The sequence below is a fragment of the Haliotis asinina genome, chromosome 14, assembly GCF_037392515.1.
Source record: "Haliotis asinina isolate JCU_RB_2024 chromosome 14, JCU_Hal_asi_v2, whole genome shotgun sequence".
In the NCBI taxonomy this organism is placed as follows: domain Eukaryota; kingdom Metazoa; phylum Mollusca; class Gastropoda; order Lepetellida; family Haliotidae; genus Haliotis; species Haliotis asinina.
In genome coordinates, this window is record NC_090293.1 from 23,114,206 (window position 1) to 23,186,294 (window position 72,089).

The window sequence follows — 72,089 nt, forward strand, 5'->3', positions numbered from 1 at the left end:
CGGTGGTGGAGTAGCTTGTGCCACTGGATCCAGAACAATATCTTCTAGAATTCCAGGTAACAGCTCTATTATTACTGCAGAAGCAAACGCCATATTAACGGCTCTTAAATATATTCAAAGACACCCTAAACGTAAACAATATATAATTTATTCAGACTCTCTTTCTTGCCTTCAGGCGATTGAAAATGCTACTTGTAAACATCCACTTTGGATGGAAATTATTGAATTGTATAATGACCTTGCTACTGGCCAATACGACATCGTCTTTTGTTGGTTACCAAGCCACGTTGGCATTTCTGGTAACACAAATGGCTGACCTTACTGCTAAAGCAGCACTCAACAAATCTGTGACGCCAATTCTGTTTCCATACACTGATTATAAAGGTATCATTAGGTCTTACATGCGTGATCCGATGCAGAAGAGGTGGGACACTCAAGTAGGTATCAACAATGCAAATTACATAAAATAAAACCCTACATTGGTTACACCTACTTGGGTTGTCAGTCCTGATTTGAGGAGGTCATCATGCGACGATGTCGTATTGGCCACACACGATATACACATGAATATTTGCTTAAAGGTGAAGATCCTCCATTTTGTATCCCTTGTGATGAAAGAATCACAGTCAAGCATGTCTTGCTTGACTGTGTTGAACATTCCATCTACTATGAAGGATCTTTATAGTAATGTTAGTTCTCATTTAATCATTTCGTTTTTAAAAGAATTAGACCTGTTGCATGACTTGTAAATAGATAAATGTTTTATGATCAGAAGTTGAATTAGCAACTAAGATTGTTAGTGGCTGTATCCTCGAAGGGGGTTGAAGTAATGTAAAATTATTGTTCTCCCTGAGAGGGTCCAAAAACAGTTGAAGTCAGATTTAATCTTCCATTCGTAGAACATGTGTCATTTTAATTGTGGCTAATCTTGCATACAGTCGCCAGCAGCTGAGGGGAGGTTGTAAATCCAGCTAGGGACCATGCAGGTAGCAGAGGTACTGAAAGTGCCCATGGTCCCTAGTATGGTGATCTACCTTCTGTTGATGGCGATTTATGGCCTGTTTTACATTGTACTGTCCAAATAGTGAGTGAGTGAGTTACAATTTAACGTCACATGGGCAATATTTCAGCCATATCGTGACGAGAACATTTTGATACTGAAATGAAATATGTATACATTTTAAAAACCCGTCATCAAAGGACAGTAAAACAACTAGAACATCACAGTTGCAATTAAAACTAGTGTGTAGCTAGAGTTAAAACAAATACCACTATTTGGACAATACAATATAAAATGCGGGATGTAGATCGCCAACAACTGAAGGTAGATCACCATACTAGGGAGCATGGGGACTTACAGTACCTTTGCTACCTGCATGGATTTACATGGATTTACACCATCCCCTCAGCTGCTGGCGCTTATACTGAAATTTAGCCATTATTAAAAACAACAAATATACTACGATTAAAAGTCATACTAAATTTACATTTTTGGACTTACGTACCCTCTCAGCAGGACAATATTTTACAATACTTCAACCCACCTCGACGGCACAGCCACTTAATTTGATTATTTAATTATTTACAATTCTGATAGCAAATCTAATTCTTTTCAAAAAGCAATAATTAAATGAGAGCTGGAATTAGTAAATAGATCCTGCATAGTGAGTGAATTAAAATACTGATCCCTTGTGATGGAATACTCAACACAGTCAAGCAGGATATACTTCATTATAGTCGCCATTTTCGGAATGAAAGTTGAGTTTCAGCTTATCTTGATGACTTATATATCTCTGAAACTTAGGAAGATAATTTGATGAAGAAGAGTGAGTAGCTAAAGTTTCATCCAACTTGTTGGCAATGTCAATTTTATCTGTGAACATATCATGTCCGTCTTTAAGATGATGAACACTAGAATTTCTACCTTTGCCCTTGATTCTCTGTATCATGTTCTACACCTTCGTCATTGGTGTACGTGAATTAATTTTTGACACAAAGGTCTTTCAAGGCAAACGTTTACTTACTTTAACAGTACGCCGAGCCTTGGCATTATTTATTTTTTACATTATTTAAATTGTGAAGTGTAGGATGTCGTCGAAAGTACTTCTCTGCCTTTTTCCTACTCTTCCTTGTCTGTTTACAGTCATCAGAAAACCATGGTTTACGGCAATGAGGCTTAGCAGAGGACTTGGGAACAGTAACTGTTTCATCAGCGATATCATGCAGTGTATCCGAGAACAACTGAATAGGATCAGGAGCATTTATAAAAATGTCAGATTTCAATTTTTTGGTACATAGTGTTTGAAATAAAGGCCAGTTAGCCTTATTAAAATTCCACCTTGTTGCAGGTAAGTCATCAGTCGGATTTGAGTTGAATTGAGAGAATTGTCGGAAAGTGGTCACTACCACAAAGGTCCTCATGGACCGACCATTAGAACTCGTTATAAATATTTGGATCTGAGAGTGATAAGTCAAGTTCAGAATACGTTCCAGTTCCAAGATGTAAATATGTGGCTGATCCATCATTTAATAGGCATAGATTATTGTTAGAAGTGAAGTCTTCAAGGATTTTGCCTCTATTGTTAATATTCGCACTTCCCCACAAAGGCTTATGACCGTTAAGAACACCCATAATTATAGAGGGTTTGGGAAGTTGGTCAAATAGATTCTGAAGATCGGACTGCTGAAGATCTAAAGAAGGGGAAATATACAAAGGGCAAAGCATAAAGGTTGTCTGAAGAGTAACACGGACGGCAACAGCCTGAAGATTGGTTTTAAGAGGAACTGGACTATGAATAACACCCTGCCTCACGAGTATATAACCACCGCAAGTGGCTTTGCCATCTGGTGGGGAGAATGCATGAAAAGAATTGTACCGACGCAATTCAAATTTTTTTATCTGTACTTTTCAGGTATGTCTCCTGTAGACTAAAAGCTGATGGTATAAAATCTTGTGATAATCACTGTAAGTCGTTAAAATTGTTCCTGACGCCTCTGCAATTCCATTGTATTAATTTCATAAAACTGCTTAAGGTGCTTCAACTGGAGATCGAGAGCGCGTGGCAGCGCTACTCCTACACCCTGTTTGTGACAGAGTTATCTCCATGTCAAGCGGTTCGAACAGATTTTGAACCGCCACAGAAGGGGTTAAATGAGAAGATTCTTCTAAATGCTGAAGGGCTCTGGCCTTTCTTCTCAACTTTTCCTATTCTTTATTTGTGAGTTTATCAACGCTCGGAGTATCTGGAGTTAAAATAACATCAGATATTTATCCTGGCTGGTAGTTCTCAGTTTGAGAGGCTGATGATCGCTGACAGTCTTGTGATGAGTGATTCGTATCATCTAAGGTTAGGTAAGAGTCCTTTATCCAAGATATTTTAGTCCGACAAGATGTTGAAACGGAGGTAGCTTTTTGACAGAAGAGGGACCTGGAGAAGACACTGTAGCAGAATAGGTAGGAACTGTTGCTGGTTTTGACTGAGCCTGAATCAGTTTCTTTGCTTCGAAGTACGAGATATTAATATTGCATTTCAGTTTTAAGATTTTGTTCTCATACTCAAATTGTGGACACGTTTTCGATGATGCCATATGCTCACCACTGCAGTTGGCACACTTTATGGCATTAGTACATTCAGTGCCTTCATGGTTTCCACCACCTCATGCGTGAGCATACTGATTTACCTGTGCAAGATCTAGCACCATGTCCAAACTTTTGACATTTGTAACACCGGAGTGGATTTGGTACATATACCTCCAATCCAATATTACCATACTCAGTCTTTATGAATTTTGGAAGAGTTGTCAGACCAAACGTGAAGAGGTAGGTATTTGTTTTGACTAAAGTTGATTCATGTTTTCTGCTGAAACATTTAACAGAAGTAACTCCCTGATCTTTCAGTTCTGCCACAATGTCATCTTCTGTCACATAGTACAAACAACGTGCCCCGTCTCTAACAATACCTTTACAGGTGTTGAGAGTTTTGTGAACAGAAACAACAACCTGGCTGTTTACAAACTGCTTTAATCCCAACAGATTGACAGATTGTTGCCTACGTAAACATTCAATTAAAAGAGAACCATTTCGTAAACGTGTGACGTTTTTTACCTCTCCACAGATGCCTTGGATGCCCTTGGCAACGGGAAAAAGATTGATCTCTAAAGGATTTCCATCAGAACTTTCTATGACCAAAAAATCCGTTTTGAAAGTAGATATCTCTTCATATGACGATGTTTGCTCGTTTTAGATGAACCAGAATGAGCGTGTTTAGCCATGGTGTATTAGTGTAATTCAACAACCCTGCCCCCCACCCGCCATGGAGTGTCAACAAGGACGGTACAGCAGTGGAAACCAGACTACAACACCAGGGTTACAGAAAATAGAGACGTGAAAAGCCATGGTATCTTAAAGAATAAGTGTCAGACTGGTTCGGTCCATGACACTGTTCTTAACAACACGGACTTCAGAGGTCTATATAACCAGATTGACCCATGAGCCACCACGATCTGGCATAGGACTCTACGTAAGTAAATGTATCAACAATTTGTATACTAGATTTTAAAATGACCAATACCCAAAAATGTGAGTGCAAAGTGTAAGCAATTTCTATGCACAGGGCGTAGCGTGACCAGCCGATTGATTGAATCGGACGATATGGCTGAAATATTGCCGATGCGACGTTAAATATCAACTTAATCACTCACTCACTCATTGATTGAATCGGGCCCATTCAACCTCCCGTCTAGGTGAAGTCAGGGCCAAAGTGGTGTGCTGAGCAAGAGGAACACGGTCACTGGCCCCTGTTACCCTCAACCACCAGGATCGCTCCCTCCACCGACACAGGGCCGCAACCCAGGGCTAACGGGTTGGGGGACCAAATATTCACCCGGGTCCACAACGGGGGTCGGTGAACACTTAGCGTTACACAGCACCCAGAACGAGGAGACCCGTGAAGGTCCCGGGGTAGAATAGGCCTTCAGCAACCCATGTTTGCCATAAAAGGTGACTATGCTTGTCGTAAGAGGCGACTAATGGGATCGGGTGGTCAGACTCGCTGACTTGGTTGACACGTGTCATCGGTTCCCCATTGCGCAGATCGATGCTCATGTTGTTGATCACTGGATTGTCTGGTCCAGACTCGATTATTTACAGACCGTCGCCATATAGCTGGAATATTGCTAAGTGCGACGTAAAACTAAACTCACTCACTCACTCACTCAGAACGAGGAGGTGGCTCGCCACGGGTGCCTACTGTCCAAATAGTGATAATATTAGTTTTTAAGCTTCCACGCTAGTTTTAAATACTAACTGCGAACGTCTAGTTGTTTTACTATCCTTCGTCGACAGTTTCTTCATAATATGCATATATATTCCTTTTTATGGCTCGTATGTTCTCGTCACGATATGGCTGCAATATTGCCGACGTGACGTTAAATATTAACTCACTCACTCACTCACTACTTCACGCTAAGATGATCATTTGATTTGTATCCAATGAAACATATATATCTGATCATTGGATTGTCTGAACCAAACTATTTACAAACAACATCGTAGAGCTACTGCTGACTGAAATCGTTTATTATAATGCTGTAACAACAGTAGAATCGACTCTGCTTTTGCAAAAGACTTCTACTGTTTGTGGAAAGGGTTTTGTGTCCACCGGACGTTCTTAGGGGAAATGAGAATACAATGAAATATTATATGGCTAGCATTCATAATAAGTGGGTAAGATACAGATGGAATCTACCCATTCCACGTTCGCTGATCAGGAACGTCTGGTTTGCTCACATGGAGTGGTATCTTACCTGATTTATACGTTATACACAGACTAGACAGACATGGGACACACTATGATCAGTAGATTCGGTGTAACTCTGCTCACTGGTATTTGTGTACTTAGCATCTCCGGAATCGATTCTTGACAGTGATGCTTTGGTGACTGAGAGTGCACCATTATTGTAGCAGCAACGTGACTGTACGTGACGTGACACAGAGCATCACAGAGCGAGTTCAACAGTTATTTTCTCGTTTCGCTCTCCACATCCATAAACGGCCATCACCTTTAGGAACTGGTCAATGCATAGAACCATCGACAGACTCACACTCGTGGCAAAATGACCACCGAAAGTTTTATAAAATTCGAGGTTTGTGATGATGATGAATTCAAGATTAGCACCCTTTCATGTGGAATCAGAGCACTCATTAAACACATGTTACTGTATGAGTGGGCTTTATTTAGTGACATTAGAGCAAAATGCATCAGTCCTTAGAAACTCAAAACCCTCTTTTATCTGTGAAGCTGTGATCATGTCAGTGTCTATTCCAGAGACTGTTTGAATATGTAAATATATTTAACATTATATCCTGGGCTCCGTATGTGTACTCTACGTCTTAATGGGGGAAAATACATTACATACATACATTGTAGGGCAAATGGGTATCATGTTGGTATTTATTTCTAGGAAGAATTTATTCAGGAAAGTGTCACTTCAGAAACATAATCTCTGTGCAACTTCTGTCACGGAACGTAGAAACGCATACTGTACGTGAAGCACAGTGCATATGGTGTATGTCGAATGAGATGAACTGATGTGAAATCTGTGGATGCGACTCTAAGAATCAGGACACTAAGCTCAACAGAGGGTATCGTCAAAGGTGGCGTTCTGCTAATGAGTAGAAACCGCGGGATATTGAAAAGCTGGTAAATGAATCCCTTAGTCGGAATATCAAGTATTCGAATCTTGACTAAACAAGAACGATATTTCTTCTTCTGAATACATATAAAATGTACATGTCCATATGTTGGAGGAGATTTCTTTTGAATTACAGTGGGACCTGCCTTACAAATAGAGAGATTTTACGACGCAGTGACAACCAAGTGGACTTGTGAAACGTTCTGATATGCAGTGCATAGTAAGGATAGGCTAAACTGAATACGTTGTGACACGATGGCAGTGTTCCCTGACTGTACTGATTTAGTCACGATATGGCTGAAATACTGCCGATGTGACTTCAAGGTTTAACTCACTCACTCCCTGATTGTATACATTTTGTCCTTGTATATCTGGAACGTTACTTAATGAAGCCTTGAGCAATCATCACCCGTTCAGTGAAACACTCGACTGCTGTCTTCGTATTCGGAGGGATATACAAAGTATTTGGTTTCAGACTTCATTTTTGTTCAAGCCATAACTGTGTGCTGGTGATGCGGTGACAGATTCCGAGCGTGTGGCTTCGAATTCTGGATTGGACCCATCGCTCACAAGATATTAGAATTGGAGAAATTGAAAAAGTGTGCTGGACCATTTGGGTAAAGGATCTGCATATAGTGACGGTGACAGAAATACTCGGGGATGAACCAGCATAGGAAGTAACGTTCAGAAGTATCTTTAGCAACAAAGAGAAAGTCTCTCCAAAACAGTAGATGGTGGTCAGGAATTTCGTAGACATTCAATATTTCTGCACACCAATGACATTTTTCGATGTGGTTCCAGGTGAGATCCAGTAAATGGCAGTGACTTTAAAAGAAATAGGCAGTTACGGGTTGTATTTATTGAACCTGGGATAGAACAAGTCCCAGATAGAAAAGGTCCACAGCAAAACTGACGTGAATAACACCTCTCATACCTATACTCTCATCCCATGTGTACAATTTTAGTTTTCAGTAACATAGCTGAATACACTAGAAACAGCTTCTGTTCATGCAAGAATATGATCAGTTACAAAGTATCTTAATTAGTGACAAGTCTATATCTACTGATATACCAAGGATGGAAACTAAAATGCTAGCGCTAGCCGTATTGGATCCAGAACCTGTGTTTATCCAATGACTAGTGGTTTTAGGGGGGTAGATTTAGACTCTTTATTGAACTATCGTTTAAGTTCAACTTGGTAGTGAAAACGTGACAGCACTAAAATTACTAATTATTCCAAACCTTCCAACTTAAATATTCTATCACTCGATATTAAGTGACTGGACAGACTGGCCTTTCGTCTTTTCGGTTTTGAGTGTAGATTAATCGCTTCAATCTGTCTGTGGCTGTAGAGTGGAAGAGGAAATGGACACTCATAGTGAATTGTAGAAAAAGGAGTATAGCTTTCTGTCTTTCTTCACTACAGTTTAATACAATATATACTACCGACAGAAAATAAGGGAACCACGACATTGAATGTAGATGACTTTGACTGTGACAGGGTCCGTTATCGTGGCGTATCTCCCAAACGCAACATCAAGTGACAATGGAATTTCGCATAATGCATGTCCAGCACGTGCTACACGTGCATACAGAAGTTAACTCCTGTAAATGTACTGGAGAAGTCGCAATCACTAATGCAATAGAGTTTGACTCTTACTGACCGAAATGCCTCCGAGGCAGTATCTCGGTGAAACAACAAAATGGAGAATTGTGGGGATGATAGAGAGGGGACATCATTATGTGAAGTTGCCCGGCAGATGGGTAAATCAAAAAGTGTAATTTCACGCCTGTGGGATAAGTACCGTCAAACGGGTGGGGTTGCAACGAGACCTGGGCGTGGTAGACCAAAATCAACGACACCACGACAGGATCGTCTCATTCCGTTAATTGCTCTACGCGATAGGTTTAAATCGGCCCCTGCCATCAATAGAGATTTCCGCACACTCACTGGAAGACGCATTTCAACCTCAACCGTTAAAAACCGACTCTATCAAGCTCGTCTGAAAGCAAGACGGCCTTTTAAGGGTGTCACCCTTTCAGCTCACCATAAGCGCCAAAGATTGGCATAGGCTAGGTAGCATCAGGGACGGGCTATGCGCCACTGGCGTTACACCATGTTCTCTGATGAGTCAAGGTTTTGCCTACGATTCACAGATGGCAGAAAACGTTGTTGGCGTCGGAGCGGGGAGCGATATGCCAGTGCAGCAATTCTTGACCATGATCGATATGGACACACGGATCAGATTTGGTCATCATTAACGGAGCCATGACTGGTCATCGATACGAAATTTTGTATTCCAAGATGATAATGCCAGACCACATCGGGCCCGAATTGTCTCTGCTTATCTCCGACAAGCAGGTATCCATACATTGGACTGGTCCTCTAAGTCCCCACACCTGTCCCCAATTGAACATCTCTGGGATGTTCTTTGTCGAAGGGTGTACGCCAGGGACCCAGGACCCGCCAACCTGGCCCAGCTTGGTGCAGCTCTCCAAGAGAAATGGCGGGCAATACCACGGGCAACCATCCGGAAATTGATTAACAGCATGCCATCAAGGTGCCGTGAATGTGTTGCCCAACATGGTGGACACACCAGATATTGAACTTGACGCCTAAACTTGATTTAGTGGATATTTAAAGCAGTTTCAAATTCGCTATTATTTCATTAGTTCCCTTATTTCTTGTCGGTAGTATACTTCCTCCAACGTCTTGCGTTTGTAAATTACCTCTTACATATTGGTACCCATGCAGAAACGGGTTTGAGTTGGTCCTCAGGGACCCATCCTTATAGTTTGAGGCGACTAATGGGATTGGGTACTTAGACTTGGTTGAAACATGCCATCGTATCCCAACTTGATGGTTGCGCTGTTGATCACTGGACTGTCTGGTCCAGACTCGTTTATGTACTGACTACCGCCAAATAGCAGGAATATGGCCAACTACGGCGTTAAACATCAAAACGACTACTACAATACTTACTACTGACTTGATGTTATGTACGCCTACCTCTACCTTACTCCGACTCCTGTTCAATCTCCCACATATCGAATTTTATGACACTCATCTCTGGTCATCTAACTTTTCAGCGTTCGAAGCTCTCGTAATATGTTTGTTTTGTTTCTTCCGTCCTGTGTTCACAGTTTCTGTCACAAGATTAAAAGAGTGGACAATGTGTGTGAAGACAGATTATTCGAAGCCTTTTGGTGGTGAGTGAGTTAGAATTTATCGTCACATCGACAATATTGCAGCCATGTCGTGACATGAACTATATAATTTATCGATATTACTGTACAACATTATTTAGAAACGCAAATATAATATGAGAAGGAAAAACAAACACCCAGGACCTTTCCGTGAACTGTGTTATATGTATTTCAGTGGAACAACCATGAAGGGTTTTCTAAACACATCTCTAGAGGGGTAGAATACAAGGGTTGAGTCATATGTGGATCAATCAGATTTATGAGGACCCAACAACAGCAAACAAGATGCTTTGTTCACAAACTTGACCAAAAGATGCTTCTTCTGATATCACAGTAATTGTATGACGCCATAATGTTTGTCAGTGGTTAAATATAGGATATATAGTCCACGTCATACATAGCAGTCATACAAACTTTTCTGATTATTTTGGAAAGTCTCTTTGAAAACAATCACAGATCGATACTCAAATCAGTTAAACCGTTCTGCTATGAAAATTGAATACGAACGTTGGAAACATATTGGTAATAATAGAAATTGGAACGAGATATCAAAAGTGTAAATTTTAAATAGCATATGCATTATGCCACACGAGATACACTTACAAGAATGCCGAATGCACAGGAGCGCGAAATTGATAAATCACAGCAGCGATGGGTTATCTTCGAACAAACAAGAATGTCAATAAGCTAAATCAGAGAGGGTAAATCATGAGAATTTTGAACAAATAGGAGTGACAAAGGGGCAAGTTGATAAATCATAACATACAGATTGAGAACAGTGAACAAACTGGTGCGTGAAAGGGTCAGATTGACAGGCGTGACTGGAACATGTGCATCAGAACCGAAACGATCAGTGAAGTCAGCGCAAACGTCACGTGGTGAGCAGCATTCCCACCTGAAACGACATATAACACATTCTGGAACAACTTGCTTTATGTGCTTTACGCCGATCAAAGGACTCTTTTATGTCTAAGTATGTAATTATGACTCTAAACATCATCTATGGATGTTAATACTAAGGATGTAAGAGTAAAGAGCTGAGAAGTTTATGTTTTCTACAATATTTCATACTTTGCCGAACATATGCCCAACGGACTGAGGTGATGTGCCAATTGTGGGAAATGCACTCTCTCAGGAACAGTGGTATTAACAGTGAGTTGTAATTGAAAGTCACAGCTGATAGCAAGTCAGTGATGTGGTGACGAGAGAGTTATGCATTAATACAAACGTAAGCAACATAAACACCTGACAAGGACAGTAAAATTACCTGGCATTTACAAATTTATACTTAAAACTGGCGTGTTACCTTAAAACGTTATACAATAAAATATCGACTATAGTCCACTTAGTCGAAAAGTGGACCAATGAACTTCAATCTAACTCAAAAACTAATAAACATAAAATACTCAATGAAACAACCTGTTTATTGTTAGAATAAAAATTCTGCATAAAACTCACAGATTTGGTATGATGTTCCTGCCATCGAGTGTTTTATGTAAACTTTACTAACTTTCGAGTTAGACTGCAATTCATCCTTCCGCTTTTGTGTCAAACGAGCTATACAGATCGGTAAGAAATTTGTGCTACTTGCCTGAACTCCAGCTGGATTTACATCATCAGTAGGTATGTAATATGTAGCCATGAATTTAAAGAACACATATTCTGCAATAACAAACAACAACATTGTATCTGTGATTATGTTCTGAAACACGTGCTCAATAAAAATGATACTTACATTTGGCAGTGGCTTTTTATCGCGTCAGTATCAGTCACAAGAGCGGCCTTTTGGATCCGGTGGTACACCCTTCCTCGGTACCGGTGGTGATAGCAGAGAGGCACGCCTTCAGTGTAGGCAGAACACAGAATCGTAGATTCTACACAGTCACATCTACCTACTAGCCCTATCCTAACGTAGGATCATACATGTGTGGCCAAATCAGTCCACAAATCAAGTGTTGTGTATTTTGACTCTTCCAGTAAACCATATTGTGTGAGTGAACGAGTAAAGTTTCACAAAGCTTTTAACTATATCCAAGCAATATAAAGACAGGGGAGACCAGAAATGGACTTCTCAAGCTGTGCTGATGACGGGAATAGAACACTCGTCTTCAGCATGGCGAGCGAACCCTTTAAGCATTAAGTCCCCAAACATTCGACTAATCACAGTTTCCTTAATATTTTAATTTTGGCTAGCATTACTAACACTCGGCAGCGGCTGAAGGGATGGTGTAAATCCAACCACGGTCCATGCAGGTAGCAAAGGTACAGTAAGTCCCTATGGTCCCTGTAGGGTGGTCTACCTTGAGGTGCTGGCGATCTATAGTCTGTTTTCATATTGTATTATCCATATACATGTAATGATATTAGTTGTAGCTTTCCACGCTTCATTTAATGCTAATTGTGATATGCTAGTTGTTTTACTGTCCTTTGTCCACAGCTGTTTTATGACACACATAATGCATTTCAGTGTTACATGTTCTCGTCACGATATGACTGAAATATTGCCAATGTGACGTTAAATATTAACTCACTCACTTTGTGCAAAACGTTCAAAAACTCCTCGGTCCACATACTGCTGACTAACGTTCCTGAAGACACAAAACTGACTCGTCGGAAAAAAACATGACCCGTTCCCAGTCAAGCCGTTGCCAACGTCGAAGTCGCTTGGCTCACACCAGTCATTTGGCTCTGTGTTGTCGAGTCAGGAACTCTCCGTCGTCTCTTGTTAGAAATTCAAAATATAATTGGAGAGAATGCATTTAGCAAGGGGGGACTGATACTGAGACTGGATCCAACCCGATCAGAGATAATGTGTTTATCGTGTTCATTAAGACTTTGGTTACAGGCTTAGGGGCGCATTAGAATGACTGTTAGTGCATAAACTGTCCTAGATCCATCAGATCACGGATATCGTCTTTTGTTGGTTGGTTACCCAGCCATGTTGGAATATCTAAGAACACAATGGCTTATTTTGCTGCTAAGGCAGCACTCAACACATCTGTGACACCACTTCGTACCCCATACTCTGATTATGAAGCTGTAATTAGAACATATATCCGAGGCCTGATTCAAAAGAAGTGGGACACACAGCTAGGTATTAACAAATTACGTGAATATCGGTTATACCTGCTTGGGTTATCAGTCCATACTAGAATGACTCACAAATACCTAAGCCCATGGTCTCTGGTAACACTGCCGCTGTCATAGGTCTGCGTTTTGCGGCACCTCGTGGTGGGTGCTGGGTAATGCCAAGAGCTCACCGACACCCCCGTTGTGGACCCGGGGGAATATTTGGTCCACCAACCCGTTTGCCGTGGGTTGCGGCCCTGTGTCGGTGGAGGAAGGGATCCTGGTGGTTGAGGGCATGGGAGCAGGACCATTGTTCCTTTTGCTCAATACACCACTTTGGCCCTGACTTCACCTAGACGGGTGGTTGAATGGGCCCGGTTCAACCAATCGGCTGTTCATGCCAAGCCCTGTGCATGGACTGTGTATGTGTCATTGCAAAAATGTTGATATTTGGAATTGTTTTGAAATTCGGTCTTGGCACTACTGTTGATTTGTAATTTTTTTTATTCTGAATTATGATCGTATGAACTTTACCTAGAGTCTTATGCCAGAAGGAGATGGCTCATGGGCCAATCTGGTGGATTAGTTATTCATAATTCTTCCGCTAGAGTATATCATCTGAGTATCTTTGGTGCTGCAAGTCGGAGACCCACTTGCATTCAGCATTGTCCTTGTGATACTCCGTGGTTGGTGGGAGCTCAGATGATGAAATCTAACTAACTAAACATGGCTTACGAAACCCCTAAAAAAAAAAGCAAACGTCAACTTGATACTGATCCCATTGAAACTGACCACAGACTGCCCAACTCAATTGATTATTGGCCACGTTTTCTTATTGTTGAGACTATTGACATGACCCCTTTAAAGTTGAATCCTTTTGCCGTAGCTAAAGGTATACAAGGCATCGCTGGTGATGTTAAAAACATTAGGCGATCACGTTCCGGTGCCCTTCTGGTTGAGTGTGCAAAAAGACAGCAAGCCACCAATCTTATGAGTACTAAATCTTTTGTCGGTATTCCAGTTACGATCTCGGCTCACAAAACACTTAACACGAGCAAAGGAATTGTCAGGAACCGTGAACGTTTGTTTGCTGACATGTCAGAACTTGACATCGCCTCAGTGATGAAGGATCAAGGTGTCCCCTATGTCAAACGTTTTGCAACCCGTAGAAATGATGCTACTGTAAACACAAATACATATATGTTCTCTTTCTCTTCTCCAAATGTTCCAAAATCACTGAAAGCAGGATACTCTAACATCAACGTTGAAATGTACATACCAAACCCTCTTCGATGCTTCAAATGCCAAAAGTTCGGCCATGGGGTTAATAACTGCACATTGTATGTTGTTTGTGCTCACTGTGGTGAAAAGACACATACAACAGAAGACTGTGACAGTAACGTTAAGAAATGTACGAACTGCACTGGTGCCCATTCATCGTTTTCCAAAGAATGTCCTGTCTGGACGTATCACATGGAGATCAACAAACTAAAAATTCACCCGAAACATTAGTTTTGCAGATGCCAAAAAACTGGTCCAAAGTTCTGAACCTAAAGAAAGCTATGCTTCCATTACTAAAACATCGTCGGAAGCAAGTACAAAATCAACCGCAAGCTGTCAAACTGACTTGACTTGGATAATATCGGAAGCTCCTCTGATTTTTCCACCTGCAATATCTTCTCAAACGCCAGTCACTTTCGTCTCAAATCCAATCAGTAGCATCCTCTGATCATGAGTCTTCTCAATCAACTCCAAAATCTTCAGAAACTGTTAAAACTAAACCTAAAAGGCCAGATCCTATGAAAAACCTAAGTGGCAGAGCCCCGAAAGGGTCACAAAACAAAATACAATTGTTTAACAAATATGGGTCTCTCGAGGACATGGACGTTTATGAAAACGTCCATTCTAGGGCACATAGCTTGTCGCTCTCCAAAAGAGTGCGGGGTAGATCCCCAATAAATCCCCACAAAAGATAGTTTTTTCTAATAATATTGTACAGTGGAACTGCAGAGGATTGAGGACTAATTTACATGAATTACAGCTATTAGTCCAAGATTTTACACCTTCAGCGTTATGTCTCCAAGGGACATATTTAAAACATTTTAATGCATATCATTGTTTTTCCCCTCCGGGTGATAAGGCCACTGGCGGATCATCCATTCTAGCCAGACAAAACGTTATTCAAAGCCCTGTTTCACTTAATACTAATATGCAAGCTGTTGCAGTGAGAATTACTTTACATGTAGCGTATACGCTATACTCTCTTCATATTTCGCCATCTTCGACGTTTGCCCAAACTGATCTTCAAGCTCTATATGACCAACTCCCGAAGCCCTGTGTTATAATGGGAGATTTAAATGGACACAACCCACTCTGGGGTAGTGTAACTACAAACACTAAAGGTAAATTGTTGGAGGACTTTTGTTCTGACAATGATTTATGTATTTATAATGATGGTTCCAACACATATTTACACCCTGGTACGGGGACCTATTCTGCTCTCGACTTGTCACTCACAAATTCAGAAGTACTCAATGAATTCGAAGGGTCAGTCCACGATGACCTCTGTGGAAGTGACCATTTTCCTACTATATATCTCCATCTGATGTTGCTCCATCATCAAGGCGGAATTTTAAAAAGGCTAACTGGGCTTTATATGAAAGACTGTGTGCTGAAAAACTTAAATCTGAACGTTTTATTGACGTTCCTGATGCTATTAAATGCTTTTCTGATGTATTGAACTCCATAGCTGATGAGTGTATACCAAAGTCCTCTGCAGTTCCACACATACGAAAACCATGGTTCAACGATGAGTGCAAACAAACTAGGCAGGCAAGGAAAAAAGCAGAACATTATTTCCGTCGCCATCCTCTAGTGCATAATTTAAATAAATTTAAAATTTTAAATGTTAACGCACGGCGTACATTTAAAGAGAACAAACGCCAATCTTGGCAAAATTATGTATATAAAATAAATTCTCGGACACCTATCTCCAAGGTATGGAACATGGTCCAGAAAATTAAAGGTAAAGGTACTAAGTCTACTGTCCATCATCTTAAACATGGAGATCAATTACTTACTGGTAAATTAGATATTGCGAATAAACTGGGCGAAATTCTTGCTAAACATTCTTCCTCTTCTAACTATTTACCTAAATTTCAGCAATATCAAAAGCAACAAGAAAAGAAAACTATTAATTTCAATTCTGATAATGGGGAAGATTATAATGAAACGTTTTCTATTCATGAACTCCATACTGCTCTTGATCATGACACTGCTACTGGAGCTGATAACATCCATTATCAGCTCCTGAAGCACTTACCAGAATCCTGTTTAGAGACGCTCTTATCTATTTTGGATGATATTTGGACTTCCGGGAAATTTCCTTCTTCATGGCGTGATGCTATAATAGTACCAATACCTAAACCTGGACGTGATCATACGGATCCATCCAATTATCGTCCAATTTCATTAACTAGCTGTGTTTGCAAGACCATGGAACGCATGATAAATAATCGACTTGTTTGGTACTTGGAAACAAATAACCTTTTCACAGATATACAATGTGGTTTCCGTAAAACAGAAGTACTGTCGATCATTGTGTGAATCATTTGTGAAAAACGCGCTGATTAATAAACAACATGCTGTGTCTATCTTTTTTGATCTGGAGAAGGCAGATGACACAACCTGGAAGTATGGCATTCTGAGAGACATGATTTCAGTTTGCCAGGTCGTTTGCCGGAATTCATAGGCAAATTTTTAAATAACAGACAATTTCAAGTCTGCGTGGGTTCTACCCTGTCTGATCATTACAATCAGGATCAGGGTGCTCCACAAGGCAGTATTTTGTCAGTCGCACTTTTTAGTATAAAGATTAACAGTTTATCAAAAGTTTTAAACGATTCAATTGATGGATCGTTATTTGTGGATGATTTTAATATTTCTTGTCGTGGTAAAAATATGCATACCATTGAACGGCAACTACAGTTGTGTGTAAACAAGATTAATAAATGGTGTCTTGAAAACGGCTTTAAAATTTCTAAATCGAAAACTAACTGCATACATTTTTGTCGTAAATATAAACCACATAAAGACCCTGAACTATCTCTAGATGACACAACAATTAAAGTTGTGAAGGAAGCTAAGTTCCTAGGTCTCATTTTTGACTCACACTTAACGTTTTTACCGCATATTAAGTCACCTAAAACTAAATGCCTGAAAGCACTTGACTTGTTGAAAGTGGTTTCAAATTCTAAATGGGGAGGGGATCAAGCTACCCTTCTCCATCTATATCGATCTCTCATGCGTTCTAAACTTGATTATGGCTCCTTCGTCTATGGTGGAGCATGCAAAAGCAACTTAAAACTATTAGATTCAGGCTCCTTTAGAACTGTTGACCTGTTGACAGCCTGTACGTGGAGGCTGATGAACCATCTCTTGTGCAGCGACGTATAAAAGTAGCTTTACAGTATGTAACAAAACTATACTCAAATGAGTCAAACCCTGCATATAACTGTGTTTTCAATCCTGTGTATGAGGATTTATACAATAAGAAATCTTCTCTTGTTCCGCCTCTTGGTTTAAGAATAAAACCACTTATTTCTGCTGCCGACATTGAGCTGGAAAATATAGCTCCTTCCCGTCTTCTTTCTTCTCCTCCTTGGCAGATGGTTAGGCCACAAGTTGACCTAACATTAACGACATTTAAAAAATCAGAAACGAATGAATTACAGTATAAACAAGAATATAATCAACTGAAACATAAATGTAGCAATTATAAACCCTTATTTACAGACGGGTCCAAGGACGGTGGCTCTGTGGCTTGTGCCACTGTCATTGGATCCAGAACAATATCTTCTAGATTACCAGATAAGAGTTCTATTTTTACAACAGAAGCTAACGTGATACTAACAGCTCTTAAATATATTCAAAGACACCCGAAACGTAAACAGTATATAATATATTCCGACTCTCTTTCTTGCCTTCAGGCTATTAAAAATATCTCTTGTAAACATCCACTTTTAATTGAAATTACTGAATTGTATAATACTCTTGCCACTGGCCAATACGACATCGTCTTTTGTTGGGTACCCAGCCACGTAGGCATTTCCGGTAACGCAATGGCCGATCTTGCTGTCAAGGCAGCACTCAACAAATCTGTGACACCACTTCCTATTCCATACTCTGATTATAAAGCTAGCATTAGAACTTACATCGGTGATGTGATGCAGAAGAAGTGGGACACCCAAGTAGGTATAAATAAATTACATGAAATATAACCGTATATTGGTTACAACTACTTGGGTTGTCAGTCCAGATTTGATGAGGTTATTTTAAGACGATGTCGTATTGGCCATACTAGATATACTCATTCATACCTTTTAAAGGTGTCCTTCGTTTTGTATCCCTTGTGATGAGAGAGTCACGGTCAAGCATATTCTGCTTGACTGTGTTGAATTCTCCATTACAAGGGGTAAGTATTTTACAGTTAAAACAATGAAGGATCTTTTTACCAGCGTTAATTCTTATTTAATTATTGTTTTTTTTATCAAGAAATTGATTTTTTGATTGTATTTTGAATGTTATGTTCTGTACATAGATGTATTTTAATGACTGGTAGTTTGGATTAGTAACTTGAATTGTTGGTGGCTGTACCCTGAAAGGGGGTTGAAGTATTATAAAATTATTGTCCTCCTGAGAGGGTACGCAAGTCCACAATCATTCATAGTAAATTTAAGTCTACCAGGATTATAACCGTAGTATTCATGTGATTTTAATTTCGGCTAACTTTTCGTACAATCGCCAGCAGCTGAAGGGATGGTGTAAATCCAACTAGGGTCCATGTAGGTAGCAAAGGTACTGTAAGTCCCCATGGTTCCTAGTGTGGTGATCTACCTTCTGTTGTTGGCGATCTATAGTCTGTTTTTATATTGTATTGACTCAATAGTGGTATTAGTTTTAACTTTCCATGCTAGTTTTAATTGAAATTGTGATATTCTAGGTGTTTTACTGTCCTTCGTCGACAGTTTTTTATGATGTATATATGCTCTTTTTCATTGTTGAATGTTCTCGTCACGATATGGCTGAGATATTGCTGTGACGTTCAATATTAACTCACTCACTGCGTTCTGTTTATTTTGTTGACAGTTACATAGACAGATTCTTTCATACAAATGCATAAAATCGGTGATACGCAATGTGATTACCACAGCAAAAATAACTTGGTTTCCGTTCTTGCGGAAACCCGATGGATACTGGGTAATGTAGGTTTCCGCTAGGTTTCAGTTTCAGGAAACGCGCAATGAGAGTTTCCGCATAGTTTCCACAACTGAAACTAACAAGTCTTAGTTTCCGTCATGTTTCCGTCAACTGAAACTGTAGTTGGAAGTTTCCATTTAGTTTCAGTTTACTGAAACCTTTATAGCTGGAGTGAGTAAGTTTCTGGTCTTGCGGAAACCTTGTGGATCTTGGGTAATGTAGGTTTCTGCTAGGTTTCTGTACAAGGAAGATGACAATGAGAGTTCGCTTAGTTTAGAAAGCTGAAATATGTTGTATTATCTTGTTATATTTATTACATATTTATTTGAACAAAAAACAAACGCTGGAAATATTATGATCCAACTGTTTCATTTCTTAGAAAAGCTCACATTTTAATGCAACAGGGCAGTTGCAGTAGTACACAATTCGCTGTATTAAGAAACTGGGGCGCTCAGAGAAGAGTAACAGAATTCTCTGCACACAAGCATTGCTCAGGAAGTTGGCACACTGAATGAAGACGAGCTAGTCACTACACAAAGTGCTTTGTTCTTCTGTAGATGTTTGTTGCTGTATGCGAGTCCTGGTTAATATCTGGCGAAACATCTGAATCCGAATCAATCAGGCTCTCACATTGTGGTGGTAATAGCTCGCAAACCTTGAATGTGCTGTTAATATCTTGGTCACTGTCAGTGTCTGGAAAGGAAAAGGACATTCAGTTTGAATCATCAATTCAACTGAGAGACAATTCAATGAATGAAACACAGCAATATATATGATAATGCAGATAACATGTATTACAAATATTAAATACGTATTACCATTTGCTCACTTTCAGTTATTACAGTTACATGTATGATACATACATTAAATATATTAAACATGGATAGCAAAGTGACAGTGCAAACTCGATTTTTAGTGAAATCTAAAAATTCTTTGATGACTAACCTGATGAAACATTTGTCATTCACCCGAAAAATCTTTACAAACTAACAAACATCTTGTTACGGAGATGGAGATAACGTGTTTTTCTTGAAACAGACGTCTGGCAGTGAGGACAGAAAAGCCGTATTTCTCCTGGAATTTTAAATATATATGTATATATTATGCTTGAATCCATGTACAGTTACACTTTGAGTGAGGTCAAAAAGGTTTGTTGTATGTATTAACATAGTGTCAGCTTCATTATAAAGCTATATGAATAATATTGTTATAAAAGAGATTCCCTTACCGGGCATCATTCTCCGAGTTTGTTGGTCCACAATCCATATCTGTAAATCAAATAACTGACACAACGATTCTTTCAGAAATATGAAACTTGAGGTGTGATGATAATGTCAATGCATTGTAGGGCTAACACATGCAACATGTACTGATGGACAAGGTTTTAATGGTTATAAAACAAATATCAAACCATGAAACTGATTAACTGGTACAACTGCATACACAGAACTGACACAGAACATAAGATACTAGATAATTTGATGAACTAATAAATGTATGATGTGACTTGGTTGAAATATTTCTGGAGTACAGATTATATGAATAGATATAACGAAGACATATATGCGGAATATCTCTGGGTACCCATGTTAAAACAAATATTGTAGAAACCAACCATATTTCAGAAACGTATTTCTCGTGATTTTAGGCTGTTTTTCTTGACAATTACTTGTCGCAATGTCCACAAAGAACTGTGTCCCTGCAGCAGAAAGTGCCACGAATAGTCTACAGAAATTATGCATAGCCAAAGGGTCAGTGGGATTGTGCTTCATTCTTCATTCACATTGACAAATGAATTAAGGTTTCAAAGAAATCGTGACACATCACCAAATTATATTAGTAATAGTAGTAAAGTTAACTTAAAGGGTAGATAGGGATAGTACATCTGGGTGTATAACTGAAAAGAACAAATAATTTTGTGAGCACAGTGCGTAAATTACTTACATGGTACGTGGGGGGGGGGGGGGGGGGGTCCATCCAGCAGAAATATATCCGGATACTACCTTCTCCTGACAGGATTTTAGAAAATAACTTATTTGCCACAATAAAGTTTCCCATGAGTGCTAAATCAGTAGGACTCATGACGCTCGGGCATGTTAAAGTAAGGTGAACATGTTTTCACAATTAATCACTGTTAATAATCACAAGGTCTACATATTGATGTTTGACACTGAGAAAAAGCAATCAGTGACGCTAATGCGATGAAAAGACTGCTAAAACCATAACTGCTCACTGTTGTCACTTTGAGTACTTACATTCAATCCGCTGAATTCCACTTTTCACACTCCCCTTTGATGTCGGCAATGTAAACAAATAAACGAATGGCGACAGGATCACGTCCACGCGAGACTATCTAATTGTTAACAAAACAACTCACAACAGGGTATACCTTCCTCTTTTGTTGTAGAACGAGGAAATCTACTGTCAAATGGTCACATTAGATTTATTTAAAAAAACACAATGACAAAACTGTCTATTTCCCGTGAGTGCTAGCGAGACGCCATCTTGTTTGGCGGGTAGGAACAAATTTGTTTTCCTAGCAATTATTTTTCAAAACTTTAAGCATAAGATGGCTGCGTCGTGTAAACTTTGCCATGGCCACCTCATTTTCCCCAAAAGCACTCGACGAAAGAATTCGCGACTTGGAGAAGAAAGCAGAGAACGGATGCGAGCAACTCGGAGTACCTCGGATGTGTCAGGTAAGACCGAGGGTATTTTATTGTAAATAACGTTTAAAGAAATATTGCGTTAATGACAGAAATCCGGATAGATTATAAAGTTTATCCCGCGAATGTATATTTTCGCTCGTATTATTTTTAAATGTTATCGTTAAATCTAAGTAAAATAGGCCTGAAAAATAAGTTTGTTTATATTCCATTTCAATAGATCGACATGGTATAGAATACACCAAGCTTGTATTTGTAAGTAACTATCTTAGTACTAACCACAAGTATTTATTTAAGTTTAAAGGGGCAGACTTTTGATTTTAGTGCTCCTGTTAATAGTTTGCAAATTTTAGCGTTGCAACTCGGTTAACACTTGTACAAAAGGTGTGTGTGGGGGTGGGGGTGGGGGGGGGATGAATTACGATCTGCATCAAAAAGATCCGCCATATGTAGTGGTTCACTCATGGGTTTACTGGGTATTGCAAGATGTATTTCACCAACTCAGATATATTTTAAAGAATGATAAAAATTATGGGCTTTTACAATGGCAACATTTCGGTGTAATTTATTAAATGCAATCCTGGATCATTAGTGAAATGAAATTGTTTACCCCCAAATTCGCTCAGAGGGGTCAGATGTGTTTCTGAACTATTTGAGGCAAACACTAAATTCATATAAGAAACTGTTAGCTCTGCGTAGGATACATTTAAAATTTCATGTAATTTTTCAATAATTTAATACATACGTGTTGAGCATAATCATATATATATACCTGTTATATTTAACGTATTTGATTTAATCTTTTAGGCTGTTGTGAGAAAAATCTGGACACGACTGCTCCTGGAGGATCACCCTTGTCTATCGAAGGTATGTGCTCATGTTACTAGGTAATTTCACTTTGAATATTTCATTAATTCACTTCCCTACGTACGTTTTCTCAAAATGAAAAATACATGAAAGTATCATTTGCAAATGGATTTGAATAGCCGGTAAACTAAATCAGTTTAACATTACACCTGTGTGAAATTGCCATCAAACTGACCCCTTGATTTTACAATGCTTAATTGCTGCAAGGTTATGTCATGTGATATAACTAAACTTCTTTTATCATGATCTTTATGTCAGTTGTTCACTTACCGGTTGCATAACTTTGGCAAACAGGATGTACATAGAATTTGCACGAAATAACACAAAGGATGGTTAGCCTTTTTGGAAGTTATTTTAAATCATTTAACTACAAAATGGTAAACTAAAATATATGTATTCAAAGTTATAAATCTGCAGTTTACTTGGTTGTATAATTTTCACTGACGATCGTTAATTTTAATAGACATTGTATTGAATGCATGATTGAATGAAGTGCAAGAAAAATGACATTTGTTTTTATTTCAGTAAAGCCGATGACGAGGACTCTATGAATATAGTAGTCAAAGAAACAAGTGACTATATCACGACCAAGGATGGTCAATAGGATCTTGTGAAGGTAATTTTCACTCACCTGCCTGTCATTATAAATAGTTAATGATTTAAATAATAGTGTAAAGACAGATTTATGGATGTTAACTTCAGTAACCAAGCCAGCATGGCATATATAAATACCTTTGCCTAACAGATGAACTAAAATGTGTGAAACATGCTGTATAGTACTTTAAACATTTATTTTCAGAAGCGCTTTGTAGAGTGTGTAGAGTGGCGGAACAGGCGTGATGATCTCAGTAGACAAGAAACCGGAAAGAAAGTGTCACACAGAACAGCAGCAAACAAAAACAAAAAAACCAAAAAGAATGAAATCCGTAAGTATATCTATTCGAATAATAACATGTAACAATTCTTCTCATTACAATGTGTGACAGATTCTAAGTTCCGGAAATATACATTTAAACTGTTTACGGATTATTTGCTTTTTACATTCTTAAGATGTAACACATGATTCAGATCATAATTTCATAAATCATAACATAAGAATCAAGTCAGTTAATGGTGATATATAAACATGTTATTACACTTCAGTGACTTCATGTCACTTCAGAGCAACAGATTGTGTGTCCATAAGAAAATAGGATATGTCATTAAATGTGATGAACTGCTTAACTTGTGTTGGGGTGATTAATGAAGTAAATAATTTTTCACGACACTTCCTTTTTAATAATTTGCAATCCATCTTGGCATTATGGTTTATCTGTTGATTGATTTTTGTTTAATTTTCAGAAAATTGCACTGCGCATGAAAAGCCTGAAAACTATTGACTGGCCAGATCGACGAAAGGAAAGGGTTTCAACTATACTTACCTTGGAAATGACTTCACCAGTTGTGAGTGATGAAGAAGATGCCAATTCATTGCTCTCTTACCCCTTTACCTGGGAATCTAAACTCAAGATGTCTGCACTGGACTCAGCCACAATTTTCAACGCCACCACCAAAGCTAAGGCCAACATGAAGACCAGGATGCGGCATCCAACCACAATGACAGAGATATCCGCTCAAGGATGCCCAAGTGGGCTAGTAAATAGCTAATCGATCACATGAACGTAATTTTATCTGTGATCAACTAAATTTGAATTATTCTCAATGTAAAACTTTAATAGTTTTGATATTCTGATTGTATTTCAATTAATACAATTTTATTCAATCTTAATTTTTATCTATTTTCCAAGAGACCTTTATTTACTTTAAATACATTTTTTGTACTTTCAATGTAACCTAAGTTCTTTATTGCATTTTATTTCATTGTTGTATTGTATTGCATGGTGTGTGTTATTATATGTTTAGCATTGACTGACTGGGGTGTGTTTTTCTGTGTCAGCGTGAGGAGGTGCAGGAGGAGTCAAGGGATGCAACTGTTATAGCATGTTTTTAGAAATATTTTTGTCATAAGTGACAAATATTGATCTGTTATCTAGTGCTATATCTTTTTATTATTTATTAGATAAATGTTTGATCCATATTTGTCTGAAAATAAAACAGTGAATCTTATTGTATCTTTTGTTTTTCTTTATGTATACGTGATGATTGTACACAAACTCCTTATATTGTCTTTGCCAACCAGGAGTAACAAGAATGTTATATGCAATGACACACATTGAATGACTCCTGTGAACCCGAGTAAATGAAATGCTGTGGAAAGTTTTCTGGCAACAGAAACTCTGCGGAAACCTGATGGAGTCTTGGTAACTGAAACTCTGCGGAAACCTGATGGAGTCTTGGTGACTGAAACCCTGCGGAAACCTGATGGATCTCTAACTTAACTGAAACTCAACGGAAACTTGTTGGAGCATGGGTAACGGATACCGTGCGGAAACCCTTAGAAAGTGGGTAATTGACAGTTTCCGTCATTGCGGAAACTCAGTGTAAAAGAACGGAAACTCACTGGATTCTTGGTGGAAACTTAAGTTTCAGTCCACTTTCCATCAGGTTTCCGCACTGCGGAAACCAGGTTATTTTTGCTGTGTACGTGATCAGACTAAACATCCACTTGCAAAGTTTGAGATCGATTGCATCAATGTGTGAAGACTTATTTACAAAGAGAAAAAAAAACCCGGGTCCACGTGCATTCCATGACAAACTATATTACTTTATGTAATGACATCGTCTCAGAAGCACAGACTGTGACAGACACCCCAAACGAAAATAAACTGTGGTCTCTTTTTTCAGCCAGACTTCATAGTTACTAACGCCTATATTAATATTGGCAGAGTAACGTTGTATTACAACGCCTGATCATATCTGAAGTGAACGCCACTGAACATATCTGTAACTCTACAAAGCACAAAGTAGGGTCGAACTGATATTCAGCAGCACATGCTTGTCGTAAGATGCGGATCTGATAGTCTTGCTTGCTCTTTTTTTATAATGTCTTTCACGAGATTGTCTGGCCCGGATGCCAGCAATTACGTGTAGCTTTAATATGGATTGACTAACTATTATAGTTTTACACATGTTATACGAAAGTGATAACATCTGCGGTATTCATTTCGTGTGTTCCAAGTAAATGATTGATTGCAAAAAGGAATGCATTGCGTGTGTATCTGTTTAAGTGTTTTATATGAACGCTTCACGGATGAAGTATATCGGCTACAGAATGATTCGTGGAATTACAACTACAGACCGAAATAAATTGGAAGAATAAAAGAGAAAAGAGTGGAATGCTGGATAGTAGTGGATATTTCATTTTTACATACGATACAGCCGCATTAATTACAAAAACACAATCGGTATTTTTATTGTAAATTCAAGAACCCGTTGCAGTTGCAGCAGAACCGGTCACATAAAATCATGCAACTGCCACATATCGTTACATGTTGCGTCATTTAATAGTGTGTGCAGGCGTATACATAAACACCTTTTAATGTATGCAAACGTGTGCAAAAACGCTTTTGGAAAGAGAATGCTTAATTAAAGATTTTTCTTCATGTGTAGGTACTGAAGGGTAAAATTGGTCTTAATTAAAACCATACAAAGGCCCATTGGGACTCACGGTATGATAGATAAAAGAATCTGAACCTATGATTATGCCTTTGGCAATGCAGATATTTGGCATGTATATTTTTCTTTTTGTTTTTCCATGGAATGTTTAGTTTTAGGTTAATGGTCTGCTGGGCTTCGTTTCCGGAGCAGAAATCAAAAGCCGTTCAATATTTTTCTGCAAAGCGTGGTAGATATATCAATCAGAACCTAAAGTGGTGCCTTTTGCTATTTACTGATTTTGAGGATTTATCATTTCCCCATATTCCATGGAAGCGATTCGAACCTAGTCTCATTAGGGAGGGATGAGCTTCGTTTCCGGAGCACAACTCCAAAACAATTCAATATCTTTCAGCAAAACTTGGCAGATATGTGAGGCAGACCACAAAGTGGTGCCTGTTGCTATTTACAAAGTTTTGTCATTTTTGCTTTTTCCAGTATCGATGGAAACAAGTCTCAGAAGAGATAGATGCCACTGGACGTCGTTTCCGGAGCACCATTTCATATCTTTGCAATAGATCTTGAAGTGGTGCCTTTTGCTGTTTACCGAAATATTGCATTTATATATTTCATGATTTCCATGGAAACGATTCAAACTTAATCTAAAAAGCATCAAGTAACTGTCAGATGATTTATCCTTTCAAATTTGTGTGTGTGTGTGGGGGGGGGGGGACATGCTATCTTCTGATGACTCTTGACTGACACAGACTTTCTTACGACCTCCTACTAGGTTTTGTTAGACAGACAATACGAGTGAAATGGATGATACTGAGACTAAGTTTAATTAGGCTGACAGGAAAATGGTGTCGAGTTGGCAATGTAAAGTTGATATGTTATCATGTGTGATCCATTCCAAAATACACATTTTCATTTAATGCCAGAAGCAGTCATAAAATCATATTCTACAAAAGCCGTTTTTACAAACAGATAATGCCAACTAAAGTGTTATTTTTGTAGAGAGTAATGCCTACGTAACTCTCCATACCTTAGAAATAATGGAAACAAGGCACATTATCCTTAAGGAGTGGAGACATATGGGGATATTAACCTACATAAGTTTCCATCCTTGAAAAATAATAAGCAGACACGGGAACGACGTCATAAATGTACGTTAACACGAGTTAATGTTAAGTCCATGTATGGAATAAACTGCTGCATTCATGTCCATTGGAGTCTGGACCTTTAGCATTGGTATCCACACATTACCGCATCCCAATTTTCAGAACGATGGTCATGTTGTGGGCCACTGGATCATCTGGTTCAGTCTCGAGTATTTACAGACCGCCGTCAAGAAGCTCGAATGCTGCCGTGTGCGGCGTTGAACAACATCTGAATTTATACATTTGATCCCTGAGCTATTTTGCCGTGGATGTTTAACATTAGTGAGGACGATGCAATAAAAACAAACTCACAAATTGTTGAACTGTGCTATTTATTTCAGCAGAACCTTCGGAAGAGGTCAACGCATCATTTCGCACAGAATATTATTCTGAGCAATAGAAATCTGGTACGTGTATAAGAAAGCAATAGGTGACAGTTTTCTGAAATACATGTTATTGCGTGAGATGATATAACACACTGCAAATAGGTGTAAAAATCAGATTTTTTCAAAAGGAGTCGTTCAAACTCTGCCTCATTTAACTAAATTACCAAAGATGTTTGTCTGTGAAACCTTATTTTCACATCTTTAATGGCTTATTCAGAAAATCAACTTTTTATTATAATAGAAATGAACGTATTTTAAACACAAACAAAATAATTAGTCAAATTATTGCTTTGCAGTGTGTTTACCATAGCAAGCTTATCCTTCGAATATCTAGGTTGCTATTTATATAGAATGACAACAGAATAATTTAGACAAAAAGGAAAACAAAGATGACAGAACACACATGTCGTAGGGAAAGGGCGGAAGTCGTACTACTTGAGGAGAACACTGAGAAACGTTGTCACCAACAATGATATGATGACGAACGTCACCTGCACGGATCCAGATTCTGAAAGAACAAGTGCAATTGTAAGATCAAAGAATATGCGTTGCATTGAGCCTGTACGATGGCGTTGTGATGAAGAGCCCTAACGTTTAGGCACTCGTAAAGGGCAGGCTCCTCGTTGTGAGTGCTGGGTAACGCTGTTTCGGCGTCCTTGTATAACGCTGTTTTTGACAATGTTTCATTTCACTCAGACTCAACGAATATTGAATCAGTTGCTTCCGTGCACGCTCTAACATGTCGGTTAAAGTTTCCATTAAGCACACAAAATAAAAGTGTCATTAATCTTACAGTATAGATAAAGTTGATATATGACTAGTACATTTGAGGGTGTTCCCATACTTTTTTATTGTTGCTTGTCACTCAATGTGGGAGGATCAGATGATTCCCCTGTTCAATAGCTCGTATCTTCATGATATTACATGTAATATTGATCTTTCGCATTGAATAAAGTCTTTTATAGTTTGAAATGGATATTTGTAGGATATTTCAAATAATACCCTGGATATATATACTGTCCTTCGTAACAGATATTTCTTAAAGAAGTTGATTTAACTGACAGAATTAGCATATATATTGTATTCTGAAAATGCATTTTCCTTGCTAGAATGATGAGCTAACTGTTGACTGTTAGTAGATGTACCTTCAATTAGTGAGTCTAGTTTTACGCCACATTCGGCAGTATTCAAGCTATATGGTGGAGGTCTGTCAATAGTCCTGTCTGGACCAAACGTTCCAGTGATCAGCACACGCATCAACCTGGCATACGATGACACGTTTCAACGAAGTCAAAGAGCCTGATCTCCGATCCCCTTTGTCGCCTCTTACGACAAGCATGAGTTGTTGATAACCTGGATCTGCACGGGTGCCAATATTCAAAAGGTACTTATACAAATGCAAGACGTTGGATCCTGTCATATAGATGAACGCTCGGTCTACAGGAGGGGATATATCTGCATGAGCATCGATCTAGCACTTGAGAACCGATGACGTGTCAACCAAGTCAGCGAGCCTGGCCACCTGATCCTGTTAGTCGCATCTTACGACAAGCACTGAACTCTGTATTATCATGTATTTTGAACCTGTTTTAGTCACGCTATGACTCTGTAACTTACAATATGAGCATACTCAGCTCGTGTTTTCCACGAACATTGTACATGCGCGGACGAGGTTCTTTTCCATTTGCACGTCCATAACAGCATAAGCAGATGTTGGCAAACACCAAAATGAAATTTGAATACAAGTCGAGCTATTCCACTCACACTCTCTTGATATTTGGTTGTCTTTAGTTACCGTGTCACATTTATGTATAACCCAGTTTAGATTCAAAGTTCATCATCTCAAACTTACAATATCAAAGCTTGTGGAGGTGCTTCCGTGGACGAATAGAGGAAATTTACTGACGTTCAGAAATGTGTCAGCATGATCAATACTTACCACATGTTTCTCCCATGAACCCCGTAGCACAGATACAGGTGTAAGGGCTTGCTGTCGTGTTGCATGAACCGCCATTTTTGCAACCATCGTTATTTGTGCAAGCCGGAGCTAAAACATGAAAAAGGTTCACTTTGGAAATATATGTCAACGTAGCTAGATCTAGTGACACATGAATATTATTTTGTCGTACTCTTTTTGGCTATGCTGACAAGAGTGACTACACATAGGGGCTGTATTGCACCAGTGACATACCCTGTCATATGTTAAAAGCAATATAACCCTGTCCCTCTTCTGCACTAAGTACTTGTACATACTGGCAATAAGCGTATTTATATCAAGAGCTCTGCTTGTGATTGCACAAATCACAGAGTGAAAATCCAGTGGCTGGCGGTCTATAGCCCGTTTATATATTGTATCGTCCTCTGTTTAACTGTTTTAGATTTAATAACTAGTTTTAAGTATCTGTCTGTGATTATCTAGTTGTTATACTGTCCTTCGTTGACAGGTATTTACCATTCGCTATTATCTCTAGTATTACTGGTTCCCGTCACGATATGGCTGAAATATTGCCGATGTGACGATACATATTTAACTCACTCACTCACAGTGTGAAAATATAGTGACAGTGAGACCCCATTGTAGCTACACCCTTAATAGGTTCACTATTCAAGTTTTTTGTGAGGTAGAAGGCTGTGCTATTATTGTTATCACTTTATCCACTGCAGTAGTGTATCAGCGCCTAGAAAAGCTTTAAATTTAAATGTGGAAATGTGACTGCAGATATTGCAGACAGTTATTGCTACCTCGTCTCATCACAGAAGATATAGGCCTATACCCGATTGGAGGAAGCAGTTGGACTACCTATACCCAAACTGAAGTCATTCGGAGGCATGAGTATCACTACATATACTGAAATATACAATTCTATGGTTTAGTTAACCATGGAATATGGACCTGCTATAGTATAGCCTGAAGTAAGACTGACTGTAATAAAGCATATGACCATGTAAGTTACAGAACACTGCATCGGACGCTGCCGTTGGGGGTGACATGGGCTGGACACGTGCATGCATGATCTTGGGGAGTGCGATGCGTATACACTGAAAACCAACAGAATACACGGTGATCGGCTCACCTACAAACCTTGCAGTGGGCGACACCACTAGCACCAAAGATTAAATGAATTAACTAAGTCAGTTACGTTCGCCTTAAAAATACCTCTCTATACTTGACTGAATTACTTGATGTCCCCAACGGATTTACACCGAGCAAGTGGTACACAGGGTTCATAATACGATTCAACACATACACGAATGGAAGTTGATGATAAACTGTACTCACAGCAAGACAGGCAGGGGAGGTAACAAAAAGAGGGGATCTGCTACTTTAAGACGGAATATAGGAGTGATCAATATACATCAACGGGAGGATGACCAGAAAACAAAGAATAGATATAAATCTCCATGTTCAGATGTGGGGATTTACACGTAGACACAGGCACGTAGAGACACGTAGTAGCAACGTTGTAGAGGAAGGGGCATGTGTTCGTATTAATTAGTGAGTTAATATTTAACGTTACATCATCAATATTTCAGCGATATCGTGACGGGAACATAACACTGAAATGGAACATATGTGTACTATAAAAACCTGTCGACAAAGGACAGTAAAAACACTAGAATACCACAGATATGAATATAAAACCAGCGTGAAAAATTAAAACATTGAAATTAAAGAAGACAATATATTATAAAAAACGGGCTGCAGATCGCCAGCAACTGAAGGTAGATCACCATACTAGGGACCATGGGGACTTACAGTACCTTTGCTATCTGCATGGACCCTAGTTGGATTTACACCATCCCTTCAGCTGCTGGCGATTGTACAGAATGCTAGCCAATACAAGAATACTACGATTAAAAAACTGGTAGACTTAAATTTACATCGAATGTTTTGGGACTTACGTACCCTCTCAGGAGGTGTTCTTTTTAACTGTGTCTTAAATACAAAAATCACTAATCTTTTGTTAACTTTAGGTTCATATTTGAAAGACGATTTTTATTGAATGACATGTGTTGACCATTTTGCCTTTATAATGGGAAAGCCAGATATTTTAGAATCTATTGCCAAAACCTGCATGGATGTCTTGGAGGAGGTTGTGATTGTTTGCTACAGCTTAGTTTACATGCTTTAACTTTGTATGTATTTTTATTCTTACACAAGAAGACAAAGTCATCAGTGTCCCCCGCACTAGCAAAATATTCTTCATGAGTTATGATTATAGGAAATGTTTTGGTGTGTATATATATAGCAAAGTGGAATGTACGGGAAGGTTTCAACGTCCTGCTCCAATCTCGAACAGTTTAAAATTTATGCTCCGAAAAAGACAAATGTGCACGGACGGAGTTCATTTTACTACTCTAAGGCCCCCTCCCCTCCCACAAAAAGCGTTTCAGGGATAACTAATCTCTTGTAATCCCATATGCGATAGCTCACCAAATGCATGCTCTTTTACCATCAGCACAGGCAACTCCACAATCGTCGAAAGCGCAGGGACAGACATAGGGAGAGCCAGTTCCAAATTCCTGACAGTCAGAGTCTTAGGGTCAAAGCGGCACTGACATACACATAATGTAACTGAAAGACTGGTCTCCTGTCCATAATATATACGTAAAATCAAATGGTATCTCGCACCGCCTTTAATGATGCTTTAAAAATCTGTTAAGCTGTGCGTCAAAAAACCTGCAAAATTCAACCAGAGTAGTATAGGGAATGATAGTTTTAAAACACTTTCACAAAAAGTCTCTACAACGCCTTATTTACTAAATAAGGCGTTGGTGGGGCCCTTAGCTCTTGCTACTATTACCCCTACTACAAAAAAGTTGGCGGTAATTACTGTGCCTTGGTAGGAGGTAACACTGTGCCGTACGGTACGATCAATACACGTTTATATCAATGAAGCAGTTTAACGTGAACCGCCTATGATATCTTTGGTGTTCATAATAAAGGCTTGCTGGGCTTTTTGTATCCCCTGTGCTATGTACTTTTTTTTCTCGTCCTCGCTGATAGCAGACTTACGAGACTTGGATCGAATATCTTGTTTCATTCCGTTATATTTTTTGAGTTCAGAGAGGATTGAACGAAACTCCTCTTCTGAGATCTTACTATCAGAGAGTGCCGTGGAAATACGTTCACTCACTGTGTTCAGCTTTGCTTCGGCCAGAACCCTGATCTCGTCGTGTTTCAATGCCTTACGATGCAGTCTGCGTGATACCAACTTAAGCGCCAACCCTAACACCCCCGCTATCCCAGCTGTTATTTCAAAACCTAGCACTATAGGTGCAGCCACGATGGTGGTTAACAACCCAACACCTGCAGCCCCTAGTCCCATGCTGGTTGCCATAAGGGCAGTGTCAGCCCCGTCAACGATATTGAAAGCTCTATTGTACTTCTTACATAGTGCTTTCCGCGTGTCACGGTCTTGTTCTAGTTGGCGTTTCACATCACATAACTGCCTCAAGCGGAACCCATCTACGGTTTCCAACGTCTTCGCTACTTCCTCTACAACTGGGTACAGACCCATCCTATAATATATATTATGAAAGATATTTTAATTGGGTTTCAGTTAATACTCCTTCAATGTATTTGAAGTCTACAAGATTTAGACTATTAGTCAGGGTAATAGGTGAGAGGCTAATAGACTTTCCTGTTGTAACAAAAACCCCACTGAGGCTTATTAAGCGGTTTATAGGACCCGTGGTATCCTGTTGTATAACAATATGGCAATATTCGTATATGTGTTGTTGGTCATACCAGTGTATTGACACCCCGGGTAAAATTTGGTGTACTCTTGAGATGTTTTCATTTTCTACAGGCAAAAAGAAGACTTCTATGATGAGTGTGAAAGGGGGGGATATTCTATAAGTATTATAGCTAAATGTTAATTTATTTTTTGATTCAGACTTTAACCCTATTTTTGTCCTGTCCACAATAATTATCATGTGTAATTCCCTCTCCGGAATGAAATCCCCGAGCCAGATACCGTTGTTCCTAATCTTAGAGACCAACGTATTGTTTAATGTGATATAAGGTGAGGTGAGTGTTAAGTTGATCAACCATTTGGGCTCTTTAAAATCTGATAACGACACCCGTCTGTACACGTTGTCTTTGAAGTGTAGGATATATAAGGCGTCTTCCTCACCAGGCTGATCGAATCCCTCCGTATCTCCCAGGTCGTTAAGCGTAGTGTTGGGTCGATGACTGGTCATTATTATACTATTACGATATAATTTCCAACTGGTTTTTTGATAATAGTTCAGGGGTGAACTTCATACCCATGAAGTGTATGTTGTCAGGCAGGAAGATATTGGTTAGTGATATCTTGTTTTCCACGATCACGTTGACTCCCTGCAGACTGGTGTTGGAGTCGGTACCCACCCGCACGTAAACGTTGCAAACTTGATACTGGTGTCGTTTCACCCACCCGAGTTTGATCCCCTTCACGATCTCGATATTATTCCCCGATGGTTCCCCTAGGTAGACTTTGATGATCAGTGTTGAGTTTGCCGGCAGACTCTCTAGTATACTGACCACGCCTTCGAATTCAGACACCAACTGCAATTTCACGTTTTGTATGGATGGTTTACTCGATAGCATATGAGCTGCCATAGTGTCGAGTGGGCTGACGACTATGCTACGTCTCTGAGTTGGGACGTAAGCCACGAGTATGGTTCCATTGTTCACGACTTTGTTTAGGTGGTTGTCTTTGTTATCCGTGAACACGTAGGGAGAGACGAGTCTAATATTGAGAAACCAGTCGTCGTTATCGGGTAACAACACCCACTTGTCATCTTCGGTGAAGACGAGCATATATGGTTTGTTTTGGACGACGGTAGTGCTCTCAACATCATCTAAGTCAAATAGTTTACCCCCGAACGATGGGTATATTATCCAGTTATTATCACCGGTGTTGACAAGGGAGTACTTAGTGTTTACTGTTGCTCTTGTGGTATCTATCATATCACTTAGGGCTCCACCGGAGGGGATTTCAACGCGTTTGTAAATGTTGTTTTTCAGTTGCAAGGCGTACGATGTACCATCTACTCCGGGAGCGTCGAAACCGCGCGTGTCTCCGAGGTCGGAGATCCCGATATTGACGCATTTTTTCACTCCGGGTCCTTGTGCGCTAGTCATTTTACATGAAGCGTTAAGCTGAGGTATCCTATATTTACAGGATTATGATTTATATCTAACACCGATATTGTCAGCTCAGGTATGTTGCCCTGGGTTAATCTCTTATACTGCCGTGGTGAAAACGACTCGGTTCTACCGTCGTTGTATTTCTCAGTTTTCACCGGCACTGCTCTCAGTATAGTGGAAGGGTGACCTCCTTGAATGTTGTACGTTGTGCTCACCTGACCGAGATGAATGTACAGTTCTCGGTACGGTACTAGGTCGGGTAACTTCGTGCCTGTGACGGTTGTTGTTGGTTTTATCTCGTCAGGAGACATACCGAGTATCCTCGCTAATGGTCGGCCGAGCCTCAAGGGGTTTCTTCCGTTGTTGATTAACACCACTGTACCGTTTGAGTCGTTCATCTTGAGTTCGGCTCCCAGGGGTTTGAAGACCTCGTCGTTTAGAGAGCACACGCTGTAGTAGCCGTCAGTTATCTGACTGCGAGTTCCACTGACGAACAGTTTGTTGTTGCTGATATTGATGTTAGTCCATTGCGGTAGGTAGGTGATATCGCAGAGTGCGACTTCGAGTTGACCTGACGTGTTATCGATCGCGTGCGTCAGGTGAACGGCCTCACCGCTCGTTATTCCTGGAAGTGTTATGTACATATTATAATATATAAATTATATATTATAATATGGACTTAGCACACTTGAAAATCGTGGTGAATGCAGATGGCACGGGGTTTAAAACAACTTTTATTAATATCTTTGAAAACTATGTCGTATCCGTTAATAACGCGCAGGCGGTGGTAAACTGGAATCAAAACCCAATGCAGTTTTGGCAGAACCAACTCAACTTTGCTGTGTGGTGTGCGACGACAGGGTCGGGTGTGACACCAGACTACGGTACAGACGAACTGAGTAAGGCGGTTATTTTGTTTCATATTTATTATCAAACGAGACGAATATTGAAGGAAATAAGTGCTCCTCTTCCCCAAGATAAAGCGTGGAGTATGACGAATAACCCCTATGATAAACGCGCTTGTGAACGTGTTTGTGGGGAGTTTGAGATTCCAACGAATAAAGACTTTCGCCTTCCTGGTGTGAACCATGGTCTCGGTATAGTTCTCGTGTACTTCTACAGGTCCGGAACATATCAGGCCGGTTCTAAAGATGGTTCATACAACCCACACCGTCATACATTTACAGGTCCCACAACGAATGAACAGATCCATGTCAGCTGTATAAAGCAAACCAATCCTGATGCAGCCACAGCCTGGACTAAAATGATCTCAAAAACATCGAAAGAATTCACTCGTGCTGGTACAATACGCTTGAACGACTCGATTCGAACGTACGTGTGGGCGCTGTTGGGTGCGCAGTCTATGACGCGTTCCAACATCCTCGGTAAGGGAACTGCTTACGACGCTCAGAAACAGTTCGTTTCCAACGTTGAGGATGCTATCAATTCTCCAGTTGATCTCCCGCGGGCCATCGAACGCTACCAAAACGTGTTAGAATACGCCAGATCGAAAGTCAATTACGTGTTCGGCGTGGGGTTGTACATGGCTCCGAGTGATATGCAACTGAGAATAAAAAAAGTGGTGGGTTATAACAACAAAATAGTCATAGCCACGAAGGATCAAAAGTTGGGTATCAACCCCGATATTAACACCACCTATATCCCACACATCCCACCACGTGAAACGGGTATAGTGGCGCCACCCCCGGAGTCTAAAGTTCAACCACAGGAGGTGGCCCCCCATATTCAGGCCTCCTATTGATAGTAAAACTGCCCTGGTGGTTGGTGGGGTAGCTTTGGGACTTATTTGGTTAAAGATCTTTTAGCCGCTACGTACACCAGACCCGCCACGGCGACGATGGCTGCCCACAGGTTTTGACTGAGCCACATGGCAGTTTTAGACAGAGCGCTCAACAACCACGAGACGATGCTACCCAGGATGCCGGGAAGGGCTTCGGCGGCTTTACCAGCCAGTTTAGCTAAGCCTTCCCCGAGTTTTGTTATCCAGTCTTTAACACCACCACTTGGAGTTCCGCCGCCGGGTGTGGGGGGTGTGGGGGTTCCCCCCACCAGTGACACCACCAGGGTTGATATGATGAAACCCAATGCAGTCAGAATGCTGGCAATGGTGATCCCTTGCTCCCGGAACAATATCCGAATCCTGTTGGCTAAAGTTGTATCCTCGTTCAGTATTCTATCGATTGTTTCCCGAATGCGACTGATCTGGGATCGAAGCTGTTCACGATTCGAGGAAGCGGATTCCAATCGTGTACGTCTCTCGTCTTCTAAATCACGTAGTCGTTCATTGATACGACGCTTCATATCATCGTTTTCAGTTTCGTTGAGTTTGGTTTTTTCCCTAGCGATGTGCTCGTCGATTTCGTTCAGTTTCCCCATGTTGTTCACGAGCTCTCCACGCACGCGTTTCACGGCTTCGTCTAAGCCGTGCAGTTCCCTTACCGGAAAGTCAAACCCCGGTAACGGTTTGTCCCAGTAGGTGCTCAACAGTTTTTCTATGCTGTCCGAGGCTTCTGTAGCACGCTGTGGTGTCATTTCATCTCTAGTGGTGAGGTGGGATCTTGTAGCTTGCAGATCTTCAACAACGGCCTTAGGTATTGCACCACCGTAATCATGCATGTTTAGATTTTCACGGATAAATTTGACACCACCATGGTATCTGGCTAGAGTTGACAAGGCCAGTGGTTTTTTAGTGCGATTGTCAAAGAGGTCAACCTCTGGTTTAGATGTAAGGCGTAGAACACCTTTTTTATCAATAAAATTTTTTTTATAGTATCGACCCTGTGGTTCAACGTAGTTTTTAGAGCTTTTTAATCCTTCGTAATAATCATTTACCGTTGTTTCCAAAAGTTCTTGGTTCAATGGCGAACTAGTAAATGAGGTCTCCTGCTCATCGGATGCCTGGGCACTAGCGCCCCGCATATCATCCATAGGTATGTCTTCATCCATTATTTAGTATTAAAATATATTTTATTTATATATAACAATGTACGGCAGAAAATTAGATCCTTTCAGAAGATTGAGAGAGCCATTAGGAGCCAGAGCCGTGCGCCAGTCGGTGACCATCACCAACAATCCCAGCAAGATAGACCAGAATCAAACTCTGCTGGTTAGATTTCCAAACCTTGGTGAGAATGACCTCATTGTACCAGGCACTGTTCGACTGGCGTTCAATATCACGTTGACCTCCGACAACGACAAACGCGAGTTAGTGCGGAACGTGGGGCGAGCCATCATCAAGAAAACGACCGTCAAGATCAGCGGTAACGAGGTGCTGAGCATCGACGACAGCGACGTGTTTCACTGCTACAGGGATCTCTGGAAAAGCGAGAGAGAACGAGTCAATGATGTGTACCAGGGCATCAGCAAATCAACCCGGGCGCGCATAGGATACGTCTTCACGCAAGACCAGCAAGACAAGCTATCGGACGGTGAAAAGGCCATCGCTCTAGCATACGGGAATCGATTCTGCGTGCCGCTCGACTTCGAGTTGCTCACGGGACACGCGCCGTTTTACCAGGCCGCGCTGGGTGATAGGCTCGAATACGAGCTCACGTTTAACGACTATAGCAAAGTAGTGCGTACGCCGAACGGTGATGAGGCCAGTTATGCCATAGACAACATCTCTCTGGAGTTCGACATGGTCACTAGCCCGGAGCTGGCAAGGCAGGTTCGAAGTCAGTACTCTGGGAAGATGGCTATCCTGTACGATCGCGTACTGAGGCATAGATCAGTCGTGCGAGATAAGAGCGACACTGTGTGGAATATCAACCTGAACGTGCCGGCGCGATCGATGAAAGGTATCCTGGTCGTCCCCGTGGAGGATTACGATCCATTCCGGAGGGACAGCGAGAAGTTTTTCAACCCCGAGATTGAAAAGGTGGAAGTGACCATCGAGGGCGTGCCCAACCAGCTGTTCAGTCATGGCATGAGACCACACCAGCAGTGGGATGAGATAAAAAAGCTACCAGTGGGGGATTACATAACAAAGGACCTGGACCTCGGCTCCGTGCAGATCGGTGAATACCTGACCACCAAGTACGCCCTATGGTTGGACATGCGATCCACGGATGATGATAAACTGCACGGTAGCGGACGCCGTATAGATAACGGCAGCGAAGGGATAACCATCCAGATTACTAAGAAGGCTCAAACCGCTGGTAAGTTGAAATTATATCTGTACGTTATTATGGACGCGCAACTTAATATAGACAATGGGAGATTCGTGCAAGCCATCTACTGATGGGGGAGACCCCCGGGGGTACCCACAACTGCCCACTGACCCACACTGCGCCATAGTGTGCGGGCAGACTGGCTGTGGGAAGACTGTTTTCGTGTTGGATATGTTGGAGGGTTACTACAAGGATGTGTTCGATAACATCGTTATCATATGCCCTACTCTGAGCATGAATAAAACGTACGCGCGACCTTGGGTGATGACGGACCCGGACGTACACAAAATCGACCCTGGAACACGCCTGCAGGACTGGTTGAAAGCTCTTCACGAGAAATTTAAAGGGGAACCGACGCTGTTCATACTGGACGACTGCAGCGCTAATCGCGAGATAACAAAAAAGAGAGACATGCTATCGTACCTGGCCTTCTCCGGCCGGCATGCAAATCACAGCGTCTGGGTGCTAACGCAGAAGTTCAACTCGGTGTTGAAAGACCTCAGGGAGCAGACGCGATGGGTGGCCTTATTTCACTGCAAGGACAGGGATTCGTTCGAGGAGTGTTTGAGAGAGAACGATGTGATGAGCAAATTAGAACGGGAACGGGTGAAGAAACAGCTCGCTGAAACTAAACACGCTAAGCTCGTGCTCAAGACCGACCAACCAGTAGCATATAGGGTGTGCTAAAGCTAAGCAAAGCTAAGCAAAAGCTAAGCAAAGCTAAGCAAAGCTAAGCAAAGCTAAGCAAAAGCTAAGCAAAAGCTAAGTATATAGCTATGATATTTGAAGTATTTGTCGTGTGCAACTTAACCTTCATTTCTCTGTGTTTTGTCTGCATCGGGTATTATAGAGTTAAAACTAAATCTTACTTGTTATATTATAAGATGGAGTGTGAGGAATTGCTCGAACAGTTGGGGGAATCCCCCACACCCACTGATGATAAGCGAGAGAAACTGGTGGCGTTGGCTGTTGGCGGCAAAGCCAAACATTACTTTGGAGACTACACTCCGGATAAAATTCACAAAATGTCAGCCGAAGAAATCGATAAGCTGTACGCTAGATACGAGTCCCGGCTCGGAGCAGAAATGACAAAGACAATAGGATCGGCTATGACCCAGATATACACCGGTATTGTGTCATACTTCTTTCCCATTCCACCAGAGCGCCGACTTTACCTGTGGGAAGACCTCGAGAAAGACCCTTTTATCGAACACGCCGTGAGCTCTATCAGCTGCGGGCTGTACCACAAATATGGCATGTTGTTGGCTCCAGTGACGGCGGCGATTATCACGGCAAAACATTGTCAATTTGAGAGAAAGAATAATAATAATAGTATAAATGGATGCTGCACAGGAAACCCCAGTGGAAACAGTGAGTCCCGAGGTGACGGTGGAGACCCCACCCCCAACAGTGACGGTGGAAACCCCTTCAACAGTAACCAGGCAGAAGAATCCTAAGAGAGTAGCTGCCGGTAAAAAACGGTGGTGTAACCAACATAAAGTGACCAACCCAACCCGACTGTTGTTGGCTGTAGGCGTAACTGCTGCCTTGGCTATCTCGTGGTTATATACACGTGGGGGAACTGAGGGAAACTCTGGGGGTGTGGGGGGTACCCCCACGCCGCCGGCAGGCCCCACTGTCGACCCGCATATCATGTTATAAGTTAAATATTTTTATATCATATACATAATGTCTGGGGGGAAAACGTTCGTCAACGACGCATACCACGCCACAGTGGTCGCCAGTCTAGCCGTAGGGTACGCTCGGTTGACTAAAATGGTGCTTAAACAACCAACTATCAAGCTAGATTTCAACCTACAGGATATGGGTATGCTCATAATGAACCTTGGTATGGCGATGGCCACAAAAGACATCCTAGTAAAACAAGGAATAATACCTGATAATATAATGAAATAAATATAGGGATGGCCACGATAGCTATGATGGTCGGTGGGGCGGTAGTGAATGCCCTGGCATTTTCCGGGAGTAATTTCCTCTTCTCGAAACTACGAGATGATCACGCGGCTGAAATACAGGAAGAAAGGAAGCGGCACGATCTCGCTACTGAGAAATTACAAAGAGCACAGGCCGAGTACGCTAAAAAACGCCTCCAGAGGATCGATTTTATTAACGAACAACTCACGCGTGAAAACCATGCCGTTCAAACATTCATCGATGTCGATGAGGCAATGAAAGAATACTACCTACTAACTGGTAAACAATTGGAACCGCTCAATAAACCCACACTCGCTCAGTACTACACACCATCCAAGGGACAAATGAATCGTGAACTGGTCTTCATAGTGTTGGGTATAGCAGCTACTGCGTTGGTTGCGAAGCAATTAAATTAAAATACCTATATAAGTAAACATGAGACCCGCTCCATACCGATGCGAATACATACTTATGGGGAAGACCGAGGCCTGTGGTAGGAAATGCAGGAATCAGGGGTTCTGTTGTTTCCATATGGGAAGTCCTAACTACACGTGTTCTGTGTGTGGTATCGGGGTTAAAGGGCACTACTGTCTATGTAAAGCTCACGGAGCGAACGTAGTCAGACATCAACTCATCTACGAGAATAAAAAAGGCTACATAAAAGAACGTAGGCGACTGCTCAAGATAGACTCCAATGCGTGAAAGGGTTACCTCCCCTTACTGTGAACCAATTAGACATTGGTTCTCTTAGGTGTAAACACTATGTCTGTACGCGAGCTGAAGCGGGTCGCAAAACAGAGAGGTGTGATCGGGTATTCTCGAATGCGGAAGTCAGCATTGTTGAGATTACTAGGTTTAGAAGCCCCTCCTACGGTAACACAATTAAGAGCTCAAGCAAAACAGCTTGGATACACGGGTTATTCAAACCTGGGGAGAGCCGGGTTAACCGCATTGTTATCACATGCCCCCGTACCCACTGTAAAACAACTGAAAGCCGAGGCACACGATTTGGGTTTAGGCGGGTATTCTCGTATGAGAAAACCACAGCTTGTAGAATTATTACGACAGAATAGAGCTATTGACCTACAGTTCGTGCGCACTGAGCGCGCTGTAGGCAACTATTTGAGAGGTTGGCGCATGCACGTTGATAGAAACATAGACATTACAGATATCAAGCCTCTGATAGCTGATAAGGTCAACCAGGAACTAAATAACCTAGGAAGTATCAAGTTTCAGATCACAGTGAAAATGTCGCTCGATAAGCAGGTTGGGAGTACCACTGAGTATGTTCAGCCTTACTTCCGAGGTCAACAAGAGGTCGTCACACATGCAGAGACCATTGACGCATCAATCGATACCAGTTTTCAGCAGATACGAGAATACCTAGAACGCTACACACACTTGGGGTCCGGGTGGGCTGTAGATAAAATCGATAATGTCTATCTAGACATAGCTAACTACGTGCCGTTCAGAGGCGGGTCATACCTAGCCTTGCCTCCCTACTATAGGAACAAACATGCCATAGTAAACGTTAAGAATAGAGGAAACGATTGCCTGAGGTTAGCTATCAGGTCAGCCTTATTTCAAGCTGACACTAATCCAAACAGGCCTTCTAATTATCCTCAGGATGATGGGCTCAACTGGGATGGTATAGATGAACCCACCCCAATATCCCAGATCACTAAAGTAGAAAAACAGAATAATCTGGCTATAAATGTCTTTGGGCACGAAGGTAACACAACAATAGTACACAGGGTCAGCCCGGTGAAGGATCACCAAGTTATATTCATGATCCAGCGAGGTGAAAAGTATCACTACACGTGGATAAAACATCTCAGCCGGTTGTTGCACGACCAGTCGAAACACGTTGGGGAAAAACACTTTTGTGTACGATGCCTACACGGTTTCAGTCGAGCTGATTTATTAGAATCCCACCGGGAGGATTGCCAAGGTGTGGGGCAGACGGCCATACGAGTCGACATGCCTAAGGAAGGTGATAATATCCTACAATTCAGTAATCACAAGAACCAAATGTCTGTACCTTATATCATATACGCCGACTTCGAAGCCGTAGTTGTGGGTGGGGATTCCCCCAGTGGTGCCTTTACCCACAAAACACAAGAGCATAAAGCCTGTTCGTTTGGATACATTGTCGTCCGTTGTGATGGGGAAACGAAAGCTCCGGTAGTGTATAGGGGCCCTGACGCGGCTGAAAGGTTTCTAAAGTGTTTGCAGGAGGAAGAAAAAATTATTAGGAATACATTGTATAGAATCGCTCCCATGCGCATGACCCGAGCCGACAGGCTAGCTCACGCTAGTAGCACTAACTGTCACGTGTGCGACTCACCACTTAACGGTGATTCGGTGAGAGATCACTGCCACATAACTGGTAAGTATAGAGGCGCCGCTCACAGCGCGTGCAACCTCAAGCTTAAAATCAACCCTAGGACAATAAACATCCCCGTTGTCTTTCACAACTTGAGAGGGTACGACTCACACTTGATCATGCAGGCCATCGCGAAAATCGATGGTAATATAACGTGCATCCCCAACAACATGGAGAGATACATCTCCTTCAGCTTAAACGGACTTAGGTTCATTGACTCGTTTCAGTTCCTCCTGTCGTCACTCGACAGTCTGGTCAAGGCCAACAATACCTTCCCTATCACCGATCGATACACAGACGCCGAGACTAGACCCCTGCTTATGAGGAAGGGTGTGTACCCCTATGAGTACATGGATAGTTGGGCCAAGTTCACCGAGACCAGACTACCCCCTATTGACTGCTTTTATAGCAAGCTGAATGAGGCGTCCGTCTCACGAGATGATTACTCACACGCGACTAACGTATGGAATAAACTGGGTTGTAAGAACCTGGGTGATTATCACGACCTGTACTTGAGGACAGATGTACTGCTGTTAGCCGACGTGTTTGAAACATTTAGGCGGACGTGTTTCAAGCAGTATAAACTCGACCCCGCATGGTATTACACCAGCCCAGGTCTGTCGTGGGACGCCTTGCTTAAAAAGACCGGAGTTAATTTGGAATTGCTCACAGATTACGACATGCACCTATTCATTGAGAAAGGCTTGCGAGGTGGGATTTCCATGGCATCCAAACGATACGCGAAAGCAAATAATCAATACATGAAAGGTTACGATCCTAACAAACCAACCAATCACATTCTATACCTCGACGCAAACAACCTGTACGGCTGGGCCATGAGCCAGTATCTACCTACAGGGGGATTCGAATGGGTACCCCACGTTGATGTTATGGGGGTCGCACCAGATTCGAACAAAGGGTATATCCTCGAAGTTGACTTAGAGTATCCCAAGGAATTACACACATCGCACAACAGCTATCCCCTTGCACCCGAACGTATGAGGGTTAACACAGACTGGATGTCTGAGTACCAACATAACTTGTCAGGTGGGCGTGTGACAGACGTTGAAAAACTCGTTCCTAACTTAATGAATAAGACCAAGTACATCGTTCACTATCGCAACCTACAGCTGTACCTGTCGTTGGGTATGAGGCTGACCAAAATACACAGGGTGCTCATGTTCGACCAGAGCCCATGGATGGAGCCCTACATCAGAATGAACACAGACCTACGAAAAAAAGCCACCAGTGATTTTGAGAAAAATCTCTACAAGCTCATGAACAACTCGGTGTTTGGTAAGACTATGGAGAACCTGAGGAAACGCGTGACCGTGAAGCTGGTTCGGTCGAGTGAGGAAGACAAGCTCAGGAGATTGATAGCCAGTCCGGCATTCAACCGTAGTAAGATATTCACAGACAACCTGGTTGCCCTACACATGAAGAAAAGCCACATAAAATTCAACCGGCCTGTTTACGTGGGGATGAGCATCCTCGATTTATCCAAACACCTGATGTACGACTTTTACTACAACGAGCTCAAGAAACAGTACAGTGACAGGTGTGAAGTGCTGTACACTGACACGGATTCCCTGCTGATGGAGATTCGAACCGAGGACGTGTACGAGGACATGAAAAAACACCTCGATTTATACGATACCAGCGACTACCCTAAGACCCATGCCCTACACAGTACGGTAAATAAAAAGGTCCTAGGTAAGATGAAGGACGAGTGTGCTGGCACGCCCATAGCCGAGTACATAGGTTTGAGACCTAAGATGTACTCCATACTGAAAGCCGACAATAGTGAGATCCGGAAGGCTAAGGGGGTTAAGAAGTATGTGGTGAAACAACACATCAAACACGCCAGATTCAAGGAAGCCCTGTTCAAGACCCGTACCTTTAGACATAAAATGAACACACTTAGAAGTGATGGACATAAGATATACGGACTGACTATAAACAAGACGTCCCTGTCGCCTATGGACACGAAACGTTGGATAGCTATTGATGGGATAAACACATACGCGTATGGACATGAAAAAATTTGAGGCTATTTACTACAGCCCGCGTGGGTACTGGAAAGGAGCCAGCGCAGTAGATAAGCTAGCTAAAATAGCGCGAGTACCCCCGGAGGAAGCCAAAGCGTGGCTTGAAAAACAAGCCCTGTGGCAGATCTATTTGCCGGCACCACGCTACGTGCCTAGAAGGAGGTTCGGTATTAACATACCTAATAACGTTCACCAGGCAGACCTACTGTTCCTACCCCACGATAAGAGGTACAAGTATGCCTTAACCGTAGTGGACGTAGCCAGTCGTTACAAGGAAGCCGAACCCTTGACCACGAAAGATTCGGCCCAGGTAGCCAGAGGATTTGAACGCATATACAAACGCAGCCCACTGACGTGGCCAACAGAGCTGCAAGTTGACCCCGGACGGGAGTTCATGGGTGCCGTGTCACAACTGCTAGCCAAACACGATACAAAGGTCAGGCGTGGCACGGCCGGAGCCCATCGCAGCCAAGCCATAGTTGAGAGATTTAATAGGACTTTGGCTGAGCGCTTGTTCGGCTATCAGTATGCTAGGGAGATGACCACCCCTGGAAAACGATCGACTGAATGGGTCACGAGGTTACCCAAGGTGGTGTCGGCAATCAACCATGAAGTCACCCGTCTCACCGGTAAAAAACCGACAGACTCTATCAAACTAAAATCAATAGTTGCAGAGTCGGCCGCTCCATTGCGTGGGAAGGAGAAACAGATACCAGATAGGGCCCTAGTGAGGTATCTATACCAGCCGGGGGAACACGAGGGTGATAGCCGCAAGCGGGCCACCGATCCTATATGGTCAGTCAAAACTTACAACATAGATAAAGTGGATATGAAAGCCGACGAACCTAACTTATACTACTTGAGGGATGGGCCGGGTAGGGGGTTTGTAAGAGAAGAATTATTGATCGTACCGTACGGCACAGTGTTACCTCCTACCAAGGCACAGTAATTACCGCCAACTTTTTTGTAGTAGGGGTAATAGTAGCAAGAGCTAAGGGCCCCACCAACGCCTTATTTAGTGAATAAGGCGTTGTAGAGACTTTTTGTGAAAGTGTTTTAAAACTATCATTCCCTATACTACTACCAGATTCCTGGATACATGGTCCGATATAAGCAGAACCCATTGATGCAGGCGTGGGTTTTCCTTGAGGAATGCTAGGTATGGTGTTGTCGCAGGTGAGATAGATATTTACTGGGTGCGTGTTTTACTTGTGTGTGGTGTACACTAAGTTGGAAGAGTACTTTGGATGCAGACTCCACACACTCTACTTAAACAAGATGAATTCCAGTACTCTTCTCTCTACACACCTTTTGTATTATAACATTTCCCTCTGTTATCCTTCAGTCTTCCTCTGTTTCTAATGATTTCTTGTGATGTAATAAGTGATTGAAAACATCTTTGGAGAGGGTCTTATAAGTTGAAAGAACTTGTCCCCAATCCTTTTCACATTGTGAATAAAATATGTTTAAACTAAACAAGGATGAATCAGAGTACTTCGTGAATCGTGTTTTCAGTAAATTCATTCATTAATTTCTTGACTTGAAAAATGCTGCATAAGTAATTCGGTGCAGTCATCAGAATAGAGATTTGAGAATTGCACATCAGTTGTGATTGTTTGATGGAATTTCATAGATATTACAATGTGCTCATTGACATGTCGACTTATCTATATCGTGGAAATATGTGTAGAGACACTATAAACGTAAAGTGTGTTCTAATTTATAGTTTTACTGTACCCGTTTCACAAGTAGTTCCGCCGTAACCGTTGGTGCAGGTGCATGTACTACTGGCGCATGTCCCTTGATCGTTGCAGGTGGAGCTATTACCATCCGTACACGCTGCGGTTGAATGCTCGATGAGGAGTAAACCCGCAGTCGCTAAAATTAAAAGGGAAAAGACATGTAAAATAACATCTGTTAGTGGAAAAGTCAGCCGGTAATACGTTGACGACATGGAATTTTCTTTTAGAACCGAGAAACATTTAACACAAATGTCACGTGGGCTCATTCAATAACAGATGACACAACGCGAAACACCTGAAAAACCATAGTTGATCAGTTGAGAGACTATAAACACCCCAAAACGCTATAAATAATTTTCAAACACAAGACTGGTACACATGAGACAAGACGTCGTACTGCTTAAGATATATAGGCCATTTTTTTCGTTTTCCTTTGTGTGAGTATTGAAAGATACACTTTTCATCCTAGCCAACTGACGGATGTTACGTTGTTGTTTGTTGTATTTACTAGTTACACCTTTTCACACTTAATTGTTGCAAGAAAACGAAGTATCATAACGATGACTTAAATAACTTACATGATACCATGAATAAGAATGTCAATATAAGGACGCTGAGAGGCGTTTAGAAAGTTATACACATAACGAGGAGCGTTTGGTATGAGGAACACACCGTGTGAACATACTCTCAAACATTGTGTTGGCATTAAAAAAACACACTCTTCATGAATGTCAATTTAAGGAAATATGCAACCTACCTAGAAGAAGGACCCGCATGCCAATGTTCAACATGGTTCAGTGTGGTTTCACAAGCACTGTTTCTACGTCTGGACGGAGAGGCACTGCGGTGGTGATCATTTTGTCTCTCTATTTGAAACGCCCGTCTCCATAGCACCGCAATGTTGTGTCACATGGCTTGTTGTGTCACCATAACAGTTACAGGACCCTGATATTTTAAAAAAAATATATTTAGCACAAATACATATGTTGGGATTTCACTTGAATACAACCGTCAATATATCTGTCAGTTCAGTGAATGTGTTTGTTCTGAGGCACTTTAAAAATCTTAAAACTAATTTCAACAAACGAAACTTTATGTAACATTTGCTAACAATTCATGAATGTATAAGTACCTTGGTGTTTTCAACACGAGTTCAGTGAGTGGACCAATGTAGATGATATGCCATACAACCATGGCAACTGTGTCAGCTAAGAGGCAGTCAGATCCTTGGGAGATACACCACTGAGACACGCAAGATTATCATCGATATCATTAATAGCAAAGATTCCAAGTGTCTCCATTGGTCCTTTGAATCTCAACATCAAGTCACAGACGAGTACACATGTGTCAGTCTACTGGCAAATACCCAACTAATCACTACAGGCAAGACGCTACACGACGCTATTTGCTGGCACATGCATGCTGGCACATACATGGTTGGTAACACTCTAGCTGAAACCTTGAAACAAGGTGTATTTCATAATAAGAAATATATTATTGCACACAAGTGTAATATCTCAACCTTGAATAGATTCGTCGGCAAATAACCATTTGTTCTGAGTTTCCCAGATGAATTCTATCTGAAATGCGACTTAAGTACGGACTATGCCGAGACAGAAAGACAAAATGTTTTCTGGAGTCAATGTCATATCGCACTATCTGCTGAAAATATATGGTTGGTTTTATATATGGCTTCTGTGAAAAAAAATAAAAACAAAACCCCTTCCACATCCGTTAGAAATCGACTGTACAGTTGTGATTATTTCATAAGTAGATATTTGTTTCCGCAGTAATACAGATGTATGGTGTGCTTTCAAAACAAGACCCGTGAAGCTTGTCGTAAGAGACGACAAACGGGATCGGGTGGTCAGGCTCGCTGACTTGGTTGACACGTGTCATTGGTTCTTAATTAGGCAGATCGATGCTCATGTTGTTGATCACTGGATTGTCTGGTCCAGACTGGATTATTTACAGACCGCCGCCATATAGCTGGAATATTGCGGAGTCCGGAGTAAACCTAAACTCACTCACTCACTCTGTGAAAACAATTCGGGTCTGAACTAGACAATCGAAATATCACAATGCGCTACGATGACAGAGCATGTGAAATGGCTATGAAAGCAGCTGTTGCGAAAAAGTGAGGGTATCAGTCCCTACCCTGTTGCAATCGTCATAAACATATGTCTAGTCATATGTTCATCTGAAACGCTGAATTCGCTAACGTATGGTATAAGTCAAAATAGGGACATGCATCGGGCATTATTTCTGCCACTGGAGCATCCGATTTGGAAATTTCTACCATAAAACCTCCTGGAAGCGTTCCTGTGGTCTCGTGTGTTACAACATTGCTCAAACAATGTCTGAGTAAGAATGAAAAGAGCACGCTCGATTGTACCTCAAAAATTGTGAAACGTAAACGCCGAAGGATGGAGCTGTTAAACTATTGCTTGATATGAAAGGGAAGTTGACGATTGGAAAGATGAAATAATAACTTGTGTCATGCAGCCTAGTGAAGATTTTTTTTTAAATATTCAAGACAAAGTGGCCCCAGTATGGTGATCTACGGCCTGTTGTTGACGATCTATAGCCGGTTTGTATAGTGTATTGTCCAAATAGTGATATCAGTTTTAACGTTCCAGGCTAATTTTATTTCTATTTGTTTTAATTTACTGTGTTTTGTAATGTACATATATGTTAAATGTTCTCGTCTCGATATGGCTGAAATATTGCCTACGTTAAATACGAACTCACTCACTCAGTCACCCAAGACAAAGAATGAAGAGTTGATGGCGGTCAGAATCAAGTTTTAAGGTTTCATTTACAGGCTCCACCATACACGATGGTAATCAAGTTTAGAACGGATTGCTTTGGAAAGATTGTGCCAGTGTTTTCTGATCCCCTCTTCGAGTTCGAAACAATTTTCAATTCATCTGTTTTTTTCTCAGGCACTATAACACATATTTCATATCTGCCCGAAATGTTGATCGAAAATTAGATTCAGGACCCCATAAAGACATCCCTTATAATTTTTACACAAGTGCCATCTAAAATGGATTCTGGGCACCTCTGGTGTTTATAGTTATGACAACACTCAATGTAAATAGTTTTTTTATTTTGGAAAAATTGAACAACATTTAATAATTTCATTTCAACATAGGTAAGTTGCCTATCTATAATAGTATGCATGTTTTGACCCTGTTGGTAAGCATTAGAGTCACCACACACAGCCATATTTATCCAATTATTTACACCTTCTGACGTGCTATTGATCCGTATGCTACAAATGAAACAACTGTCTGTAATGATCGTGCAGGGTAGAAGCAACGCATAGGTACAATAGACTGTCATTTAAGAGATGGGATATAAACTGAGGCGAACGCTGTTTTGATCCAAAGTCATGTATCTCTTTTAAAATCATGTATTTTATAGCATGAGGAACTTCCACCGACCACCGTCCGATTGCCCGAAAAAATCACAGCCAAATCTCCTCGGAATCTCAAGACTTTATCCGTTCACATTGTAAGGTGAATCTGACGAAAACTAAATTACCACTATCTGGAACAAGACCAGTCAGGCACACATAGCACGCACGTAAGTCAACTCACATTGTCTGAAAATGGAACTATTTTCACTGAACAGAAATACGGTGGATGACATATATGTCATCAATAGTGCTCGTATGATCTGTTGTTTTTAGATACGTAGACGCCATATAACAAATTATTTAAACATACAGTCAAGAAATGTAAATGTCTTATTTCATAAATGCTTCAGCAATGCATTTACACATCACGGTCCTTAATAAAGTCGTGCACAAAATCATTCAAGCCCGTGATCCCTATTCCGCATGAGGACATCCGTGAAGAGCCACCTCCTCGTGGTGGGTGCTGGGTAACGCTAAGGGCTCTTCTACCGTGTGGACCCGGGACAGAATGTGTCCACAGCACTCCATTGCTGGTCGTAAGAGACGACCAAATCGGGCAACCTGTTTGCCGTGGGTTGCGACGCCGTGTAGGTGGAGGACGGTAGTCTGGTGGTTGAGGGCATTGTTCCTTTTGCTCCACACACCACTTTGGCCCTTACTTCACCTAGATGGGTGGTAGAATTGGCCCGATTCTATCAATCGGCTGGTCACGCCATGCCCTGCGCATGGAAATTACTTTTGACAATTGCAAAATTTATAGAACAGTTTCCCCCTTTTGTTTTGTGTGTGTGTGTGTTCTAACATGTCATAAAATTCTATGCCCAGAAGGCGGTGGCTCATGGGCCAATCTGGTGGAATTATTAATCTTTTAATTCTTCTGCTGGAGTATATAATCCGGGTATCCATGGCGCCCCAAGCTGGGGGCCCGCTTGCTTTAGCATTGTTCTTGTGATACTCCGTTGTGGGTGGGGGAACCACATTACACTAACTATGGCTTATGAAATTCCACCCAAAAAGAACGAAACGTCCACTTGAAAAATGACCGTGTTGAGACTGACCACTGACCGTATACATCGATTGAGTTTTGGCCGCGTTTCCTTGTGATTGAGACTCCTGACAAGACACCGTTAAAGTTGAACTCCTTTGCTGTATCCAAGGGTATTCAAAGTATTGCTGGGGATGTTAAAACATTGGACGCTTTCAGTCGGTTTCGCTGTTAGTTGAGTGCAGGAAAAACAACAATCAACTAACTTGATGAACATTAAATCTTTCGTGGGCATTCCGGTCACGGTCTCTGCTCACAAAACCTTGAACACAAGTAAAGGTATCGTTAGAGGTCGTGATCGATTGTTTGATATGTCGGACCTTGATATAGTATCAGAAATGAAGGATCAAGGTGTGCTTTATATCAAGCGCTTTTCAACTCGGAAAAACAATGTAATCATGAAAGCCAATACGTATCTGTTTACTTTTTCATCACCAAATGCCCCAAATCAGTGAAGGCAGGCTACTGTAACATTCAAGTTGATACTTACATCAGCAACCCCCTCAGATGTCTTGAATGCCACAAATATGGACACTATGTAACTACTTGCACATTGTCTGTTGTGTGTGCTCACTGTGGTGAGAAAACACACAACAGCTAGTCAGCAACACCATCACCAAGACCCTGAAAGAAACTCCCAAGCCAACTAAACCAGAACCTTCCCCATCAGAATTAACATACCATACCATGGCCAGATAAGTCATCGCATCAGCCGTCTCATCAAGAAAACAACAGGAATAGACGTCACCTTCCGTAGCGACACCCAACCTGAAAACGCTACTATCAGCTAATGGACGCGGGCCAACAACACCTAAATGCAACAATCCAGCAGGATGCATCTACCAGATCCAGTGCAGTTGTAAAGAGACATATATTGGTGAAACTGGTCGACCACTGGCTATCAGGTTAAAAGAACACAAAACATCAGTTCAAAATGTGGATCACAAGTCTGCTGTATGTGAACACATCATGCAAAACCCCAATCACAAGATTATTTGGGACAACACCAGGACATTAGTTAGGAACACCAATGACTTAAAAAAACGGAAGCTCCTAGAAGCCATTGCAATCAAGCGGAACAATCCCTCAATCAACAGAGACGGAGGTGTTTACTTACCCAATGCATGGAACCACCTTATCCTCAGTGACTAATCTTTATCCAAACATCTTTACCTGTAACCCGTTAACCTAATCAACACAAGCCTGCACACCAATCAGTTGAAGCCTGTACATAAATTGAAGCCTGTACATCAATCAATGAAGCCTGTACATTAACTGTTACAAACCTGTATATCTTGTTACCCATTGTTATCGGTTTTGTGTATATAAACTACAACCCTTTAGTTTTACCCTCACTTCACCTGAAGAAGAGACTAGAATCAGTCTCGAAACGTTGTGACCTTGTATAACAAAGAAGTTGAACCATAAAGCACTTTTATTACTAGATGGCACACCAATTAAAGTTTTGAAGGAAGCTAAGTTCTTGGGTCTAATTTATGGCTCGCACTTAACGTTTTTACCGCATATTAAATCCCTTAAAACTAAGTGCCTGAAAGCACTTGACTTGTTGAAAGTGGTTTCAAATTCTAAATGGGGAGGGGATCAAGCTACCCTTCTCCATCTACACCGATCACTCGTACGTTCTAAACTTGACTATGGCTCCATCGTCTATGGTGGAGCCTGCAAAAGCAACTGAAAAATATTAGATTCTGTCTATCATCAAGGTCTAAGACTTTGTCTTGCATCCTTTCGAATTTCACCTGTTGACAGCCTGTACGTGGAGGCTGATGAGCCATCTCTTGAGCAGCGACGTATAAAATTAGCTTTACAGTATGTAACAAAACTATATTCCAGTGAGTCAAACCCTGCATATAACACTGATTTCAATCCTCTGTATGAAGATTTATACAATAAGAAATCGTCTCTTGTTCCCCTCTTGGTTTAAGAATAAAACCACTTATTTCTGCTGCCAGCATTGAGCCGGATAATATAGCCCCTTCCCGGCTTCTTTGTTCTCCTCCTTGGCATTTGGTTAGGCCACAAGTTGACCTTACATTAACTAAATAAAAAAGATCAGAAACTAATGAACTACAATATAAACAAGAATATCCTCAATTAAAACATAAATGTAGCAATTATATATTATTTGCAGATGGGTGTCCAAGGACGGTTGAACAGTGGTTTGTGCCACTGTCATTGGATCCAGTACAATATCTTCTGGATTACCAGACAACAGCTCTATTTTTACAGCTGAAGCTAACGCCATACTAACTGCTCTTAAATATATTGAAAGACACCCTAAACATAAACAGTATGTAATCTCTTCCGACTCTCTTTCTTGCCTTCAGGCTATTAAAAATATTTCTTGCAAACATCCACTTTTATCTGAAATTATTGAATTGTATAATAATCTTGCTACTTGCCAATACGACATCGTCTTTTGTTGGTTCCCCAGCCACGTGGGTATTTCCGGTAACGCAATGGCTGATCTTGCTGCTGAGGCAGCACTCAAAAAATCTGTGACACCACTTCTTATTCCATACACTGATTACAAAGCTAGCATTAGAACTTACATCTGTGATCTGATGCAGAAGACGTGAGACACCCAAGTAGGTACAAATAAATTACATGAAATACACCCGTATATTGATTACACCTACTTGGGCTGTTAGTCCAGATTTGAAGAGTTTATTTTACGACGATGTCGTATTGGCCATACTAGATTTACTCATTTATACCTGTTAAAAGGTGAAGATCCTCCGTTTTGTGTCCCTTGTGATGAGAGAGTCACGGTCAAGCATATTTTGCTTGACTGTGTTGAATTCTGCATCACAAGGGATAAGTATTTTACAGCCAAAACAATTAAGGATCTTTTTACCAGCGTTAGGTCTCATTTAATTAATCATTGTTTTTTTTTTAAAGAAATTGATTTTTTGGTGGAATTTTGAATAATATGTAGTGTAAATAGATGTATTTTGATTATTGGAAGTTTATATTATAATTAGTAACTTGAATTGTTGGTGGCTGTACCCTCAAAGGGGGTTGAAGTATTGTAAAATTATTGTCCTCCTGAGAGGGTACGTAAGTCCAGAAACATTCACAGTCAATTTAAACTTTTCACTGTTCTTAGTCCTAGTATATGTGTAATTTTAATGTTTGGTTAGATGTGTCTAAATTACTAACAGCTGAGGGGATGGTGTAAATCCAACTAGGATCCATGCAAGTAGCAAAGGCGCTGTAAGTCCCCATGGCCCTAGTATGGTTGTTGGCAAACTATAGCCTGATTGTATATTGTATTGTCCGAATAGTGATATTAGTTTTAACTTTCCACACTAGTTTTAGTCCCATTTGTGATATTCTAGTTGTTTTACTGTCCTTCGTTGACAGGTTTTCATACTATACATATATTTCATTTCAGCATTAAACGTTTTCGTCACGATATGGCTGAGGCATTGCCGATGTGACGTTAAATATTAGCTCACTCACTCTTATTCCTACACAGATTATAAAGCTACCATTAGATCTTATATTCGTCATCTGATGCAGAAGAAGTGGGATTCTCAAGTCGGTATAAATCATTACATGCAATAAAACCTTATATTGGTTGAAATTCTTCAAAGGCATTTAGAAGGGGGGAATGTTTTAACAGTCCATGGTTGTTTACACAGCTGACTGATATATTGGTTATACCTATTTTGGTTGTCAGTCCAGATTTGCGGAAGTCATCTTACGGCGATGTATTGGCCACTCCAGATACACGCACGAATATATACTGTAAGGTGAGGATCCTCCATTCTGTATCCCTTGTGATGAAACATCACGGTGAAGCAAGTCTTATTTGACTGTGTTGAGTAATCCATCACAAGGGACAACTATTTCAAATCACGAAATATGAAGGATCTTTTAAACAATACCAGTTCTCATGTAATTATTGCATTTTAAAAAGAATTAGATATGTTAACCGATTTGTAAATGGATATATACTATATAATTGGAAGTTTAAATTAGTAACTGAATTTGTTAGTGGCAGCTCCATCAAGGGGGGTTAAAGTACTGTAAAATAATTGCCCTCCTAAGAGGGTACGTAAGTCCCAAAACATTTAATGTTTCTTCAGGTTTTAATCGTAGGATTTTTCTCATTTTGATACACAGTTAAGTATCTGCATAAACGTCAATGGCTCATGGGATGGTGCTGATCCAGCTTGGGTCCGTGCCGCTTGCAAAAGTAATGTAAGTTCCGATGGTCCCATAACTTTCAGTTATTGGTAATCTATACACCATTTTAATATCGTATTGCTCTCTGTAGTTAAACTGTTTTAGATCTAATGTCTAGGTTTACATTCTTCTCTGTGATGTTCTTGTTAGTTTTACTGTCCTTCGTTGCCAGTTTTTACAATGTGTCATTAATTAATATGTATGTTAGTAATTAATCGTTCTTATATAGAGGCAGACTTGAGCATACAACGCGTGACCAGGCGGTATGGAGCACATCAGTCCACCATCTGCAGACAAACACCGTCGCTGCGTACGTCGAAGCGGACATCCTTTCGTATAGTTTATATTGTGACCTCTCATATGAAAGTATGCTTCATTCTAGCCACCGCAACAGTCCTTAACACCATAAGAAGACACTGCAGACCCATCAGCGACAATACTGTACGTCGCCGTCTCCTTCACGTTGCCGTTGACTTTACGTTGGTTCACGTTTGACGCAGACGTGCTTGACTGAACTGTGTAGCAATCCATCGCAACTAGCGACAATGGCAGAACATTGTCTTCTCAGATGGAAGTCGCTTTTGTAATGATACCGTAGACGGCAGAGTGAGAATATGGCGTCGTCAAGGTGAAATATTCTCAGAACCTTGTGTTTTGGAGAGAGACCGTTGGGGAAAACCTTCCCTCGTGTGTTTGGGGTGCCATAAGGTGGGAACGTCATGCTCAACACATAATCAGAGCCATGGGCAAGGTCGTGGTGGGGATGTCACTGCTCAGCGGAGAAGTGTTGAGGCCAGGAATTCGTTCATTTCTAGCTCAAAGTCGGCATCTTGTTTTACAACAAGACTGAAACAGACATTTCTAAAAGAGCACGCAAAAAAGAGAAGAAAACCAACATCCAGACCATGGATTGGCCAGCTGTAAGACCATATTTGAATCCTATCGTAAACGCGTGGGATTGAAAGACAAATTTTCCAACAGCGTGTATGTAAAGCTAATTTGCAACAACAGCAAGAGAGCCTCTTCGACAGCATGGAAAAGAAGGTGCAGCTGTTGGTGATGCCAATGGACGGAACACCCGTTATTGACATTTATGTTTGTTTCCCTTTTAAGGACAATACCCCAAAGGCAGGCGTTGTGTGGTTTCCACATTGACTGACTAGATTTGCAGGTATGTGGAGAATAAACAAACAACGTGTTTTGTTGTGAAAGTTAAGTCAGTGGAAAATGACGATGTTCAACATCATTTCACACAATCAACATTTGTTATTGCTGCATAGGGTTCTCTCGTCACGATAAGGCTGAAATTTTGCTCGCTTTTATATTCACACAACTCTCGTAAAGAGCACCTTCCCCGCTCTTTACCCCTTGACACGGGTCAGAATTAGTCCACAAGAATCCATCGCTTTGGATGACCGACTTTGGTTTGCCGTGGGTAGTGGCCCGGTGTTGCCTTTGCCCAACACACCACATAGAACAGGACTTCACAAAGACAGGTTGGATTATTGGCTAGTTCTGTCAAGAGGATGGTCACACCAAGCCCCGTGCATGGAGACAATCATATGGAAATTATTATGCATTGCTGGAATGCTAAATGAATGCCATTATTTCGTATTATACAATATATAGTTCCCTATGCCAGAAAGTCATCTCCGAAATATAATATTTCTTGTCATGTAACGAACCAGTCTAATTATGGATAGATGATTTCAGATAACTTTCATGTTTCCCTTTATCCTACTTGACATTCTGTGGGGAAGGCAAACCTAATTGAAACTGACCAATCTACGGCGAAATAGCTCCCCAAACGCTAATTCATGGACGCCTACAGCCCTTGTAATCAATGGTAAAGCTATGCTCTGTCTTGTCTAATCTGTTTGCTGTTTCTAAAGTTATTTCTCTGGAATAATGTTCTGTCTAAATGGAATATCACTTATTCTGCTATAGTCACTCGCTCTGTAGCAACATGCTTTGTGGTATGTCATACTGACTGTGGTCAGGTCAGAAAATCCCGTTGTTTAATCTACCCAACGTGCAATGATTCTCATATCTACAGTGTCCAGCAAGCATTCAACCGCTAGCCTTTCAACTGACCAACGTTTGAACATTATGCTGAAACCTTTCACAGATCTTTCAAAATAACGTTTGAATGTAACTTTTACATTTAAATATATATTTAGCTCAGTGCAACCCATGCACCTTCGAGTTTCGAAATCAGTTCGGCTAAAACATGACTTGCAGTGACAAGAATTCGAACGTGCATGCAACCAAAGGCACAGTCAGAACGACAAATGTTACCTCTAACCATGTGCAATCCAGTGACTATCAATATCACCCCTCGCGTGCATATGCATTCTCTCAAAGATCGGTTTGGTATTCTCACAATAGAGACAGATTGCCAGATAAGTTATGAACACCAATGTAATAACGTTTCACTTTATCATATCTCTACATATCACATCCACTCGTGACGTTTCGTGACTCATTTGTGTTTTGCTTGACAAACAGTCGTAATTACAGAAGCAGTTTAAGTTTTAAGATTTCATCATGACCCTTTGTTTATAGAGACACGCTTCTTAGAATTCTGTCAGTAGATTATCAACTGCAAATTTATACTTAGAACAACACATAGCAATTAGATATTGCTATAATGCTATACCATAATCATATGTTACGTGACATGAACCTGTGAAGTTCCGGGTTAGAATATTGGTCGTCAGTAACCCTGCTTGTTAAGGCGACTAACGGGATCTAGTGGTTAGGCATAACAAATGAGCCATGATCATAGTGAATCAACTTAAGCAAATGATCACACAACATTAAACCATATTTCCAACAATCAAAGTTGCAGTTCATGCGAAATCGTCTACACAATTATGCTTTAATGTACTGTCTACGAATTGAAACGAATGACCATATTCATTTACAATACACTCATGGACTTGTGGATGAGAGTTCGTGATAGTATACCCCATTCATTGCTGCATACAGCTGCCATTGCAGATGAACCTTACCATGCAATCAGATATGTCGCAGGTAGACACATACATGTACAAAGAAAATAACAGAACAATGCTAACGGACCTTCGTTTCCATATCTATGTCATTTCGTCAATGAATCAGATTTACATCTATGTCAGATGCCAATCGAAGTTGCATTAATGTATGCCCATATGTAACAAGACATGGCCAAACTAAATGAGTACAGAGATATCAGGGAAAACGAATAGAAAGGGGAGAAGGGAAAATACCGCTTTTGAAATACTGTTCACCATGTTCATTTTCGAACATCGTTAACAATTAAAGGATGTCCTTTCCAAACATGACGCACACTGACTTAATTGATTGCAGTTAAATGATGGTGGTCTGTAAATAATCAAAACTGCGCCTGATAACCAAATTCTCAATATCATGAGCTTTGGTCTGCGTAATCGGGATATGATGACATTTGTCAAACAAGTCAGTGATTGTGCACCACCCGATCCAATTTTGGTCTTTCACAAGCACTAGCTCATGAAGACAAATTCTAACTCATATCTTAACGTGTGACTCAAAATAGAGCTCGGTAAAATTCTCTGTCGTAGGAATGTGTTCCATGTTTGTTTGTTTGTTTATGAGAACACTCGATATGGCCTTGCATTTGTCTATGACAAGTGACACCGGCAGTGGCATCCTTAAGTACACGTGTTTGTCAGTGTAGTTGTTCAAATATGAAATGAGCGGTGTAACGACTTAAACACGACATCAAAAATGCTGTATGTGACTATGATAAAAGTAGCAAAACGACATCAGCAACTATCACGTATACAATAAATTAGACAATCTAAAACCGCACTGAAAATCAGCACCAACTGAAGCTAGATCACTATTCGAAAGGCTTCGGACCGAATCAATTACGTTATTTCATTTCCACTACAGGATTAATTCGCCTGAGGAGAATTGAGTTGCGTGTGCACCTTAGCATGTGCAGACAACTGCACCGGGACCTGTCCATTGTGTACGAATGTGATGGCAGATAGATGGTATAGAATGTTTAAGCACACTCGACGTGACCTGGCTGCACGGTATTGCACAATGGAGAACTTTTAAAAGATCATTGATAATCTGCACAAAAGCGGTAACATAAAACGACAATCATGTATTTGCGTATTATTGCAGGATTACCTTAAAGTAGGTAGTCTTAAATCATAAAATAATTTGTGGCTGTAGTAAACATTTTCCAACTATTTTTGTCAGAATAATGATGGTGGGTGCCTTTCATGTAAATCAATGTCTGATGCATAACGAGGTAGAAGCAACATAATAATCAGGCAGCCACAACATTACAAAAGGCAGGTAGTTGTTGATATACGATCCTGGTATGCCTTTGCAAATGGCAGTGGTAACTGAGCTACCGGCTGAGACCTATCCACCAAAGGCAACCTAAATAGTGGGCGTAAAAACACTCAGTATGAACTATGCATGTCTTGGTGGGGTTTATATAAGATAGTGAGTGAGTTAAAATTTACCGTCACATCGGCAATATTGCAGCCATATCGTGACGAGAACAGTTCACTTAATAAAATGAAAAAGTCTGGAAGAGTAAAACCTGTCGACAATGGACAGTAAAACTACTAGACTATCACAGGTATGAACATAAAACTAGCATGTAAAACTAAAACACTAATGAGACAATACAATATAAAACACGGGCTATAAGTCACCAACAACTGAGGGTAGATCACCATACTAGGGACCATGGGGACTTACAATACTTTTGCTACCTGCATGGATCCCAACTGGCTTTACACCATCCCCTCAGCCATTGGCGATTGTAAGACAAGTCAGCCAAAATTTATAATAACAAAAATACTACGATTAAAAACTTGGTATGTGAAAATTTTACTCTGAAAGTTTTGGGACTTACGTACCTTCTCAGGGGGACAATAATTTTACAATACTTTAAACCCCTTTGAAGGCACAGCCACTAACAATCGCAGTTGCTAATATAGACTATCATTAATATAATAACTTTATTCTACATACAAAACATATTTTTCAAAATTTAGCCAACAATTCTATTTCTTTCAAAAGTCCAATTATTAAATGATAATTTACTTTATTAAAAAGATCCTTAATTGATGTGATATTGAAATATTTATCCCTTGTGATGGCAAAATCAATACAGTCAAGAAAGAAGTGCTTGACAGTGATTCCTGCAGCACAAGGGATACAAAACGGGGGATCTTCGCCTTTTAACAAATAGTCATGAGTGTATCTTGTATGACCAATACGACATCATCGCATAATGACCTCTTCAAATCTGGACTGACAACCCAAGTAGGTATAACCGATAGTTGGTTTGATTTGGTGTAATTTATTAATACCTACTTGGGTGTCCCACTTCTTTTGCATCAGATCACGGATATAAGATCTAATAACAGCTTTATAATCAGAGTATGGAATCAGAAGTTGTGTTACAGATTTGTTGAGTGCTGCCTTTGCAACAAGGTCAGCCATTGTGTTAACAGAGATTCCAACATGGCTTGGTAACCAGCAAATGACGATGTCGTATTGGCCAGTAGCAAGATTATTATACAATTCAACAATATCAGTTAAAAGTGGATGTTGAGAAGATACGTTTTAATAGCCTGAAGGCAAGAAAGAGAGTCTGAATAAATGATATATTGTTTATATTTTGGGTGATTTTTAATATAGTTTAGGGCTGTTAATATGGCATGTGCTTCTGCTGTAAAAATGGAACTGCTGTCTGCTAATCTGGAAGATATTGTTCTGGATCCAATGACAGTGGCACAAGCAACTGCGCCACCATCCTTGGACCCATCTGTAAATAAGGATTTATACGTACTATAGTTACTTTTTAATTGATTATATGCTTGTTTCTATTGTAAGTCATTAGTTTCTGATTTTTTATATTTACTTAATGTAAGGTCAACTTGTGGTCTAACCAGTTGCCAAGGAGGTGCAGAAAACAAGCGAGAAGGGGCTATATTTTCTGGCTCAATGCCAGCAGCTGAGAGAAAAGGTTTCACTCTTAGTCCAACATGCGGAACAAGTGACGGCTTTCTATTGTACAAACCCCCATACGGGGGATTGAAGACACAATTATATGCAGGGCTGGACGTATTTGAATACAGTAGAGTGAGATACTGCAACGACAATTTAATACGGCGTTGATCAAGGGAAGGTTCATCTGCTTCAACGTATAGAGTGTCAACAGGGGAAGTTCGGAATGATCTGAGACAAAGTCTTAGCCCTTGATGATGGATAGAATCAAGTATTTTGAGGTTGCTTTTTCAGGCTCCACCATAAACAATGGAGCCGTAATCCAGTTTAGAACGGATGAGTGACCTGTATAAATGTAGGAGGGTTGATTGGTCTCCTCCCCACTTTGTATTTGAAACGACTTTCAACAAATCAAGCGCCTTCAAGCATTTGGTCTTTAGGTACATAATATGTGGCAGAAAGGTTAAGTGTGAGTCAAAGATGACACCAAGGAATTTAGCTACCTTGACAACTGTGATGGGTGCACCATTTAAAGACAAGTCAGGGTCTTTATGAGGTTTGTATTTTCGGCAAAAGTGAATGCAATTTGTCTTAGATTGAGAAAATGTAAACCCATTCTCAAGGCACCATTTATGAATTTTGTTGAGACAGATTTGTAACTGTCTCTCAATGGTTCGCATATTTTTGCCACGACAAGAAATATTAAAGTCATCCACGAAAAGGGAACCATTGATTGAATCTGTTAAAACATTTGAAAGACTATTTATTTTAATACTGAATAAAGTGACAGACAAAATACTGTCTGGTGGGACACCCTGGTCCTGCTTATAATAATCAGACAGGGTAGCACCCACACGCACTTGAAATTGCCTGTCAGTTAAAAACTCAGCTATAAACTCAGGCAAACGGCCCCGTAAACCAACATCATGTAAATCTCATAAAATACCGTACTTCCATGTTCTGTCATACGCTTTTTCGAAATAAAAAAATATTGACACAGAATGCTCCCTGTTAAGAAGGGCATTTTTAACAAACGACCCCAATCGGACTAAATGGTCAATGGTGCTGCGATTTTTACGAAAACCACATTGAATATTAGTGATTAAATTGTTAGATTCTAGGTACCAAGTTAATCTGTTATTGACCATGCGCTCCATGGTTTTGCAGCTGGTCAAGGGAATGGGTCTATAGTTGGAAGGAAATGTACGAGATATCCAAATTACATCGAAAATATTCAATAGTGTCTCTAAAGAGGAGTTAGGTAAGTGTGTCAGTGTGTAACAAACATTATCAGCTCCTGTTGCAGTATCGTGAGCTTGTTCAAGGGCAGTATGAAGCTCATGGATGGAAAAGATTTCGTTATAGTCTTCCCCATTATCAGAATGAAACTTAATGTGTTTCTTTTCCTGCAGTTTTGGTATTTTTGAACTTGAGGAATATATTTTGAGGAAGAAGAATGTTTAGCAAGTGTTTCACCCAGTTTATTTGCGATATCAGATTTATCTGTTTATACCTGATCTCCAATTTTGATTTGTTACCCTTACCTTTTAATTCTCTGGATCATGTTTCATACTTTAGACATTGGCGTACGTGAATTGATTTTCGAAACGTAATTTTGCCACGGATGGGCGCTTATTGTACTTGAAGGTACGCCGTGCTTTAGCATTTAAGATTTTATATTTATTCAAATTATGTACCATTGGGTGGCGACGGAAATAGTGTTCAGCTTTTTTCCGTGCCTTTCGAGCTTGTTTGCAGTCATTATTAAACCACGGTTTACGTATGTGTGGACTGGTAGAGGACTTAGGAATACATTCATCGGCAATTTTGTTTAGTTCATCAAAGAATAATTGCACAGAATCAGGAGCACCAATAAAACGAGCAGGATTCAGTTTGTCAGTACATACTAATTCAAATAAAGGCCACTTAGCTTTGCTGAAGTTCCATCGTGATGATGGAGGAATATCAGCCGGGATTGATGGTTTAAGAATGGTTGGAAAATGATCGCTGCCGCACAGGTCACTATGGACAGACCATTCAAATTCATTTAACAGATCTGCATCAGTGAGGGACAAATCAAGAGATGAATATGTGCCTGTACCAGGATGCAAATATGTTTTCGAAGTATCATTAAATATACACAGATCGTTGTTTGAAAGAAAATCCACCAGTACCTTTCCAGTTTGGTTTGTGTCAGAACTACCCCAAAGTGGATTATGACCGTTTAAGTCACCCATAATGATACATGGCTTCGGCAGTTCGTCATAGAGCCCCTGAAGATCAGTTTGGTGAAGATGAGTAGATGGTGGTATATATAGGGAGCATAACGTAAAAACAATGCTCAAAGTCAATCTGACAGCAACGGCCTGAAGTGTTGTATTGAGAGGAACAGGGCTGTGAATGACACCCTGTCGCACCAAAATGGTAGCTCTAAATCCTGGAGGAGAAAAGAAGTTACATGAAGCATACTGCCGTATATCAAACTGATCTGTTGCTTTAAAATAAGTTTCCTGTAAACAAAATGCCGATGGTTTGAAATCCTGTATTAGTAATTGCAAATCATTAAAATTATTCTTTAGTCCTCTACAATTCCACTGAACAATGGTGTCTAAACTACCCATGGAGGCTCAATCTGAGTTCCCACAGACTGGGGGAGATGGGGTGACCTCCATCTCCAAAGGATCAAATTGATTTTGAAACTGTATGGGGGACGGCTGAGAGGAAGGCACCTCCAAGTGTTGGATGGTTCTGGTTCTTCTCGATTGCTTCTTTTCCTTTTGCACATTTTTAGATGATTTATGTTGTATTTTCGATTAATCTGTGGTACATTCTGTTACAGACAAAGGATCAGCTGAAGGGGTCGATGTGATAGTATCTGTCTGAGAGGCCGATGTTGAAGTATTGGATTCGACCATTTGGGAGGCCTCATCTGTGTCACCTATTGTAAGTTGTTTGTGTACCCATGACATTGACGTTTGGCATGACGTAGATCTCATGGGACGTAGTGGCACGTGATGAAACTGCATCAGAATATGATACTGATCAAGTGGTTGAAATAGCCACCAATTTTCTAGCTTCAGCATATGAAATATTTGCTGGTGTATTTGATATTTTGGATTTTATTTTCAAGTTCATAAGAAGGGCAAGATTTGGATGAAGCCAAGTGATCACCATTGCTGTTGGCACACGTGATGACATTTGTGCACTCAGAGAGTTCATGTGCATCACCACAACGAGAACATATCGTTTTGTTACGACAGAACTTGGCCCCATGACCAAACTTTTGGCATTTAAAGCAACGGAGTGGAGATGGTAGATACACCTCAACTCCGATATTAAAGTATCCAGCTTTAACGTATTTTAGAAGTGAAGAAAGTGAAAACGTAAACAGGTAAGTGTTGAGCTTCATGATTGTCCCATCATCTTTCCTTTTTAGTAAAACGCTTTACTCCGGTTACTCCCTGGCTTTTCAATTCATTGACAATGTCATCCTCATTCATTCCATAAAGGCAACATGCCCTGTCTCTGACTATACCTCTAGAGGAATTCAGAGTTCTGTGCACTGAGACAACAACAGGTGTATTCACAAACTGTTTTAGTTTCAACAGATTGTCCGATAGTTGTCTCCGTGAACATTCCACTAAACGCGAACCATTTCGGTAACGTCCTTCACTTCTAGACAGACACCTTGAATGCTTTTAGATATTGCCAACGGAATATCATTCGGAGTTGAGGTAACTATGAACCTCGGCCACGTGTCAACAATATCAGAAGATCCTTCATCAGATGATGTAGACTCCACATATCTACGTTTATGTTTGGATGAACCAGATGGAATAGAAAGTGCCATGGTGTAGGAAAAGCGTTCGACATCCCTGCTCCCCACCCACCATGGAGTGTCAACGAGGACGGTGAAACAGCGGAAACCAGTCTGTATCACCAGGGCTACAGGGATGTTACACTCCAGCTAATAAAAACTTGAAAAGCGATGGAATCAAACAGAAGAATGCCAGGCTGGTTCGCCCTTGACACCTTTCTGGAGAAACACAGAATTCAGAGGTCTTTATTACCATATTGGCCCATGAGCCACCGCCTTCTGGCATAGGACTCTAGGCAAATTGAAGAGAACAGGTTATGAATGATATTCATTCAAATCATTCACAATAACTTTTACATTTGTCAATTTCAAGATGAATGTGTCCATGCTCAGTGCACGACGTGACCAGCCGATTGATAGAATCGGGTCGATTCTACCACCCGTCTAGGTGAAGTAAGGGCCAAAGTAGTGTGTTGAGCAAAAGGAACACGTCCCAGGCTCCCAGTGCCCTCAACCACCAGACTACCGTCCTCCACCGACACGGGACGCAACCCACGGCAAACAGGTTGCCCAATTTGATCGCCTCTTACGACCAGCAATGGGGTGCTGTGGACATATTCTGCCCCGGGTCCACACGGGAGAAGAGCAGTTAGCGTTACCCAGCACCCACCACGAGGAGGTGGCTCTTCGCGAGTGCCTTATATAAGATAAAGAGATTGACAACGGTTCCTTGTAGCCACTTGTAATACCGTGGGTAAAACAGAATGAACAGTGTGTATGATTATGTATGCATTCATGCAATCACGTAGCTATACATTACTCGCCTAACAACACATCAAATTCCAAAATCTATACGCGAAAATGCAGAGATTTCAGTTTACCTTGAAAGCCCCGTGGTTGAAGGGACACAGAAAATATATTTCGCACAAAGATAATGACTGTTCAAGCATAATGCGTGCGATATAGCAACTGCAAACCTGCATTGCGCGTTGACACTCCTGAAACATATGAGCGTACACAAATATGTACATATGTGGATACTCAAGCAGGCATTGTGTTAACAAAATACCTGATCAGAATGTCTATTGGCAATTACTAGTAATTTGAAACTGAAGAAAATGGAAAGAGGGCAACGTCACTAAGTTGTATTGTGTGAATAATATGATGAAATCATTATCATGAAGCTATCAAGCAGAAACGTGAAGTAGGATATTTTATTTTGAACATTATAATTTTCAATACAGAATATAACCACTGTTGGTGTTGATGGAGTAGTATAGGGAATAGGGGTTCTGGACCACTTTCAAGAAATGTCTCTACAAAGCCTTATTTATTAAATAAGGCTTTGGTTGGGTCATTAGCTCTTGCTACTATTACCCCTACTACAAAAAAGTTGGCGGTAATTACTATGCCTACTTTGTGTTGGTTGGAGGTAACACTGTGCCGTACGGTACGATTAATAATTCTTCTCTTACAAACCCCCTACCCGGCCCACCCCTCAAGTAGTACAAGTTAGGTTCGTCGGCTTTCATATCCACTTTATCTATGTTGTAAGTTTTGACTGACCATATAGGATCGGTGGCTTGCTTACGGCTATCGCCCTCGTGTTCCCCTATGTTATGTTTATATCGATGAAACAGTTTAACGTGAACCGCCTACGATCTCTTTGGTGTTCATAATAAAGGCTTGCTGGGCTTTTTGTATCCCCTGTTCTATGTACTTTTTTTTCTCGTCCTCGCTGATAGCAGACTTATGAGACTTGGATCGAATATCTTGTTTCATTCCGTTATATTTTTTGAGTTCAGAGAGGATTGAACGAAACTCCTCTTCTGAGATCTTACTATCAGAGAGTGCCGTGGAAATACGCTCACTCACTGTGTTCAGCTTTGCTTCGGCCAGAACCCTGATCTCGTCGTGTTTCAATGCCTTACGATTAAGTCTGCGTGATACTAACTTAAGCGCCAATCCTGCTAACCCTGCCACCCCTGCCGTTATTTCAATACCTAGCACTATAGGTGCGGCCACGATGGTAGCCAACAACCCAACACCTGCCGCCCCTAGTCCCATGCTGGTTGCCATAAGGGTAGTGTCAGCCCCGTCCACGATATTGAAAGCTCTATTGTACTTTTTACATAGTGCTTTCCGCGTGTCACGGTCTTGTTCTAGTTGATGTTTCACATCACATAACTGCCTCAAGCGGAACCCATCTACGGTTTCCAACGTCTTCGCTACTTCCTCTACGACTGGGTACAGACCCATCCTATAATATATATTTTGAAAGATATTTTAATTGGGTTTCATTTAATAGTCCTTCAATGTATTTGAAGTCTACAAGTTGTATACTAGTATTCAGGGTAATAGGTGAGAGTCTAATAGAATTTTCTGTTGTAATAAAAACCCCACTGAGATTTATTAAGCGGTTTATAGGACCCCCGTAGGTATCCCGTTGTATAACAATACGACAATATTTTCTTGTGTGTTCGTCAAACCAGTGTATTGACACCCCGGGTAAAATTTGGTGTACTTTTGAGGTGTTTTCATTACCTAAAAATACAAAGAAGACTTCTATGATGAGTGTGAAAGGGGAGGATGTACTAAGACCTACGTTAGGATTATAATTGATAAATGCTAATTTATTGTCTTCTCCAGGCATTAACCTATTTTTTTCGGTCTCAGAAGTTGCTATGAATACCCTGTCCGGAATGAAATCCCCGGTCCAGATACCGTTGTTCCTAATCTTAGTGACATATTTTGTATATGTATCCATTGTGATATAAGGTGAGGCGAGTGTTAAGTTGATCAGCCATTTAGGCTCTTTTAAATCTGATAACGGCACCAGTCTGTACACGTTGTCTTTGAAGTGTAGGACGTATAATTCATCTTCCTCACCAGGCTGATCGAATCCCTCCGTATCTCCTAGGTCGTTAAGCGTAGTGTTGGGATGATGACTGGTCATTATTATACTATTATGATATAATTTCCAACTGGTTTTTTGATAATAGTTCAGGGGTGAACTTCATACCCATGAAGTGTATGTTGTCAGGTAGGAAGATATTGGTTAGTGATATCTTGTTTTCCACGATCACGTTGACCCCCTGCAGACTGGTGTTGGAGTCGGAACCCACCCGCACGTAAACGTTACAAACTTGATACTGGTGTCGTTTCACCCACCCGAGTTTGATCCCCTTCACGATCTCGACATCATTCCCCGATGGTTCCCCTAGGTAGACTTTGATGATTAGTGTTGAGTTTGCCGGTAGCCCCTCTAGTATAGTGACCACACCTTCGAATTCAGACACCAACTGCAATTTCACGTTTTGTATGGCTGGTTTACTCGATAGCATGTGGGCTGCCATAGTGTTGAGTGGGCTGACGACTACGCTACGTCTCTGAGTTGGGACATAAGCCACGAGCAGGGTTCCATTGTTCACGACTTTGTTTAGGTGGTTGTCTTTGTTATCCGTAAACACGTAAGGGGAGACGAGTCTAATATTGAGAAACCAGTCGTCGTTATCGGGTAACAACACCCACTTGTCATCTTCGGTGAAGACGAGCATATATGGTTTGTTTTGAACGACGGTAGTGCTCTCAACATCGTCTAAGTCGAACAGTTTACCCCCGAACGATGGGTATATTATCCAATTATTATCACCGGTGTTGACAAGGGCGTACTTAGTGTTGACTGTTGCTCTTGTGGTATCTATCATATCACTTAGGGTTCCACCGGAGGGGATTTCAACGCGTTTGTAAATGTTGTTTTTCAGTTGCAAGGCGTACGATTTACCATCTACTCCGGGAGCGTCAAAACCGCGCGTGTCTCCGAGGTCGGAGATCCCGATATTGACGCATTTTTTCACTCCGGGCCCTTGTGCGCTGGTCATTTTACATGAAGCGTTAAGCTGAGGTATCCTATATTTACAGGATTATGATTTATATCTAACACCGATATTGTCAGCTCAGGTATGTTGCCCTGGGTTAATCTCTTATACTGCCGTGGTGAAAACGACTCGGTTCTACCGTCGTTGAATTTCTCAGTTTTCACCGGCACTGCTCTCAGTATAGTGGAAGGGTGACCTCCTTGAATGTTATACGTTGTGCTCACCTGACCGAGATGAATGTACAGCTCTCGGTACGGTACTAGGTCGGGTAACTTCGTGCCTGTGACGGTTGTTGTTGGTTTTATCTCGTCAGGAGACATACCGAGTATCCTCGCTAATGGTCGGCCGAGCCTCAATGAGGTTCTTCCGTTGTTGATTAACACCACTGTGCCGTTTGAGTCGTTCATCTTGAGTTCGGCTCCCAGAGGTTTGAAGACCTCGTCGTTGAGAGAGCACACGCTGTAGTAGCCGTCAGTTATCTGGCTGCGAGTTCCACTGACGAACAGCTTATTGTTGCTGATATTAATGTTAGTCCATTGCGGTAGGTAGGTGATATCGCAGAGTGCGACTTCGAGTTGACCTGACGTGTTATCGATTGCGTGCGTCAGCTGAACGGCCTCACCGCTCGTTATCCCTGGAAGTGTTATGAACATATTATAATATATAATTTATATATTATAATATGGATTTAGCACACTTGAAAATCGTGGTGAATGCAGATGGTACGGGGTTTAAAACAACCTTTATTAATATCTTTGAAAAATATGTCGTGTCCGTTAATAACGCGCAGGCGGTGGTAAACTGGAATCAAAACCCAATGCAGTTTTGGCAGAACCAACTCAACTTTGCTGTGTGGTGTGCGACGACAGGGTCGGGTGTGACACCAGACTACGGTATAGACGAACTGAGTAAGGCGGTTATTTTGTTTCATATTTATTATCAAACGAGACGAATATTGAAGGAAATAAGTGCTCCTCTTCCCCAAGATAAAGCGTGGAGTATGACGAATAACCCCTATGATAGACGCGCTTATGAACGTATTTGTGGGGAGTTTGAGATTCCAACGAATAAAGACTTTCGCCTTCCTGGTGTGAACCATGGTCTCGGTATAGTTCTCGTGTACTTCTACAGGTCCGGAACATATTATGCCGGTTCTAAAGATGGTTCATACAACCCAAACCGTCATACATTTACAGGTCCCACAACGAATGAAAAGATCCATGTCAGCTGTATAAAACAAACCAATCCTGATGCAGCCACAGCCTGGACTAAAATGATCCCAAAAACATCGAAAGGATTCACTCGTGCTGGTACAATACGCTTGAACGACTCGATTCGAACGTACGTGTGGGCGCTGTTGGGTGCGCAGTCGATGACGCGTTCCAACATCCTCGGTAAGGGAACTGCTTACGACGCTCAGACACAATTCGTTTCCAACGTTGAGGATGCTATCAATTCTCCAGTTGATCTCCCGAGGGCCATCGACCGTTACCAAAACGTGTTAGAATACGCCAGATCGAAAGTCAATTACGTGTTCGGCGTGGGGTTGTACATGGCTCCGAGTGATATGCTACTGAGAATAAAAAAAGTGGTGGGTTATAACAACAAAATAGTCATAGCCACGGCGGACCAAAAGTTGGGTATCAACCCCGATATTAACACCCCCTATATTCCACACATCCCACCACGTGAAAAGGGTATAGTGGCGCCACCTCCGGAGCCTAAAATTCAACTAACACCACACCCCCATTTTCATGTGGGGGTACCCCCCTATCAGCAGCATATTGATAATAAAACGGCCCTGGTGGTTGGTGGGGTAACTTTGGGACTTATTTGGTTAAAGATTTCTTAGCCGCTACGTACACCAGACCCGCCACGGCGACGATGGCTGCCCACAGGTTTTGACTGAGCCACATGGCAGTTTTAGACAGAGCGCTCAACAACCACGAGACGATGCTACCCAGGATGCCGGGAAGGGCTTCGGCGGCTTTACCAGCCAGTTTAGCTAGGCCTTCCCCGAGTTTTTTTATCCAGTCTTTAACACCGCCGCCTGTGGGAGTGGGAGTTCCCCCGCCGGCAGGTGTGGGGGTTCCCCCCACCAGTGACACCACCAGGGTTGATATAATGAAATCGTGTACGTCTCTCATCTTCTAAATCACGTATTCGTTCATTGATACGACGCTTCATATCATCGTTTTCAGTTTCGTTGAGTTTGGTTTTTTCCCTAGCGATGTGCTCGTCGATTTCGTTCAGTTTCCCCATGTTGTTCACGAGTTCTCCACGCACGCGTTTCACGGCTTCGTCTAAGCCGCGCAGTTCCCTTACCGGAAAGTCAAACCCCGGTAACGGTTTGTCCCAGTAGGTGCTCAACAGTTTTTCTATGCTGTCCGAGGCTTCTGTAGCACGCTGTGGTGTCATTTCATCT

General features: G+C 41.1%; 1 protein-coding gene and 2 long non-coding RNA genes across 4 annotated transcripts; 1 reads left to right on the top strand and 2 right to left on the bottom strand.

Moving 5' to 3' along the window:
- Positions 1-19,577: 19,577 nt before the first annotated feature.
- On the bottom strand, positions 19,578-21,561 carry LOC137261731 (uncharacterized). Its single transcript, XR_010954863.1, has 4 exons — positions 21,483-21,561; positions 20,456-20,495; positions 20,173-20,301; positions 19,578-19,920 (listed from the first exon to the last, which is right to left on the bottom strand). It is a non-coding gene; the product is annotated as an uncharacterized lncRNA (long non-coding RNA).
- A 1,161-nt stretch (positions 21,562-22,722) lies between these two features.
- LOC137262161 (uncharacterized) lies at positions 22,723-24,154 on the top strand. 2 transcript variants are annotated; one of them, XR_010954893.1, is made up of 3 exons: positions 22,723-22,760; positions 23,286-23,376; positions 23,560-23,675. It is a non-coding gene; the product is annotated as an uncharacterized lncRNA (long non-coding RNA). The 2 variants fall into 2 exon arrangements; XR_010954892.1 differs by lacking the exon at positions 22,723-22,760 and adding an exon at positions 24,102-24,154 and having other exon boundaries at positions 23,279-23,376; positions 23,560-23,686.
- A 3,614-nt stretch (positions 24,155-27,768) lies between these two features.
- LOC137261680 (delta-like protein B) lies at positions 27,769-48,528 on the bottom strand. Its single transcript, XM_067799458.1, has 5 exons — positions 48,412-48,528; positions 48,037-48,224; positions 47,275-47,415; positions 29,780-29,887; positions 27,769-28,348 (listed from the first exon to the last, which is right to left on the bottom strand). Exons 2-5 carry the CDS (start codon positions 48,068-48,070, stop codon positions 28,272-28,274), a joined length of 360 nt encoding a protein of 119 aa, XP_067655559.1. The 5' UTR covers positions 48,071-48,224; positions 48,412-48,528; the 3' UTR covers positions 27,769-28,271.
- Positions 48,529-72,089: the final 23,561 nt, after the last annotated feature.

Bases quoted from the DNA above. Each gene is read 5' to 3' on its own strand.
- LOC137261680 (XM_067799458.1), bottom strand. From the start codon at position 48,070: ATGTTGAACATTGGCATGCGGGTCCTTCTTCTAG. The intron at 29,888-47,274 runs GTACAGTAAAAC...TTCATGTTTTAG, and splicing joins CGGAACTACTTGTGAAACGG to CTCCGGCTTGCACAAATAAC. The intron at 28,349-29,779 runs GTAAGTATTGAT...TTGTTCTTTCAG, and splicing joins GTTCATGGGAGAAACATGTG to AATCTGGATCCGTGCAGGTG.